The sequence below is a fragment of the Mustela nivalis genome (assembly GCF_964662115.1).
Source record: "Mustela nivalis genome assembly, chromosome: 2".
In the NCBI taxonomy this organism is placed as follows: domain Eukaryota; kingdom Metazoa; phylum Chordata; class Mammalia; order Carnivora; family Mustelidae; genus Mustela; species Mustela nivalis.
This window is the reverse complement of record NC_139021.1, coordinates 107835107-107907195: the sequence shown is the minus strand read 5'-3', so window position 1 is coordinate 107907195 and position 72089 is coordinate 107835107. Positions and strand designations below refer to the sequence as shown.

The 72089-nt window shown below is 41.4% G+C and overlaps 1 long non-coding RNA gene across 1 annotated transcript; it reads right to left on the bottom strand.

Annotated features, from left to right (window-relative positions):
- Positions 1 to 26597: 26597 nt before the first annotated feature.
- On the bottom strand, positions 26598 to 32825 carry LOC309860617. Its single transcript, XR_014309494.1, has 3 exons — positions 32703 to 32825; positions 31106 to 31225; positions 26598 to 26970 (listed from the first exon to the last, which is right to left on the bottom strand). It is a non-coding gene; the product is annotated as an uncharacterized lncRNA (long non-coding RNA).
- Positions 32826 to 72089: the final 39264 nt, after the last annotated feature.

Below are 72089 nucleotides of genomic sequence, written 5' to 3'. Positions count from 1 at the left end.
CCCTGCTTTTAAAGAGAATCCTTCTGCTTGATTTTGCATGTTTTTCTCTTCCTTTTCTAGTTTCTGGAAATAATTGATGAGAAATATTGATTACGATTATTGATTTAAGGCCAAAGGTTAATACTATACATTATACATACATATACTATATATACTATATATATATACACACATACTATACGTACTATTCCTCCAAGCACTGCTTTGGTGATGCCTCACAGGTTTCAATTAGCTGTATTTTCCTCTTCATGTAATTAACAATATGTTTTGATTTCTTTTGAGATTTGGTTATTCCCATGGATTATTTAGAAGTGTCTTGTTCTATTCTGAAGAGATGTTTCTATCATCTTTCTGTTACTGGTTTCTAGTCCAGTTCCTTTATGGTCTGAGAATATACTTAATGTGACTGCAGTTATGTTCAATGTGTTATGGCTTGTTTTGTGACCCAGAATATATGGTCTGTATCGGTGAACATCCAGGCACACTGTAAAAGATTGTGTGTCCTGCTGTTCTGTGGAGCATCCAATAAAATGTCAGGTAAGTCCAGCTGATTGATGGTGCAGGCTAACCTTTACGTCCTAGCAGACCTCTTTCTACCAGCTCTCTCCAGCTACAGGGGCGTCTGGGGGCCTCAGGTGGTAATTAAGCATGTGCCTTTGGCTCAGGTCACCATCCTGGGGTCCTGGGATCTAGCCCACATCAGTCTCCTTGGTGAGCAAAGCAGACTGTTCCTTCCCATATCTAGACTTTTTTCTGTCCTTTTCTATGTACTATTTCATCTTGGCAGTGATTGGTCAGGATTTTTTTGTTCCATGGAAATCTATTATTTTATATTGTATACAAGACAGCAGAGATAGTACATTTTCTCAAGTGAGTGTTGGCTTTAATTCTGGAAAGCAGGAAGACCATCCCCAGATCACTATGACCTTATGTAGACCTTGGGTTTGCTTTTTAATGGTACACTAACTTCAGATTTGCCTTTACTCCAAGTGTGTGAAGACCAGCCCTAGACTGGAGCCCTTCTGGGGTTTCAACTGAATGCCAGATGTCTTCCCCAAAGCCTCAGAACTCAGGATCGACCCTAACCTTGGCACTGCTGTAGCCTTTTCTGACAAATAATGCCAGCTCCAGCTTCCCTACAGCGAGTACCTAGCAGTCCCAGCATTTTTCTCCTGGCCTGTGCCACCCAGTGTTGGCCCTAGACTTGAGCAGAATCTCTGCACAGAGGTCAAAAGTTTCCTCTGCTTGCCCAGGCCCCCTGCACTGCACTCCCAAACCCAGCCTCCCTGGCCACCTCTTGTCCTGAGGACATTTTCATTCTGGCAATGAGATCGCTGTTCCTACTGGAGCTCCACATCCCCATGCCAGCCAAGAAAATGTCTTTGGGAACAAACCTGGATGGATGTAGGACTCATGTTACAGGCCTCTTCCTTCTAAGAATTATGATCTTGTATTTTTTTATTGCACATAGTGGGTTTGCATATTTTTCTGTATTCTATCTATCCAATACTTAATTTTTAGAGTCTTTTAAATCATTTCACAAATGGCCCATGGATTGAGACATTGTGAGAATCAGAGCCTTTTCATTACATTTTGGGAATGAAGTAGAAATCTTTTGAGGAGGGACTGATAAAAGATGAAATATCCCTCCACAATTCACGCTGGTTACATGGCACAATGGACCATGGTGACGGCTTGGCCGCTCAGTGCTGGGGCCTGGCACTGGGTTTTGTCATTTCTGTGTCGTGTCCTGTCCCTAAAGAACACATATTTTTAAGGAAACTTAATTGTTTTTCTTACAGTCATTCAGAAGATATCCTGACTTCCATACTATCACCCTACAACATGAACAACAGGAAAGGGTTAAAACCCTGCCCCCTGCCCCCTGCCCCAGCTTGTCAACAGGGCAAGCAGATTGGAGAAGACTTACTCCCACTTGTGTTTGGAGCATTTGACCTGCTCTTCTGTTGTTTTCAATGGACAAAAGGACAGTTTCATAAGAAAGAGAAATCCCAAGATCTCCGGTCATTTTCTTCCAATCTGTCCCTGACTCCAATAAGTCATCTCTGAACATATGAATTTTAGGCCTGGCGATTGAAATGTTGACTCGTGGAGTCAAGATTGAACCAGAAAATATATCTCAGAAGAGCTGGAAATAACTCCGTGACTATAAGTGTGATTAGTTATCTGCACATTCAGAACACTACCAAAGATTGTGTGAGGTTTTTGTGGACAAGACATTTCAGGTCCATCAGGATCTTTCAGTGAAATAGCCTAATGCAGGGTAAATTAAAAATGAATCATCTTCGAGCATAAAATCATATTTATTCTCTACCAACTATACCAAAATAGGGATGACATAAAAGAACATTTATTTAGGAAAATGCCCATGACATCATCTTCAAAGAAAAACAAAAATATAACACGGGACAATATTTCATTTGTTAAAATAATTTTGTGAAAATTGAGTTCTGTATTTTCCAACACAGGATTTTCATTAATTGTCACTTTTTTGGTCAAATTTAATTTTATCCCATACTTCCCAAATTATATAAAATGACATGTGTTTACTTTTGTTTTGATCCAAAGTGAGAACATTTACTTTTTCTTTTAAAGGCATTTTAAAAATAGAAGGTGGTTTAAACACTGTGCTAAGTGAAAGAAGCCAGTCACAAAAGGCAGGATACATATCCCATTTATATGAATGTCCAGAACAGAAAAATATGTACAGAAAGACAGTAAATGAGTGGATTCCAAGGTCTGGGGGTGATGTTCTTGGTGATTGAAGAGCGCTACGTATATGAACTATATGTCTCTTAAGAAAAAAAGTTCAAGTAAAATTTTTTAGAAAATGTATTTTAGTCATTATTTATTGCTACCCATTTCTAACCTGTTTCTTAAAAAAAAAAAAAAGCTTTATTATGATATAATCTAAAAATGGGGCAGCTGTGTGGCTCAGGTAGCCAAGCATCTGACTCTTGACGTCGGCTTGGGTCGTGAGATCAAGCCCCGAGTGAGGCTCCAGGCTCTGTAGGGACTGTACTGGGGATTCCTGCAGAAAAGGCAACCAGACACAGGAAGTGGATTGAATCAGTAGGTCATCTGGGGGAATATTGTTACCTTAACACTAGTGATCCTTTGAGAAATACGGAATTTCCTTACATTTATTTAGGCATTTGATTTCTCTCCGTCGTGTTTTGTGGTTTCAGTATACAAGTCCTGTGTTTCTCTTTATTCACGAAGTGTTTTACTGTTTTTGATGCTATTGTAAATGGAATTATTTTCTTAATCTCATTTTAGGAGCATTCATTGCTAATGTGTGGAAATGCAATTGATTTTGTTTTGTTGATCTTGTTTCCTGAAACCTTGGTGAATTCACTCATTAGTTCTAACAGATTCATGTTGGACTTCTGGGATTTTTATGCATAAAAGTTCATGTCTTCTGCAAAGAAAGACAGTTTTTTGTTTGTTCTCCCTTTCTAGTCATCAAGCTTTGTACCTTTTTTTCACTTGCCTAATTGCCCAGGATAGAATCACTAACACAGTATTGAATAGTGTGAGATCTCCTACTTTGCCCTGTTCCTCATCTCAGGAGAAAAGCACTTAGGCTTTCACCACCAACTATGGCATTTTCTTTGGAGTGTGTGTGTGTGTGTGTGTGTGTGTGTGTGTGTGTGTTTGTGTGTAGCTGTCCTCTATTAAGCTGAGGAAATTTTCTTCTTTTTCCAGTTGGTAGAGGGTTTTATAATGAAAGAGTGTCGTATCCTGTCAAATCCCATTTTTGTGTGTGTCTGTGGAGATACTCCTGTGGTATAGGACCTTCATTCTGGCAATGGGGTCTGCAGCAGTGACTGACTTCCCGATACTCAACCACTGCGGTGTTATTGGGGTAACTCCCACCGCGTTGGTCATCTGCAGCCCAGAGCTGTGGTAAGGGGGTGTTCGGACTTTCTTGGGCCCTGAATCCAGTAGGAATAGTTACCCTCCCCTGCCCCTGCCTGCAGAATGAGTGAGATGGGAACCACCACTAGACTGCTGAGCCTGCTGGTAGGTCCTTCTGGAAGTTTCTTCTGCCAGGCAGAAGGGTGGGTTGCATGCCACCACCTCTGCCAGCCTGAGCGTCAATAGACAGCAATAAACAAATGCTCCTTAATTTATTGCCTTCTGACAAAATCCAGAGACTCTGAATGCTTGTCTTTGCTAATTTTCATCAGTCTCGCAAGTGTCTCTCTGGAGAAGCAGCCTGCCCGAGCTCCTTACACTGTCACCTCAGATGCCCTGATCATCACTTATTCTGCCCAGGACTAAATCTTGAGCTCATAGATATTTTATTATCTCCTCACACCTCCTCCCAGCAATGAATATTTGGTTTCTTGTGGTCCGGAAAAAGACCATAGATTTCTGTAGTAACTAAATTCTAAGACACTGCTAAATGGGAGGCACAGAAAAGACTTAAAGTTAAAAAGATAATGAGATGATGTTGCATTAAAATGAGGACATTGATTGAAAGATTATCCCTACATTAAATTATAAGATACCTGTTATATCATCAAGAAAACATAGTATTTTTTTAAACAGGTCAGTGAGTAGTAATTTCCAATGTCAAATTTCTTTGAGTGCCTGCAAAGCAGAAGATAGATTGATAAAAGCTTCCTCACAACCAGCATGCCTGCCTTTGTGCATGGGTTTGTGAGCTCTGAGAGGGCAGCAGAGCATCCTTACTCCAAAGCATGTGTAATGAGAGGGACCATGCGGGGTGGCTGGGTGAGGTCGCCTCAGCTCACACAAATGAACAGACCAGGCTGCAGAAAGGTCATTCTGAAAACCCACTTGATGACCCCATTTGTCCTCCTCTTTATAAATATGCAACTGTAATTCCTTCTGTTCTAAGTCATTTAAGAAAAACATAAAAATTCAGGACATTTCTTTAAAAATAGAACAAGCATAAAAGGAAAGCAATGCTCAGAGAACTGGGTTGTTCCGAACGCAGATGAGACTCTTCAAGCTAGTTACAACGGCTTCTGGGAGAAGCACAGAAGACCGTGTATGCATGTGTGTGTGTATGTGTGTGTGTGTGTGTGTGCATGTGTATGTACACGCAGTATACTGCACTTTGAGACCACGCCCACACCTAACTGTGGCAGACCCTGACGTCATGTAGGACCTGCAGCCCGTTTGCAGGGACTACCCTCTCAACACACACACACACACACACACACACAACGTTCTCCATCATGGGTCAGTGTCCCGTCCGGCACAATAAGCTGGTCAGGCTGCATCAGGGTGGAAACAGAAAGGGTCTATGACAAGGCAAAGGGCTCTGTTTTGGAGACTCTGGTTTGTTCCTGTGCTGTGAACAAGGCTGACTATACCACAGTGCCCCTCCACTCTCTCAGCCTGACTGTTTCTCACTGTGTCCCCTCATTCTCCCCGTTCATCTGATTACTGTTCATCTGATTACTGACGGCTTCCCTCCCTGGTTTTTGACCCCTCTGCCAAGTCAGGACCAACCAGAGAATGCCAAGTACGCATCCTAGCCAAACACCTGGGATATACCCTTCAGGTCGGCCTGCCCACAGCTTCCCCATGCCAGCAACCTCCAATGAGAGCATGACTGACAGCTTCCCTTTTTGTCTGTGAATCTTTGCCTGCCTCTGGGTCTCTGCCAAGACATGAGTTAGGGGGCGCCTGGGTGGCTCAGTGGGTTAAGCCGCTGCCTTCGGCTCAGGTCATGATCTCAGGGTCCTGGGATCGAGTCCCGCATCGGGCTCTCTGCTCAGCAGGGAGCCTGCTTCCTCCTCTCTCTCTCTCTGCCTGCCTCTCTGCCTACTTGTGATCTCTCTCTGTCAAATAAATAAATAAAATCTTTAAAAAAAAAAAAAGACATGAGTTAGGACAGCAGATGCCCTTGCAGTAGCTTGTTCTAAATAAGTAGACTTCCTTGTTACCATTTGGTTGCAGTGCTTCCCCCCCCCCCCCACTCTGAAGCAGCTTGTAGATGACAAAAAAAAAAAAAAAGTAAAGTATGATCTTTGTCGTCCACTAACCCTGACTCCATTCAAACATCTTTGTGTCAGCATACACAATGCTGATGAAATAACAGTGCTTGTCCACATCTCCCTGGTGTGTTTAATAAATTAGCCAGCTATATCTAAAACCATGCTGTGAGTCTGGTGAGTACAATATCTGGAGCCCCTGACCATTGCTGCATATGGGTTCCATGGGAGGAAGCTAGAAGGTTCTCGATGAAGAGGGTGGTCTGCAGCCCTCTGATCTGCTGTGAGTGGAGCATAGGCCATCTGAAGCTGATTGGCTCCAGAGCTATGAGTTCAAAAGATTGCTCAGGTAATCTCAGAACCCCTTCACACACTTGCAAGAATTGGTGGCCAAGAGAGAGAACCCAGCTTGAGTATGAATCATTGGCATTGCCCTCAATCCATGACCACATTCCTAAACACTGTGAATGTGGAATCAGAGTTGTTCCATAAGGTAGTATCATAGCCACTCAATAGGAAAGCATGATATCGAGCATTATGTTTCCCTGTACGTGCCCCACTTTCTGCCTCCATCCACTACACACACACACACACACACACACACACACACACCCCAAATCCACATGTCCTGTGCTAAGGTAAGGTCAGTGAGGCATTTGTCTCAGATGCAAACTTTCAGGGGAGGAGGAAGTTCAGAAACTGAGCGATCAAATTAAGAATATTTGATACATTGGGGATGCCTGGGTGGCTCAGTTGGTTAAGCGGCTGCCTTCAGCTCAGGTCATGATCCCAGCATCCTGGGATCGAGTCCCACATCGGGCTCCTTGCTCGGCAGGGAGCCTGCTTCTCCCTCTGCCTCTGCCTGCCATTCTGTCTGCCTGTGCTCACTCGCTCTCCCTCTCTCTCTCTGACAAATAAATAAATAAAATATTTAAATAAAGGAATATTTGATACATGGTGGGGGGTATTATGGAGGGCACAGATTGCATGGAGCACTGGGTGTGGTGAAAAAATAATGAATACTGTTTTTCTGAAAATAAATAAATTAATTTATTTAAAAAAAGAATTTATAAGCTAAAGGAAATGCTGGATAGATCATTTCTCGGTTTCTTATTAAGAATTTTATTGGGGGGGTGGGAGGTTGGGGTACCAGGTGGTGGGTATTATAGAGGGCATGGATTGCATGGAGCACGGGGTGTGGTAAAAAATAATGAATACTGTTGTGCTGAAAATAAATAAATTTAATTAAATAAAAAAGTATATCAAGAAAAAAAAGAATATTTGATACAATCTCCTTAAAACCAAAATTAATGAAAACATCCACAATAAACAAAGGTCACAATTTCAAAGAAAGTCAGGATCCCATCCACCATGTAAACAACCACCCTGCCTCACCTGCTTCCTGCTGGAAAGTTTTATATACAAAAATAGATGGTTCATAGTTTACCAACATTATTCTTCAGAAATGTGTTTCCTTTGCAAATATCGGGAAATGTTACATCCGTGAAAATTGAGAAACACATGGTTTGCTCTGCAAATTAGTACCTAGACACACTCACAAAATAAGATCCTGGATTTGTCAATTCTAGTGTGATAGTATTTGCCAATATAAGAATCTCATACATGATAAGAAAACTACGAACATGACCAGTGAACTAGACACCAAGCAGAATTTGAGAATCTTTGAAGATTTGATCTATAATCTTTGAAATAGCACTTCAGGAGTCCACAAGTCAACCCGTTGATCTGGGAGGAAGAAACCCGTCAGGTGAATAAACCTTCACGCACCGCAAGGTCTTCTTAACATTCATTTATTGCACGAGTGCATCTGTCCATTACATTCCCATCCCTTCCTCCGATAAAGTGCTGAGGACTGTATTTCAGGTTGTCATATCTGAGGCTAACTTCTGTTCACTATTAGGCGGGACAGTCACTTTCCCACACAGACTCTCTCTCAGGAAGGGGAAATTGCCACGACTTACGCATTTGACTGCGCCGTGCCTATGCCTACTGCGATTCTATTTCCCTCCAGCGGTGGTTGCTTCTCTTCCAGTTACAGAAGGAGCCCCTTCCTCCTCAACAGGAGAACAGGGTTTTGTGTGGGTGTGGACTTGTGTGAGCCCAATTCCCAGCCTCCTAAATAAAATCAAATTTTTTATCTCTATATTTCTTTTTCTTTCATTTCCCCCCTAGTTTTTGTGGTTTCCTCTCCAATTCATATCTTTCAAAACATGCTACCATGACCAAAAGAAAAAAATAAATCGTTCTCTAACATTGTTAGAAAACAGAATATATCAGTTACTGTCAAGGTCTTTGAGATTTGCATTGTTGAGAAACAATTCTTCACACAGAAAGAAGTAGATGACCATGTTTATGACCGTGACCTTTACAGAGGAGTGTCCTCAAAAGCTTGTAAACCCTTCAGGGAACAGTCTAGGAAATTCTACTTAACTCACTTCTCCTCCAGTATGTTTGCTAACTTTTGCTTTTCTGAGTTTGACAAAAACTTGCAAAAAAAAAAAAATCTTTCAAAAATCCATAGTGATGAGCTGTCTCCATGATACGAGCTTCCTCTTGTGAATCAGGACGTTTGAATTTGGTAATAAGGAACTACAAAACCTAAAAAGTGGCAAATTGCATTAATGTCAAATAAAAGAGTCATGATAAGAATCTGGACCTAAAAAGACTCAAATAGCCGTGTGATCTGAATGCCTCGATATCTACCTCTCTGTCTCCACCTTCTTCTGCCTGTCCTACTTCTTAGCCAGGTGACTCTTTCCCTGACTTCTTTGTCACTTTTCTCCACTGCTCAAAACTCTCAAAGATACCCCATTGTGCTCAATGATTAAAATTAAGTGTCTTTGCCTAACAGATACAGCCATGCGTTCTCTGGTCCTAATCTCTTTCCTGATTTGTGGAGTGAAGCAACCAACATGTTGCTGAAAATATAGGAAACCAAGGTGGGTGAAGCCGTATGTCAAAGTATGAGCACAGTAGGAATTTGCAATATAACAGAACTTGTGCATTAATAAACTACTTCATATGTTTTCCATCTATGGGGTTTTCAGAAAAGGAGCTCCATTCTCATCATTCTTTTTCACTTCACCACACCTGTAAGTGTTCTGCACTCTGCCAGGCAGTGACTGTCAACCTAGGATTACAGAAAGATATTTTACATGGGGAACTAGTGCTAGATCTAGAAAGAATAAAAATCTTTCCTATGCTATATGACTCGGAAAATATTTTCTCCCACTCTGTGGGTTTTCTTTTAATCCTTTTAACATTATTTGTTGCAATTAGTAATTTAAAATTTTATGGATGTTAATTTATCACCATTTTCTTTTGTAGGCTGTTTTTTGTTATAGCTGAAAACTCATACAAAAGGTAAGGTGAGCAGATTTCCTCTTATATTTTCTTCTAAAGGTTTTGTACATTGTACATTGAGGCATATAATCCATTTATAGCTAATTTTTTATACAATGTGAGGTGTATATCGATGTTTATTTCATTGCATATGCACATCTTCTTATTCCAACAACATGTGTTTAAAGGAGTATCTTTCTCCTTTGAGTATCTTTGAAACTTCCTCAAAATGAGTTGACCACATATTGTAGGTTTGTTGTCAGACATTCTATTCTGTCCCTTGATCTACATGTGGATCTTTTTGCCATTAACATGATATTTTAATTGTCATAGCTTTAAAGTCAGTTTGGAAATCTAATAGTGTAAGTCCTCCACCTTCTTTTTTTTTAAGATTTTGTTTATTTGACAGAGAGAGACATCACAAGTTGGCAGAGAGAGACAGAGAGAGGGGGGAAGCAGGCTCCCCCCTGAGCAGAGAGCCTGATGTGGGGCTCGATCCCAGGACCCTGGGATCATGATCCAAGCCCGAGGCAGAGGCTTTAATCAGCTGAGCCACCCATCTGCCCCTCTTTTTCTTTCTTTTTTTTTTTTTTCATCAATTTTTTGGCTATACTATTCCCTGTTCTTTCTCATTATTTTAGAATCAGCTTTTGAATATATACAGTCCTCCAGGATTTTGTATAGAATTTTAGTGAAGTGGTATATTACAGTAGAGAAGATTAGTATCTTAACAGCATTTAGTCTTCTAAACCATGGCTCCAGAATATCTTGACAGATTTCAGGTCTTATTTGCTTTCTGATTTCTATACTTATTTTGTTAATTTCAAATGCGATGTGTTTCATTTTTAGTGTTCTATTTCAAATGGAATTCCTTTTAATTTAAAATTCCAATTGTAGGGGCACCTGGGTGGCTCAGTGGGTTAAAGCCTCTGCCTTCGGCTCAGGTCATGATCCCAGGGTCCTGGGATCGAGCCCCACATCGGGCACTCTGCTCAGCAGGGAGCCTGCTTCCTCCCCCCCCCTCTCTGCCTGCCTCTCTGCCTACTTGTGATCTCTCTCTCTCTGTCGAATAAATAAAAACTCATAAAAATTTTTTTTTTAAAAATAAATAAAATAAAATTCCAATTTTAAAGCATAAGTACATAGAGATATGTCTGGATTTTTAAAAATATTGATCTTGTATCCTGCTACCTTGCTAAAATTACTTTTAGTATTAAGAAATTTTTGGTAGATTATTTAGATTTTATATGCAGAAAATTATGTTTTATTTAATTCTTTGCAATTTTTATGCCTTTTATTTCTTTATTTTTCTTTATTGTATTGGCTAATAATTCTGGTATTATGTTTCATACAAGCAGTGAGAAAGAACAACATTGTTTATTCTTTATCATTGGGAGAAAGAACTGAATCATTCACCATTGCAGAGGATTTTTTTGTTAACATTTTATTTATTTATTTATTTGTCGGGGGGGGCACAAGCAGGGGGAGCAGCAGGCAGAGGCAGAGGGAGAAGTAGACTCCCCACTGAGCAAGGAGCCCAGTGTGGGATGTGATCCCAGGACCCCAGGATCATGAGCCTGAGCTGAAGACAGATGTTTAACCTACTGAACCACTCAGGCATTCTGCATCACAGAGGATTTTCACATTCTAAGTTTTTGTCAATGTCTTTTTATTAGCTTTATTAAGTTTTGTCTATACTTAATTTACTGATTTTGTATCATGAAGGGATATGAAATTTTGTCCAATAATTTTTTTGCATCCACTGATATGATCGTATGTTTTCTTGCTTAAGTCCATTAATATAATGAAGTGCATTTAATATATTTTTTTAAATGTTGAATGAGCCTTGCATTTTAGGAAAAAATTCTACTTGGTCCTGGGAAAGGAGTGAGAATTAAATTCAATAATTTATTGACATTTCAGACTAAATCTCAACATGTGAAGTTGACCAGAAACCATGGAATATGAGGAAATATTACATGATGAGAAAAGAAAATTCAACTAACATATGTGAAGATGGTGTGGGGAGATAAAAAGTATTTCATGGTCCATCCCACTAACTGAGTCAGGACCGCTGCATAAAACAGTACACTCATACAGAAACACAGGCAAACACTCACATGTGCACACTTGCATATCATAGAAACATGTGAAAATGGACTACTACGTAGCAGTTAAAAAGAAAAAAGTACATCCTTGTGTTGACATGGTTACAACACGATGATACATTATTCAGAAGAAGAAGTAAGTTGTAGAGTGAGGTAAATTGTACCCTACCACCTATGCACGTTTTAAATATGGGGAAAATGATACTACTGTGTGTGTGTGTGTGTGTGTGTGTGTGTGTGTATTGGGTTAGAAAATTCTTCAGGGTCCCAGAATGGTCACCGATGGATTTTTGGTATTCAAGGAATATTTTTAAATGAAAGGGAACTTTTACTATCTGAGGCCTTCCATGTAAACACCTCAGTAAGCCACAGTGAGCCACTGTCCCCTTCTCAAAGGGCCTGTGACCACTTCTCAACAGTATCCACAGATGACAAAAATGTCTTTGGCAGAAATGCTTTTCTAACTCACAGGCCTGAAATGCCCTGCAAGTAAGTGTAGGATAGCAATTACTCCCCTAAAATTGTTCTGGATGCAGTCCTTTCATCCTAAAATTGTTTAATTTGTTTGGTTTTTATCCAGAATTAAGTTAAGCCTTCTTATGTTTGATATCTGGCACTTGTACCAGCTTCCTACAAAGCAGGAAGGGATTCATAACTGACCCCGTGTCTTTAAAAAACCTAGTAAGAGCAGCGATGCAAGGGGTGGACCCTGTTCACTGTGGCGGGACACACGCACCCTGGCCTGCTGGGGGACTCGAGGTGACACTCTCGCAGAGAGGAAGGACAGCATCCGTCCATGACAGGAGGATGGATGCTCGTTCACTGGAGCAGCAAAAACACAGCCTGCATTTTTATTTATCTGTTATTAAGTGTCTCAGATGAACTACAGGTAACCAGAGTTCCTTTTATTCTTGGATGGTCAACTTTTGACCATTTCAAAAGCTATCAGAGTTTCTTGAATGACCAAAACTGGCTCAAAAGTGAGAAAATCTCATTAGCGAACGCAATTCCAACTGTAGTTGTAGGCACAATTGAACAGAGATGACTCGACTGCCAATTCTTCAGAAACGTGCTTCAGAACATCACAGGGGAAAATCCACGCGACCGGACACGTGTAGCTCAGAAACATGGAGCACAACGGACAGAGGCAAAGGCCATCCCGCACCACCGTCCAGCCGCCCGATGTGCCATTTTCAGAGTAAGCGGATTTACCAAAGATGTTCCAATTACAGAACTTGAACAAACCCAGGATTGGCCAACTTCCAATGTTTTCAAACTGGCCTTTGCCATAAACAAAGAAACAGACAAATAATTCCTCTTTCCTCCAACAATAAGTGAACAACAAAAAGAGATCACATTTATTTTTCTCCAGAATGAACAGATGAAACACTGGCTTCTCTTTGCTTCTGCTTCAGACTGTATAACAAATCTCATTTCTCCCTACCTGCCAATGAGGCTGCAACATTGTCTTTAAAGTATTTTTGTTTCCTTTTTCACATTTTATGACCCAAGGCAGGCTCCATACAACAGGCACATCCACAGCTGAGAAATAAAGGAAAATGTTTCAAATCCTAAATGCTCACCCCAGTCTCTCCTTGAGCTTGTCTCCTACCTTCAAAGGAAGAGTCCATCGTGGTGGCTTTTGTGCAAAGGGTTAGGAGAAGGGAGAGATGTAGATAAAAGCGTGCTCCGAGCAAGACTAGATCAGTCCATTGCATTGCTGTGAAAAGCACCCCAAGGTCATTTTGCAGATTAGCAGTCCGAGCTTGGGAAGGGCCCCATCCCAAACTTAGTGAGCATGGGACAGAGCGGCTGCTGGGCAGTGCTGAGAGCAGAATTATTCCTGTGAGAATCGGAGGTGGCTGAGTTGGGCTAGCAAGGGGATTGCTGTGAAATAGCCCAAATGGCCCCACAAAGATTTGATTTCAGGGCTGTATTTCTAGACATAACTCAGCCATTGTGCAATGCAGTTATATTCGTGTTACAGTCTGACGCAGAGTCTATTTTCCTTAAATACCATCAATGATGCTAGATGTGGGGCACAACTCCTGGTGCTCCGCCAAACCTCAACACCATCCTACTAACAATTCGCTGGAGTAAAATCATAGTCCAGTTACATGACATGAAACTTTTTTTCTGCACAAAGATGATTTTCAAGGAGCAGCTAGAGTTTGATGAAACAAAATGACATGATTAGGTGGAGATCCTGAAACCATCTGGACGTGACTGTTAAAACCACATCTAAAATGTCATCTCCCTTGCTTTTGCTCGCCACACACTTAGCTCAATGGAATGTGGTATGAACAGTCCTGTTGGTTTTTCACACGGCCACAGCTTGACTAGGTCACTCTTGCATCTGCTTTGTCCCACGTTCTCCAAGCCTGTCCTCTTTACAGTTGCAGGTTCAGAGTCTCAAAACCTCCTAAGGATTGCTGTTGAAATGTTTTGGCAACTGGGTCCTGACGGAGAGAGCCATCTGTAAATTAAATTGCTCTAAAGCAAGATAGCTACATGTCTGTGGACCTCTCTTTAAGTCTTAAGTCTATTTTCTTGATGCAAAGCAACATCAGACTTAGATCTTCATTCTCTATTGTGTTCAGAATAAGTAGCTGCAGAACTCTAACAAGTTTTATAAAAAATTTTCATAAGAAAATTAGACAAATAAGACACACTTTGACTATTGCATAAATTTTGTTTAGTAGTGGTCCACTTGAAGTTTATTTTCCCATTCAGATTGCCCTGGTTTCCTATAAGTACCATAAAAATTACCACAAATGTTGTGGCTTATATCAACATAATCTTCTTATCGTCCAGTTCCTTAAAGCAGAAATCCAGCATGGGTCTCTCTGGGCTATAATCAAGGTGTCAGCAGGGCTGGTTTTTTTTTTTTTTTTTTTTTTTTGAGATTCAAGGGTATGATGCTTTTCTTTATCTTTATCAGCATGTGGAAGCCCCCTTTTATATTCAAAGCCGGCTGCAGAAAGACAAGTCCTCAAATTCCACTCCCCCCCACCTTTCTGCCTCCTTCATGCACATGAAAGACCTTTGTGATTATACTGGGCCCACCCAGAAAGCCCAGGATCATCTCTCTATCTTAAGGCCAGCAGATTAGCAGCCTTCATTCCACCAGTTGCCTTAGTTCCCTGTCACAGATTTTGGGAATTATGAAGTGAGTATCTTCAGGGATCATTACTTGATTTACCACACACTGACCTTCAACTTTCCTTGTAAGACCCAAAACTTGCAGCACATTATTTCCTGTCTAGCCCTCATACCACTGTGAACAATTGCTTTCCAAGCCTTCATTAGCTTATTACATACTTTGTGTATTTCTGAATAACTGTGACTTATCATTGAGTAAGTTAAAGGTCCTAATTCTTTTGTGACTGTTATGGAACACATAGTTACAAACTGTAATTCATCCCATAATTTAATTATCTTGAGTAAGATTGTGACTTACATTCAGAAAAAAAATTAATTAAGCAACACTAAGGCATTTAATAGTCATTAACATTTTCATGAATATTATAACTGAAGTTAACTAGAGTTTAAAATCCTGGTTGAGGGGTGCCTGGGTGGCTCAGTGGGTTAAGGCCTCTGCCTTCAGCTCAGGCCATGATCCCAGGGTCCTGGGATTGAGCAGGGAGCCTGCTTCCTCCTCTCTCTCTCTGCCTGCCTCTCTGCCTACTTGTGATCTCTGCCTGTCAAATAAATAAATAAAATCTTTAAAATCCTGGTTGATAGAACTGTTTCCCACCATTTTATGACTTTGAAATAGTTCCCCTTGTGTTTTGGCACTGTTCCGTGAGATAAGACAGAAAACTTGCAAATATGTAAAAAATTAGACCCAAAAAACTAAGAGAAAGATCTGTGAGACAGGAACGCTGGTCAAGGGGTCAAGTGAGACACAAAAATTGTAGCATGAATGGGGAATTCATTCCCAGTATAATTTCCTGCACTTTCAGGGCATCTGGGTGGTTCAGAGAATTAAGCATCGACTCTAGGTTTCAGCTCAGGTCATGACCCCACAGCTGTGGGAGTGAGCCCCTCATTGGACTCTGTGCTTGGTGCAGAGTCTGCCTCAGATGCTGTCTCCCTCTCTCTCTCTCAAATAAATAAGTAAAATCTTAAAAAAAAATTTCCTGCAGTTTCACTGCCTAAAAAAGCTAGTTAGCTCTGAGTTAGAGAACATACAAATATGCATAAAAGACTTTAGCAGTACATATGTTTATCAGAAATTTTTAAGAATGAAATGTATTTTTCAAAAGAGAATACTTTGCTTAAAAAAAAAAAAAAGGAATTGTATGTACTATATGTTCCCTATTCTGAAAGTATATCCATTGAAAATATAATGTTGCAAAATCTGATTGAGTAAAATACATTTTTTATCATAGCATTGGTAAATTAGGCATCGTGTTTGTCTTATTCTAAAGCACTAAGTTTGTTATTATGTGATAGACTCCTGCTGCTTTTCTTACCAACCTAGAAAATCCATCACGCACAGCCCATTTTTTAAGCAAGTCTAAATCCTTTCTTTGACATCACCAGCCGTGTTACTGCAATTGCAGTTCCCCTAAGCAAAACCACCAGGTCAGAAACACAGAACACGGAGCAGAAATAAACAGCCTTGTAACAAATGTTATACCCGCACGCTGAAGATGTTTCCCCAAAGTTAAGCACAGGCGAAGTCTATGTAGGCAGTCTGTAAAATTCAAAAACACAGGGGTGCCTGGGTGGCTCAGTGGGTTAAAGTCTCTGCCTTCGGATCAGGTCATGATCCCAGAGTCCTGGGATCGAGTTCCACATAGGGCTCTCTGCTCAGCAGAGACCCTACTTCCTCCTCTGTCTCCCTCTGCCTGCCTCTCTGCCTGCTTGGTCTCTCTCTGTCAAATAAATAAATAAAATCTTTAAAAAAATTTTTTAAACACAGATGCTTTTTACGGACAATTCTTGAATGAAAGTTAAAGGAGGCAGTTTGGTACCAGGTTTCAAACCCTCCTGCATGCCTTGTGAGGTTTGACATTGTGCTTGTGATCTTTGCCAGCACAAAGCTGACTTGTATTCATAACTCACACTTGTGTCCTTTGACGTCTCTATTCTCTTGTATGTTAATTTTCATCCGTCTAAATTTTATATAACCTCTCTCAAAAGACAAATGATAGGTCATGAATTTATCTTCAGGGTAAATCAAGTCAGAACCCAAGGGTTTTTGTTCTTACTGTTGTCATCTCAGCCAAGCTGATAGAGGAGTAATTCCTGCGGGTCTCCCGTCAGCAAACCAGGAGTGTGTGGAGCATGTTTTTCCTCCTAAGTGTGAAGAAAACATCTTTAACATTAGTAGAACCTGTCATCCTCCCTAACCCCCCCGCCCCTGCTGGCCCCAGGGGCATTCCTTCTCCCAAGAGGAATGAATCCAAAGACCAGGGAAAGACAGCAAGAATTTGGGGGGAGGGGGTGAACATGAAAATGCTGATGCATGAGAAACAGGTGAGCATCTTTGGAAACACTTGTGATGGAAAGACTGAAGTTATGGCAACCACAGTGAGGCCGACTTCTTACATTCACAGCAGAGAGTTGGTGTGAATATGTTCAGGGGTCAGTGGGTTTTTCTTCTTATTGTTGTTCTTTGGCTTCAGAGACATAAGGCAGGATGCAAAGGTATAAAAAGGAAACAATACTCCTCTTCTTCGGGCCACTTATTCTATTTCTCCCCAAGAAGGTGGATGAAAATACACATGGCATGTCCGCACGTCTGGCTGAGAAAGAAGATGTGGAGTACTCATGCTCAGCCGCTGAAAACACGACCTCATAATCTACAACACCCGGAAATTTACCTGAAAACCATTCACATTTTTAACAACTTTTTAAAAGTGGGAAAGTAATAAATATTCACCATTTAGATTTATGCAGAAAAATATGCCAAAATTAGTCAACTAAAATAATCTCAGAATGGTAGGGTTTTTTCTCTCTTTTTCTGTTTTCTATATAACATATGTTTATTAACTTTATTGGCACATAATTCACATGAAATAAACTCAGCAGATTTTAATTATAAACAGATTGATGTTTTTGACAAATATATATGTATATATATTAAGAAGAGATTATCTTTATTTAAATAAAATAGAAAAGACAAATATGTTTTCTTCATATTGTCGTATTTTTGCTTTCAAATGACCCGATGCCTTTAAAATCAATTAGCCGTATATATGTGAGTCTGTCTGGACATCCCTTCTCTTCTATTTCTTTACCCTTATGTCACTGTTCCACTGTCCTGACTATTACAGTTCTATAATAATAGATCCTAAGGGTTTACTAGGATGCCCCAGCACACTGGATGGTCTGGAAGAAGTGGATCAATATGACTCACATGCACCCACCGAGGCTTACTCACAACGAGAGGGAAAAGTTGGACACGCTGATTATTTAAAAAAAAGAAGAAGAAGAAGATTGAATGAACTCATTTCACAAGGCAAGGCCTGCCTTCCCCCGATATCAGAACCACAGAAGGATGCCACAAGAAAATAAAATCACAGGTCACTACCTCTGATGAATGTAGTATGCACAAATCTTTAACATAACATCAGGACACTGAATTCAACAGTGCATTAAAAGGCCAGTTGATCTCAGGACAGAAGGGCAACAAGATGCATCCTTCCTGAGCACACGGAGCAAAGCAGGAGGGAAAAGTAGGGGAAATGGAGGAAGGAAAGAAATATCATTATGGATTTAAAAAAAAACTTATTTGAGCTCTATTAGTATAAATTTACCATTTGACAAATATTATCTTCTGTGCTGCTGTGGAACTCACATTATAGGAGGAAGAAAGAAAAACATAAATAATGATACCCTTAACTAATAGGAATTTCTGGTTTTGCAGTAATAAAATATTTGGGGTGAAAGAAAAGGCAAAAATAAACTTGCTATTTTAGGCTTCTACAGGTTATTTTCAAATAGGAAAAACTGTTGTAAAGTTTAGAAACCAATTATAAATTTAAAGCATAAAAACAGAAAAGAAAAAAAAATCTGTGCTGAAGAATATGTACCAGTGAGTGGAATCTGTAATAACCACAGAATAGAGCACAGTCTGGTTTTCATTAAGTTTAAATTAGTCTCACATGAAAATGAATTGGTTCTGAATCTACAAGATTAAAATGGTAACATAAATATCTAACAGAAATGCTGCTTTAAAATCTTCTCAATCAAACCCAAAGACCTAGATGAAATAAAAAACACATATCACAGATTATCAATTAATTTAAATTGCAGAGTTATTTATGGTTCATTTGATTTTGGGGACATATTTAATAGGCAATTTAAAATATTGAAGGCTATCAGTCAGGTGTATGTAATGAAAATTAATATTATCATCAAGAGAATTATTTGAAAGATGTGTTTTTTCCTGTCTTGGAAAGGTCAGTTCTGCTAAATCAATAGGAAAGTTTACATATTATTGTTAATTTAATACATTTAATAATTTATGTTAATAAAAAGTTATCATTAATTGTAATAAAATCAACAGTTTAATGTGTTCAACTTTACTCAGACATGGTTCTGGAAAAATCAAGTTTTGAACAAAGGATGTGATCCCTAATTAATGAACTGGTAGGTGAAGTAAACATGTATTCGTAGGAGGGTTGTGGACACTCTCTAAAGCTAGACCAGAGTGTTGCTTGTCCAGGACTGTTATCAAAATGGAGAAGAAGGAAGAGGTACAAGCCTTATTCAGAAGATGCATTCTGTCATGAATGGTCCCGAGCAATTCAACACCACCGTGATGAACCATCCCATGGAAATAGCTCAGTTCTTTCTTGGACAAAACCAATACCTCATTGCAAACATGTCCAGTCGTTCACTTGGAAGCATAACCAGGGTATTCCTGAGACTGGGCTGCCAAGAACTGTCCTATGGCATACAGGTTTTCCCAAATAATCTATCAACTGTAATTCCCATTTGGTACTTCAAAATAGTTATTGTTGGCTGTTTCTGATGACTGAATTCTGAGACTCATTGAGTGGATCAAAACGCTTTGAGTTTAGGAGTAAGCATAACCCATAGTGAACACTGGAAAAGACAGCAAGGAGGTGACAAAGGCCGGGTGTTCTTCCGGCCCAGTCCTTCCTGGTGAGACTGCTGAACACAGACAGAGCACACTGATCTGTGGACCTCTCCGAACACTGTCCCCCTCCCCCCACTTTTCCGCCCCATGTCCTGCTTGCATTTCCTCTCACATGGCCATTAGACTCCTGAAATGATGTTTGAACTCATTAACCACCAGGGAAATGCAAATAACGCTAGGGAGAGATTGTTACCCAACCACAGAAAGGGTTAAACTCCCCAAACAAATAATAACAAACAGGGGTACCTAGGTGGCTCAGTGGGTTAAAGCCTCTGCCTGACCTCAGGGTCCTGGGATCAAGTCCCATATCAGGCTCTCTGCTCAGCGGGGAGCCTGCTTCCTCCTCTCTCTCTGCCTGCCTCTCTGCCTGCTTGTGATTTCTGTCAAATAAATAAATAAAATCTTTAGAAAAAAATAATAATAACAAACAAACAAAGAACAAAGATAGGAAAACAATGCCCATTATTGGTAAGGCTGTGGAGTCATCATGAGAGTCACACTGCTGGAGGACATGTAACTTGTGACAGTGACTTTGAAAACCAATTGATGTTATGTCTAAACTTGCAAATAACTGTACCCCATGAGCCAAAAAGTTCTCTCCTGTGTATAGAGCCAACAAAAGTGGATCCAGATGTATATAAGGAGCATGTCCAAAAATACTCAGAATGGAGTTATTCATAATAACCAAACCCAAGAACAGTGCAAATGTACATCAGCAGAAGAGTGGATACATTGTTACATGTTCATATAATATTATGTAGCACTAAATTTGAAGGAATTAGTTTGCTGCAACAACAGGGAAGAATCTCTAGAACCTGGCAAAAGAGCCAGGTTCCCAAGTACATTCTGTATGATTTTATTTGTAAAGAGTACCAAAGGTGACAAAATTCCTCCTCTGTGCTGGGATTCAGAATATTGGTTATCTTGGTGAGAACAGGAGCATGGTTTTTGGTAGGGAGCTTGAGGAGAGCTTCTGAGATGCAGGTCACGGTCCCTCTCCTGATCTGAGACTTGAGTCCCCAGAAACTTCCACTCCATGAGGAGACATTAGGCTATTTTACAGCTTCTCTCTGTGTGCTTCAAAAGGCATTTTTTCATAAAACAATTTTATTTTTTTTTAAGAAATGCAGCAAAGAAGTATATATGTTGTAGTGATTGGTATATATGTATCTATAGGACCAATTAGAAAGAATGATTTAATGTTAGCTGAACCCATATGTCTCCTCTAAGATGAAATTTTCACTGACAATATCATAAATCTTTAACAAGTGCTATTTTCCAAGCCCTTAGAAGGGAGCACTAATGATGAAGAACTTCATTAGCCTGCTCAGAAATGTTCTCAAAAGCAGTACAAGACACAGTTTAGGAGGTACTTGCCAACAGGATGAGTGCAATTGTTTTCTGGAATACCCAAGTGGAAAGAAGCACGATTTGTACTATTAAGGAAAAAATAGGAAACTGTGACTCATATTCCCTGCACACCCAGAGGAAAAACTTGAAGGTCAATACTGACCTTTGGAAATGAATAGAACTTGTTTCAAGCTACTTTTCTAACAAGACAAAAAAATATTTCTTTTAAAATCAAGACATACCCTTAAATTTCACCTAAGCAAATCCTCCAAAGCCCCAGCTAACTTAATTTATAAAAAATCACTGCTAAGTTGTACACGTGCACACACGCACACACACACACACACCCCAAACATGTCAATCAGCTGTATGTAGAAAGCTACTTATTGAATTTCAGTAAATAAACTAATCTCTCAGTTACGTCCCCTTTTTTCATTTAGAGAACATAATTTTTAAGTTTAAGCCAAAATGTTGTTTTTCCTACATATTCACTCAATGGAGATAAAACTATAGACACTTGATCTCATCCTGTTCTGGGCTCTGTTAATAGAGCACTCTATGATTGCTAATTTTGTGTGTCTAATTTTAGACGGAGCCACGGACGCCCAGATGCTCGGTTGAACATTGTTCTCCGTATGCCTGTGAGGGTGCTTCTGGGTGAGATGAACATTTGCACCTGTAAAGTGAATAAAGCAGAAGGCCCACTCCTATCCCAGCCTCTGCGTGAATGGGCTCACCTGATCCCTTGAAGGCCTGAGTAGAGCCAAAGACTGAGTACGAAAGATTTCCCTCTCTTTGCCTCCCTGGCTCTGAGCAGGACATTGCTCTTCCCTTCACTCTGCTGGGCTCCAGACTCCTGACCGCAGATGGTTAGCTCTCAGCCTCCATAACAATGTAAGCCAATTCTGTATAATATCCTCTGGGCTCTTTTTCTCTAGAGACACCCCCCTACACACACACACACACACACACACACACACACACACACACACACAGTTTTCTCACATTATCTTGTTTCTTTCTGACTATAGCTTCAAGTCCTCCTAATTCCACTCTTACTGAGATCTACCTGCTCTCTGCTCTAGAGCTGGAGCTGGAAATCCAGGCTACCTTTTCATTACACATTCAAATATTGTGGGATCTTGGGCCCAGCCAGTGAGATCTGGGGCCCAAACTGCCATCCAGTCATGCTCCAGGGCTGTGGCGTGAGCAAAGGGCAGGAAGTGAGCTAGGTGTGATGTCCCAGGGAGGGGAGCATTCTGGGAGACCCTTTAATTTCTTCTACTCACAACTCTCTAATTCCATTTTTGCTGTCATGGTGTCCAAGTCTGGCCCCAAAACACCAGAAGAGCTTTAAAACATACAATATCACTAAAATAGTTCTCCTGGAGCTCCAATAAGAAGACAGATTAGGATACAAAGCACCTCAACCGACTTTATGCCAAACATCTAATTAAACAGAGAAATTGCCACACCAGTTTCTCACCCACCTCTTGTTAACACAATGGGGACACTTCTCCAGCCTTATTTCTTTTTCCTTTTAGCCAATCAGCTGTCACAGGAACACCCCCAAAATCCCTGCAGGATCCCAGCTCGGTGCTGATGGCTGAAGCAAGACCACCGCTGTGGTCTGATGCATTCCCTCTCTCTTGTTATCACCTCCGAAGTGTGTATCTCTTCAAATCTGAGGAAAAGAAGACACTGGTCTGAGAACAGGGATTCTGGAGAAGAAAACAGGAGTCTTCTCACAGATGCTGTAAGTGCAGCTGTTTTCAAGGTCAGTCTTAGGATCAACCTGTGAATTACTGTAACTCATAAACCACGAGAGCATTTCATGAGCAAAAGAGCTTAGGTTAGACTTTTCTCTCCATAGCAAGAGGGGGTATGACATAAGACCACAGATGTTGCCACTGATAGCCTTCTGGGCTATAAACAGCAAGATGGACAGAATTTCCTTGGATCCAAACAAAAAGCTTACAGAACAACTCCCAGTGAGCTCTTTTGTTCTGTTGAGCGCTAAAAACAGCGGGTGAGGTTATCTTCCCTGCCAGAAAACGATGGGCTAACCACAGATGGTCTTCCTATCAAGGTCATCACCAAGATCACTAACAAAGCATTCCTAATTACTCATTTTCCACCCCAGGGAAAATCATTCTCTTGTGACTTTGAGATGGATTACACTTAATTCCCTTGACATCTGAGAGGGCTCAAATATTACCATTTCTCCCAACAGGGTGTAGTTTCAGCAGCACCCTTTCCCTTCCCCGCCTCTGCCACGGAGAGAGAACATGAAAAATGCTGGTAATGACCCAAAGTCCAATTCACTTTCAGATCTTCTCCAATGTATTTTTTTTTAAGTTTTCAGACTATTATCCTATAGGCATGATGTCAGTGTCATAAACTGTGATTCTCTGTTCCTTTATGTATCCCCAAGGCCTCTCAAATCAAAGCAGAATATCTAATCCCAAGCTTCAGGGCACTTAAGTGATTATAGGAGAATTGGAGAGAGGAAGAAGAGATTCAGAGCATCCCCAAAGAGCACGTTTCACAGAGAGAACCAGTGGCTGTAGCCTCCCTCAGTGCTTGAGTGCTCCTGCAGATATTTCCTAGGGAACGTGGAAGTATTATTTCAAGGGGCTGATGCTTTGGTAAGAAGGAAGTTCTAAAGTTCATGTTCCTCAGGATGCTTCTGGGTAGGAAATGCTATGATGTTGTATGGCAAATAGATGGTTAAAACTCAGGGTGTGATGTGCTACTATCATGCTCTGATTCTCCCTCCCATTAGAAGATAGGTCTTCTGTTCCATTCATCTAAGCTTCAAGCCCAACTGTCAGTGAACTCCCAGTACCAGCTGTCCTCATAAGGGTCAGGGCACAGCTGCCCTCGGTGCTCCTTCAGCCGCATGTTCCAGAACAATGGCAAACTCCTGTTTTTCTTCAGTAAAACAATGTTCCAGAACAATGGCAAACTCCTGTTTTTCTTCAGTAAAACAATGTTTCCGAATGATTCCTTATGGGAAGCCTATCCAAACTGAATAGACTTCTATTACTGCATCATGTCTTATGACTCTTGTGAGTAACAGACTTGGTTATCAATTCTGTATTTACTACATATATCCACATAATCCCCTTCCTTCCTCCCCTTCTCTTATTTTTTCACTTTATTCTTTAAATTTTTGTTTGTATACAATATTATATGAGTTTCAGGTGTACAATGTACTGACTGGATATTTACATACTCTAGGAAGTGGCCCCATAGCTGTCCTAGTTACTACCTGTCACCTGTCACACAAACTTGTCACTGTATTATTGACTCTAAATCCTATGTCAAACTTTTCATCCCTGTGATGAATTGTGTCTCCAAATCCCCTTCACCTCTGCTCTGTCTTTTCAGAACAATGTTTTACGCTGATATCCTATGTATTGTAAAACTCCCCAGACATCTTATAGAGAACTCTGTATATTATGCAAATGATAAATATTGCTTATCAACATTATAATACCTCAGCGTTGCAGCATCACATTTCTATAATTTGATAAATATTTAAGTTTTTTAAACATGCCCCTTTTTATGTCAATCAAAATAAATATCCATATTATCCGCCAAACGATTTCCAAAACAAGCTGGAGTTTTAGGTGGAGGAAGGCACAATTCCAGAAACATTCCCATCAGTCACTGGAAGAATTCAGTGGGAAAGTAATTCAGATTCATCTCATTCTGCAGCTGCTGCTAGCTACATTTCTACATGAATATATTTTGTGATCCTTGCTCTTTCCTGAAAGAACAGCATGAACGGCCCTTAACACTTTCCTTCATGTGAGGACCAGGAGCGAACTATGAGCTGGTCAGTCAAAGAAGATTTGGGGCTGTGGCCTTAGGACTCATTTCAAAGGCATAAGCTGAGATTGTAGGTACACGATTCACCCCATTCCTGCATTGGGCTCCATTCTCCACTGTGTGGCTCAGTGGTCTTAAGGGGTCTTGAGCGGACACTAGCCTTCCCTGGAGCAGCTCATGCACTAGGTAGCAGCTCACAGAGTCACAGGTGTCAGCTCCCAATTTCCTGATCGGACATACCCATCACCCATCACCCTGGGTGATGAGCAGTCTCCCCTGCCTCCTGGCTCCATCCCCAGGTAAGTCCTTGGTAAAATGTCCGCCCTTGCAGAGCTTACCAAAACCCTGATCTTTTTCACTGGAGTTGACTAATGTGGCCTTAGCTCTGGAATTCCAAAAGCACTTGCCCTCAGACGCCGATTGTGGTACATGCCCATGGCTGCTGGGCTCTCTGCCTGCACCCTGTCTGACCTCCCTTGGTGGCCCTTCCAAGGAGCCACAGGTCTCCTCCAGGGCCTGTGACCCATCAGGTCTCAACTATTCTCTCCCTTGTGGTTTTGCTGAACTGTGGCTTTCCATCCAACACCCCACTCAGACCTCTACTTAATAAATGTTAACTTAACAAACTCACAACGCTGAAAAATATTACTTGAATGGCTTTGACAAAACTTGGGCTAAATAATTTCCTAAAACATAAATTGTCTTTATTAATGTTGTGTTTTAAACAAAGAGTCAAGATAGGCAATGAAGACTTTCACAAGGGGGAAAAAAAGTGCTGCTTTGCCATTGAGTGATCCTGAACTGTGGGCACAAGGAGCTCTTGAGAGAGTCTGACATAAATAGAGTGTGTCCATGGGTGTGCGCTCTGGAGAAGGTGATTTGGAAGGGCGACCCAAATCCACATGCCTTACGATACAGGCACTTCATTGCCAGGATTGCCCTGCAAAACGATGTTGACAAAAATGCACGAGAGTGCCCAGTGTAGTGGATTTTAAGAGTATAACTCTAGAAAAGAATGCTAGGCAGAAAATGGCAGGTTTGAACAAAATATTGCTTATCGCTCTGCACCATACAGCTTTGTACAACTGGCATACATTGTTTTAACCTAAAAAATGATGACAATGTTATGAGTTGTTCTGTTCTCCTACATTATACTTTAATGTGATCTGTGTACATTACTAAAATGTAAATATAAATTATTGGGTGGCCGTATGGTAAGAAAAACATAGACATAGTATGGAGAAACACTGAAACCATTCTCCTCCCTAACTTCTGCCCTAAATTCCACAGACTTGGGAATCATGGCCAACCTAGAGCAATGTTTGTTAAAACTTGTTTAGTTTACTGTAAAGTGTTGTTTACAAAAAAAAAAACACAAGTGGTTGTTCTATTTTACTGAGAATTCACTCGTTATCATATAGTTTTTGCAACAGAGTCAAACATTCTGCCCTTGAGCTTGGGGTTAATCCCAGGTGTTCTGTTTTCCAAGGCTTAAACACAATGAAGACACAGGTGAATTCTTGCAGTGACTTGAGAGTTTAAATCCTGGTCCAACGGACTTTCAGGGAATCATGACAACTTTTTATGGGGAGACAAAGTTTTCTTAGTTCCTAAAACATTAGAAATTTCTGGTAAGGAACAATAAAAAATAACCGTTTTGGTTTTGGGGTTTTGTTTTTCCCATCACCAGGAAATGGCGCAGGGAGCGGCGGTGGCATCTCCAATACCACAGGACCACAGGACCCTCCCAAGGGGGAGGGACGGCCCCGCCAGCTCCAGGGACTGGGCACACAGGAGTTTTACCAGAAAAGGATCCCCCCAAGCTGGATGGTGGGTGCACATGCGCGTGATGCTGGTGCCAGAAGCTTCCTCTGACCATATTCAAAATTCACCTTTTCAGCCCAAGCAGCCCTGGCGATGGCAGGCCTTCTCCTCTGTCTCATCACAGAAAACCCTTCTCCTTCCAGAAGTGGCTGCAGCCTTCACAGCAGCTCAGAGATGGGCTGGTCCCATGGGGACTTTGAAACAGTCTTGACAACGAGGAATAATCCATTCACACCCCACAGTGCTTTTTCTTCCTTTAAACAAAACAAGGATCGTGTCATAACTGCACTCATGAAAATGAAGGTTTTCAAGAAAATTTCCACAGAAGAGATTTGTCAACATGCCGTGAGTGGTGCCATTGCAACTTGCTCTGCTGATACAGAAATGGTTTTATATTTTGCCTCTTTAAAAACATACCGATTGAATTGGTATATAATAAGTGACATAAATTATGGGTTTTAATTTCCAGATAGGGCTAGAAATAGGTCAAATGTGAGTAAAATAAATAACAAAGAGACATTACATTTCAGGTTAAAATTATTGATACAAAACAGACCCCAGTTCTTCGTGAACTGCTCTTGTGTTCTCTCTGATCCTTGTGTACTTGCCTTCCCACTCGGAAAACAGTAGGGGCATGGCCTTCCTGTTCTCAGAACGTACATCTGCCAAGGAGAAGTCCCATAAGTGAAGAACACGGATACAGGGACACACAATGAAAGTGGGGCTTGCTAGTCACAAACGTCTTACATGTTTTGTAATCCCACCAGTGAGAAGACAGGTTGCACCTGTGGACATAGGCTTGCCGACACTCCAGATATGGTCGAAACGTCCTGAACATTTAAGTTCAGTCACTGGGCACACAAGTATTGCAATTTTTTAAAAAATCAAGCTAATATTGATAAAATGAAAACCACAACACCACGAAGATACAAAAGCTCTTCATAGATGGGAAAACCTTGGAAGACATTGCACAATGCCTTTTGTGACCAATATGCATGGGATTCCCCATAGAGGTGCCCTAGGAAAGTAACAGATGTAAGTTATTTTGAGATAAGCAGTTTTCAGGGTCAATAATAGTATCTGCAAAGGCAGACCTCTATTTTGATAACCAAAACCAGGATGCAAAAGGGAAGCCTCTCGTAAGGTGAGGTGAGGCCGGCCCACAGCAGGATGGCCTGGAGGGGAGTTGCTCTTCAGGGCACAGCCTTTTGGAAACTGAAGCCTGTTTCTTAAAAACTGGCCAGTGCTTAGGGCAGTCAGTCCTTATGGAGAGTCCCAGGACAGCACCTGCTGGAGTCCATCCTACTGGAACCCAGTAGGAGCTCGCACTTGCTGGGCTTTGCTGGGCTAAAGACTGCCCCACTGTCAAGGACACTGTTCCCTTCTCCGGTCTTACCAGGGATGCTGCTAGCTGCTGTGTGCTGCACCTGGGTGGAGCTGCTGTACTGGAGCCTATTAGGGGTCATTTCACTGGTAATCCCTGCTCCAAGTCAGGCTGGGGGATCCAGGCAGCCAGCCTTGTCCACTGATTTAGTCTCAGCAAATAAACATATTGTTAGGCTTCAAAATAAACCTGATATGTTTAGGAATTTGCATCAAAGTATTTTCCTCAAAATGGACCAAAGACCTAAATGTGGGATGCCTGGGTGGCTCAGTAGGTTAAGAGTGTGCTTTCAGCTCAGGTCATGATCCTGGGGTCCTGGGATCAGAGTGCTACATTGGGCTCTCTGCTCAGTGGGGAGGCTGGTTCTCTTTCTTCCTCTACCTGCTGCTCCCCCTGCTTGTGTTCTCTATCTGTCAAATAAATAAATAAACAAATAAATAAAATCTTTTTAAAAAAAGACCTCAGTGTAAGACTTGAAACCATAAACCTCCCAGAAAAAAAAAAAAAAAAAACATAGACGATAATCTCTTTAGCATCAACTTTAGTTAACAGTTTTCTAGACACGTGTCTTCAGGCAAAGGGAATGAAAGCAGACATAAACGACTGGGATTACATCAAAATAAAGGACTTCTGTACAGTGAAGGAAGCCATCAACAAAGAGAAAAGGCAACCAACTAAATGGGAAAAGGTACCCATAAATGACATATTTAATAAGGGGATAATACCCAAAATATATAAAGAATGTACACAACACCAAAGAAACAGATAATCTGATTAAAATGGGCAAAGGAGCTGAACAGACATTTTTTTTTTTTTTTAAGAAGACATGTGGATGCTCAAGAGACACATGAAAGATGTTCAACATCACTTCCCATTTGGGAAATACAAATCAAAACCCCAATGAGACCATCACCTCATCACCACCATCATCTCACACCCGTCAGAATGACTAAACTCAAAAACACAAGAAATGACAAGTGTTGTCAATGATGTGGAGAAATGCGAACTGTTGGTGGGAATGCAAGTTGGCGCAGCTACTCAGGAAAACAGTGTGGAGGTTCCTTAAAAAGTTAAATAGAAATACTATAGGATCCAATAATTCTCTTAATGGGTATTTATCCAAAGACAATGAAAACACTAATCCAAAAAGATATGCATACCCTCATGTTCATTGCAGCATTATTTACAATAGCCAAGATATGGAAGCAGCCCCAGTGCCCAACAATAGATGAATGGGTAAGGAGGGTATAATATATTAAATATGTATATAATGGAATACTACTCAGCCATAAAAAAGGGTGAGATCTTGCCATTTGTAACAACATGGGTGGACATAGAGGGTATTATGCTAAGGGAGGTAAGTCAGACAAACAAGGACAAATGCCATATGAGTTCACTTACAGATGGAATTAAAAAATAAATAAATAAACAGATAAAAACTAGAAGTGGACCCATAAGTGCAGAGAACAAACTGATGGTTGCCAGAGGGGAGAGGGGTGGGGGAATGGGCAATATGGACGAGGGGGAGTGGGAGTTACAGGCTTCCACTTATGGGATGACTAAGTCACAGGGATGAAAGGAACAGCATAGGGAATATAGTCAATGGCATTATACCAGGGTTGTATGGTGACAGACAGTAGCTATATTTGTAAACACAACATAAGGCATACACTTATAGAATAACCATGACATATGCCTGAAACTAATGGTACCCTGGGTGTCAACTCTTCTTCAGTGAAAAATACATAAAGGGGGCACCTGTGGCCCAGTAGGTTAAGCCCTTGCCTCCCACTCAGGTCATGATCCCAGAGTCCTGGGATTGAGCCCCACATTGGGCTCTCTGCTCAGCAGGGAGCCTGCTTTCCTCTGTCTCTGCCTCCCGCTCTGCCTACTTGTGATCTCTTTCTGTCAAATAAATAAAATCTTAAAAAAAAAACCATAAAGAACAATGTTAAAAAATATTTCCCTGCTATAATAACTCTTTACATTTATTGATGTTCTTTGTTTTTCTTTCCTTTATAACTAAATCCAGGGGCGACTGGCTTAGGTTCACTTTCAGAACAAAGCCCAGGATTTGTTGTGTGTAACATAACTAGTTTACTCTCTTAATTAGTTGAAGTGTGTGAAACTTCTCTTTATCACCAGTGTAAACATGTTCAATGTGCACATCCCACATATATTTCATACAACAATAATGAACTATGACGTCTCACACTCTAGGACAATCTGTGAGATTATTGGAACTGATAATTCAGTGATGTTGACACTGAGAAACTCCTTGCCTGGAAATCCACACAAGACACTGGCAACAGCTGATTTATGGTGGTCAGAAACTCACCATGACCCAGGCGGTGTGGAATACAGGTAAACAATACTTGGAAATGCAATTCAATGAAGGCTATTAGTTGTCCTGCAAGGTCCAAGCTCTAATAAGGCGATGGAACTCCATTCTTAGGACCTTGATTAATGAACGTCTATGATCAAACAGCTCGTGGCAAGATGTATTGCCCACGACCTGCTGGCCAAGGGCAGCAGAACCAGTTGGTTTCAGTTCATTGTGGAAAACCCTGCCTCCAATTTACATTGGAGCAAAGAGTGTTTCATAAAAGAAAGATATTCTTTATTCATGATCCCTAACAACCTTCCATTGCAATAAAAATTACACTCTTTCTATATTAGCAGTGCTTTTAAAATTAGGAACCATCTTCTTTCTTTTTTTCCCCCCCCTAATTTGCTGCCTACATCCGATTTTCTAGCAACCAAAGGTTTTGGAAGATGGGGAGTGTAATGCCTGCAGAGATCTGCCCCACACTTCCCAGCCCCACACTGCCCAGGCATGGTTTCCTACCCTTAGCACTACTGTCAGCTTGGACTGACAAGTTCTTTAGGTTGGGGGCTGTCCCGTGAAGGGGAGGATATTGGCAGCATCCTTGGTCTTTGCCCATTAGAAGCCAGTAGCTTTCTCACCCCCATTGTGAGAACCAAAAATGTTTGTAGCCTTTCCCAATGCCCCTGGTCTGGGGCTGGTCCTCCTCCAACTGAGGAAAACTCTGAGGGCCCCCTTCTGCCCCCAGCCCCAGAGCTCCCTGGATGACAGGGGAGATCTTTGCTGTGAAGAGCTCACCATTCAGGGTCTCGCTCCTGCCAGTCAGATCTGCCTCCTTCAGTCCGGTACAGGTGTCGATGGCGAGAGCTCACGCTGACTGCTGATACCCATCTCAGTGTCCGCTTCCCACCGAACGAGCTGTGTAACAGATACAGGATTTCCTCAGTTCACAGAGACACATTTTTACCACACTTTATCATCAGTGAAATCAGAAATCAGATTGTCCTCAAATTGATGGCAAGCTATATGTTAATTGGCAGCGTGTTTTCTTTATTATGGTAAATAAAATAAGCCTTAAAATGAATCCTGTTTTAGTTGATTAAATATAATAGATAAAATTACAATTTGGCCTGAGAAAACAATGCACTAGCCTCAGATTATCCAATGCTTTAATCAAAATGCTGGCTGGGGAGCGAGGGTAAAATTAGATATCTGTGCTAGCTAACTTTTTACTAGTAATATTTTGGTATAGCAATGATCTATTATTTTATATGGTATATTTAAAATTATTAATCATGAGAGATGATTATGCATGTGGCCATTCACCCAGACACTATGCATGTGTCCAGGTGTATATATCTAATATATGTTTGAATAGATTATAAAGTGATAGATACAAACAAAGCCGCCATATTTTTTTAACTCTATTTTCTCATTAAGTTAGTTCTTAAAAATATACATGTGAGAGCCAATGTCCTCTGTTCCACATTCTATTTTTAGCCTCTAAGTCATGACCTGTCTGCACCCCTAACCTACTTCATGGTTTCTCTTGTCCCGAGTCAGACCGTACAGAACTGCAGTTCAAGGCGCATGTCCTGAATACTACCTCTCTCCTCCTTTAGAAACCTTGGCTTCCTTGAAAGCAGTTCAATGTAATTGCCGTCTGCTGGTACGTAATTATCTGTGATCTGGCATTGGGCTACAGATTCTTTTTTCCTCTTCCAAATCAGTAAATATAATGTGGCTTTTTTCAGCTTTCAAAATTGTGTCTAATTAAAATGGATCTGAATTATTTATGCATTAATGCTCCATTTACTTTTTCAAGATGTTTAAAATATTTTGAGCTATAGTGAAATTTTCAACATTAAATTCTTCAAAGACTTTCAGTGGAGCCATATCTGTAGATTTAGAAAAGTAGCCATCATTCTCAGGAAAGACAAATTTTTAAAAAGAGTGTTACATAAAACATGGGCTACTTGATAGAGCATCAGTATTAAATAGTCATGGAAATAGATTTCCAATGTGAGGCTGACACCACAGTTGATTGAGAACAAGCTATAAAGTCAAATACTCAAAGTCAAACCATAATTTCAATAATTATATCTTGATAATCACGTGATGGCCTCACCGTGCCCTTGTGCATAAAGTAACAGCCCTTTTATAATGTCATTCATGGCTTAACTTGGACATTGTAAGGCAAGTGATGGGGCAGCCTTAAATTCTCAGGCAGCCCAGGTCTGTCTGGGTCAGGTCCGAAGCTTCACCTTCCAAAACCCACGACACCTAGAGACCTGAGATCTGTGAGATTTTCGCTCACAAGGCAAATGGTGGACTCTGGACCTAGTATCTCAGTTTCTAGCTCAAATAATGACCCAATCAAATGCAATTTAATTACCTTTAGGTCACCATCAATCTGTACACATCTCATGATCTGATCAGTTGATTATAAAAAGACAGAATGTTTCATCACCTCTTTTTTCGGTAAGCAATTAAGACACCGTAATTCTTGCCAGGAACGTATTGAGGGCAGCTCTGATGCCCCACCGACCTTCATAAAATGCCATCCCATGTGCTCTCAGGTCACATCTCACTGCTAGCAACAGCAGCACCAGCTATTTTCGAAACTGTTGTGACTGGTGCTGCCGGTGGCCCGAGTTAGCTCTGTGATAACGCTAGTTTAATTAAACTGGAGAATGAAATTAGCCCAACTTCCTAAAAAGTTGTTCCAGATATGATGACAAAGGGAAATCGAAAGTGAGCAAGAAAATGGCATTTAAAGAGCAAGCAGACTTTCCTAAAATAAAATAGGTTGACTTAATGAGACCATCTTGAAAAAGTGAGTAAAGCAGTCTTGGCTTTTATTACATTTCAATACATGTCTGTTTCCCTGAAAAACCAAAACAAAAGCAAAAACTAATCACTATGCTTTTTTTTTTTAATTGTCAAATTCTGTGTTTTCACGAGTTCCACTTACTTTGTAAAGGAAAAAAAAAGTCTAAGATTTTTTTTCTGGTGGTTAAGAATTCAAGTTGAACAAGTGCATACATTTTTCTTTTATTGCCTTTTTACAAAAGAGCAAAGGGCATCAGAAACACACGGGGGGCCGTGAAGTCCTTCACGGAAGGGTTTCTGTTACAAAATGCACATGCGCTCACCGAGAAGAAAACAGCAGTGTTTCTTGATGTAACTGACACAGAGGATACGTGTTTATATTAGGGGTCAGAGATAAATTATCTGATATTTGTTAGTTTAGTTGTTTTGCTTGTGGGGTCTTTCTTAACCAGGTACTATAATAACAAGAGGCTTGAAGGAGGGCTAACCTGCACATAATATGGCAATGCAGAATCTGGCTCCCACTGTGAATCCACTTCAAGCAGCCACTCTGTCAACCTCTGTAGCTGTAAACCTGGGATGTGTAGGCAGGACCGAGCAGACTGATACAAAAATTATTGTTATATTGGTCTCAGCGTTTCTCTTTTCCTTCACTTTCCCAATTACTGTTATTGTTCTTCTACGCGACTTATGCCAAGAAACCGTGCACCTGTATTTAGAGCCTTCCACATTACAGTGGGCCTTAGATCATGATTTATAAGCTTTGTCAGAAATAGGATCTTGAATTTCAAGGGCACTCTCCTTGCAAACTACTTCAGGCTTTTGAAGCCTTCCAAAGAGATTCTTAATCCAAATACACTTAGATTAGATGATACAATAAAAGATGAATATTTTGGAAGTGTTAAGAGTGCTGAGGTTTTATTTTTGTTTTGTTTTGTCTTGTTTTTTAATTCGCTATAAGCAAACAAACAGGATAGCACTTTCTTTGAACACATTAGAAGAAAAGACTTGATTGTCCCAAGTCATAATGCAACAGAAAGGTTTTCTGGAAAAGCAAGAAATGTCTGATTAAAATTTGTGAGTGTGGGGTTTTTCACAGCAAGTGCACAAGAACAGAGGCCTCCCTTGCATCTGGAGACCAGGCTGTCTCTCCAGGGCTCCTTCTGCTGAGGTGCTTTCACGTAAAGGCCACCGCCTACCCAGCGGGGGTTCTCTTCCCCAGTGGGAAGTGATGTCGGCTGCCATCTACGAAAGGGAAAAGTGAGGTGATGTTATGTCTTTCTCCTGACCAACACTTTTCTATGGCTGTTGTCGAGGCTGAATCCACATAAGTTTTGGCACCAGATGTATTCACGTGTTTGCATTAGATCAATCCGTCCCTTTAATAAATGCCGGTGGGAAAACCAGACAGGCACCTGCCAAACAAGGAGAAGACGGATTAGATGGATGGTGAGGTGAGGCACGTGCTGGTTACCCTGGCAGTGAAGATACTCCCACCGCGCACTTGCGTCCCTCATCACCACACTGTACCCTCAGTACACTACGGTTTTACTTGTCACTGGTTCTCAGTAAAGCCGGAAGACGAAATCGAATCCCCAGCACTGCCAGATGCAGGCTGGCTGAGGAAAATGAAGTAAATATCCCTCATACTTGGGCGGTATGAAGTAAATGCCAAAGTGACTCAGACATTTGGAGAAGCCCTTTTGCTCTCTATTTAAAGGGAATACATTCAACCACCATATTTTAAATGGATTTAACATTTTATGAGAAAGGATGATTTTTAAATATCACTTAAAAGATTTGTTTCGGACTCAAAGTCATAAGGAAATGCTCTACTTTAGAATGATTGGTAGAGAAACTGGTGTCTCAGAGATTCCGCTTAGAAAGATTCCGGAAGTCAGGGTCATGGGGAACGTGCAATGAATCAGTCACTCATTGAATTGCCTCTGAGTGTTAGATGCTGATTCCAGAATTGAGGTACTGTTATTCCCGTTTTATAAACGAGGTTGGGGGAGTGTGTTCTCAAGGTCACAGTTAACTTTCCTCCTTCCTTGGCAGAACAATGTATGCCTAGTGACTGAAATTACAGAAAGGAGCACAGGCACGCTGTCCTGCAGGGCCTTCAGCTAGATGGATAGATGTGCCAAAGTAAATGGAAAAATCCATCTCGAATTTATATATAATCAGAAAGGATTACTAAAGCTGGTGCTGCTGATGGAGATAAGTGTAGGGAGAACTTTGCCCCACTCTCACTCAATATTTCAGATGGCACAGTCAGCCCTTTTCTCCTGAACACCCTTCTAAGCCACAGAGACAATCATCATGTTTGCCTTCGGTACTGTCTACCAGGATTATGCCTGCCTTCGTGGATCCTGCTGAGGAGATGAGGAAACTGAAGAGAGTAAAATCAGTCTGATCTGAAGTGTGTATTCCAGAACACGTGAGTGCTTTTTTGGGATTTCGAGGGATTCCCAGAACTGTAGGGCAGCAACACAACAGGAAGCCTCTCCTGCCTCATCTACAAACGGATTCTAAATCCCTCTCTGATTCCACCATTTGGGACTACTTTGTTTGGCTTAATGAAAATTGTAAAGCAGATAAAGGAAAAATACCAGCCCACAGTGGCCAGGCACCTCCCACCTAAGGTGGGAGGGCTCATCCCTGGAATCAGGCCAAGTCAGACCCAGCTGTGGGTGTGGAGCCCCGTGAGGCAGGCAGCCTTCTTGGTCCACTAAACAGACAGCCGAGCCTAGCAGATGCCCCGTCGCCTTCACAAGGCAATCTAGCCGTACCCACCTAGTCGAGTCCCCTCAGCGGGGACTGTGCAGTACGTGTACTCCTGTGTCACCAGACCATTATGGCTCCCTAAAAACTATATTTTATTTCCAAGAAATATCCATTTTTCTTTCTTTTCTGTCTCTATTCTTATTTATAAAAATATTTTTCTCTCATCTTGTTTTAGTCACTAACCACATCAGTCTTATTTACTCCCTAGATATTTTCAGAAATCCATATTTTGGTGCCAAGTAGTCTATTTTTGTTCTATTTTCAGCTCTTCTGTGTTTTTATATCCTCCTCTTGTCTGCTTTTATTCCACTTATTTATTTTATTTTCTGATTTCTTCAGTGGAATTTCTGCTTTGGCATTTTAATAAGTTTTGTTATGGAGGTATATGATGAATTTTTTATAAATTCTCTATGGACACACAGAGGATGCATGTCCTCTGTTGAAGGTACTACCTAGTGTATCTTCATGAAATGGGACTTTTTGATTAAATGATTTGTGTCCTCAACATGAATGTTTATTTTCCTCCAATTTAATTAGTGAATTTCTGAAAAGTGTGTGTTATATTTATATGTCACATAAGTGTTGTATGTTATTATTACCATTATTGCTATGATTATGTTCTACAGGCTGGGGTCAGGGTACCAGCATTTTGAAACTCTTTTTAGGTCATTCTAATTTTGTATTTAATCATTTTCTTTGGAAATAATTATCGACTCATACACTGCTTGGGAAAACTACAGAGTTCTCCTCTGTGTATCTACCCAGGTGCCCCCAGTGGAAACATCTTAAATCACTATTTCTTAATTCCTTATTTTAGCTATCTTTTTAAAAAATGTAGCTGCATAGAAAGTTACAAGGACAGTACAGAGAAGCCTCATGTATCCTTGACCCACTTTGCCCTAATAGTTATGTTTCACAGAGTTGGGTGATTCTAATTTGCAGCAGGTTGAGAGCTCTCAAGCTACCGCACAGAAAAGCATTTATTCAAAGGGTCATATCGATAAGTATGAATGTCAGATCCATGAGGGGCAAATATACATGTGAAAACAAAAACAGAAGATCTTCCATTATAAACTGAATAGGCTGTCACTGATTCAGAACTTCTACTAGCAAAATATTCATGAGGATTAGAACTTGTGCTGTAAAAGTTGTTTCTCATGCTACTTGAATAGGATGTGGAGCCCAACAGACTCAAGCTTGTGTGGGTGCAAATGGTCACTAGGGAATTCGGGACATGGGCTCCGGGGAGCCAGTAAGTGCTGTATTCTTTGGTCTGGCTGATTCTGTCTTCAAGAACACAGACTCCACTTTAGGTAAGAGAAGGTAACATTTTCCCAAATGTCTATTTTGGCTTATCTATCCTGTTTTTGAATGCATCATTTTGTGTAGATCTTTTCGTTGTTACTTTGGGTATTACCTTTTACTCATACACCTTATTACATTGGTGTCTGCATTTTGCCATGAGAAGTGGAGGAAAATTATTCTTTCTACTTTATAATTGGTCTTAAATATTTTATCTACATGCACTGAAAACCACATTAGACAAGGCAGCAATTTCTGGCTTCAGTTGTCAAACATAGCTTGGAAAACTCAAGACAAGATGGTTATTTATATTGTACTTAATTGCATTTTTATTCTTTTGGTTTTTTTCTCTTCTTTCCTGATTCTACAACTTTAATTCTATTGCCATCTTATTTCTAATTTTATAACTTCTTTTAGTCGCTCTTAACTAGATTTCTGTCTCAGAACCTCAGACAGTCCCAGTGTGTCTCTGGGCTGACCATGGAAGGTCCTGGAACTAGGCAGAGGGATCTGTACTTGACCCAAAAGACACCCCAAGGCAATAGAGCTTCTGAATCAGGACAGGGTCATGGAAGCTATTTCATGGTGATTACCTTCATCTATAAGGATTGACAACTTGGATGATTATTAAATCTGTGAGATCAACTGAAATAATTCATAATAAGGGGCGCCTGGGTGGCTCAATCAGTTAAGGGTCTGCCTTCAGCTCAGGTCATGATCACAGGGTCCTGGGATGGAGCCCAGCATTGGGTCTCATCAGGGAATCTGCTGCCCCTCTTCCTCTGCTTGCTGCTTCTCCCCCCCTGCATGAAGCCTCTCCTCTCTCTATCAAATACATATGCAAAATCTTTTTTAAAAAAAGAAAAAAGAAATAAAGATTTCATAGTTATTCCAATAAATATTTAAGGTCCAAGCCAAAGGGGAACTAAGCAGGGTTGGAGAATAAACAACATATTGAGGTCATCCAAAGGGAGGAAACAAAATGTTTCTCTTGTTGATTTTGAAAAGAGTTAGAAGGTGCTCCTGGCTCCCACTCTCTTCTCTGGGAGAAACTGTGTCAGACCCACCCACACTAACTACCTGCTCTTTCCTGGTTGTGAGCAGTGCCTGAGAAGAATCACACATGCTGTCATTTTCTGAAAATAAGAGAATAATGTTATTAACAAAATCTCCTTTGATTAAAAGGTAAATGTCACTTGTATGCAGTGTGGGATGTACACTGAGCATTTATGAGTGATCAGGAAAGAAACCTTTATTGCTTTGCTCTCCAGTCAAGTCTGGAAAGAGACAGAGAGGGTGGTCCTAGGTTTGAACTAAACTTTGTGTAAATGACCTTGGCCTTTTCTCCCTGGGAATGCATCTCTTGACCTTGAATCAAAGGTTGCCTGACAGAAGGAATCAATCACCAGGGCTCTGAGTGGGGAGGTGTGGGACCCTTAGCTCACGTATCCACAAGGTGGACCCTCTGGCAGGGCAGAGACCACCACCACACACAGCTCTGAGAGATCCGCACAGACCGTTCCAGGCCAGCCACATTTGCAAAGGAACCGAGTCTGCATGCCTCTGGAAAAAGGCTCTGTCACCACAAGACATCTGCCCCGCCTTGCCATGGTCCAAATAGCATCTTGTGAACAGAAATGCAGAAGGACAAGAGACACCAGCAGGCTGTGTAGGTCCGCACAAATATACAAGGCAGAAGTGTCTTTCATTGGTTTGTGTTTATCTAGTCTGTTTGAGGTGTGCAATGAACATCATATTCTTGAACTATTTGAACCATTTGGACAGTGATTTCTTCCAGCTGAGATTTGCTTTACCACATATTGGCAGTGATGTTCTGTTTTATAGTTGGGCTGCAGTGTGTTGAGATGGAACACAGTCTGTGAGGAAAGATATAGAGGAACGTGTTACTAATTACTAGGAAGTGAAGTCTAGCTCATCTGCTACCAGTCCTCCACCACTCTGCAGCCCCGCAGACAGCAGGCACATGTTCCTAGAGCAGTTGGCACACAGCTGGCAGAGTGGGGTTGGCAAAAAGGGCCTGGTCCTCCAAATAGGGAGGATCAGAGTCTCATCACCAACTGTTGCTTCTTTTTTTTTAAATTTATTTAAAAAAAAAAATAAATTTATTTTTTATTTTCAGCATAACAGTATTCATTATTTTTGCACCACACCCAGTGCTCCATGCAATCTGTGCCCTCTCTAATACCCACCACCTGGTACCCCGACCTCCCACCCCCGCCCCTTCAAAACCCTCAGATTGTTTTTCAGAGTCCATAGTCTCATGGTTCACCTCCCCTTCCAATTTCCCCCAACTCCCTTCTCCTCTCTAACTCTCCATGTCCTCCATGCTTTTTGTTATGCTCCACAAATAAGTGAAACCATATGATAATTGACTCTCTCTGCTTGACTTATTTCACTCAGCATAATCTCTTCGAGTCCCATCCATGTTGCTACAAAAGTTGGGTATTCTTTCTTTCTAATAGAGTCATAATATTCCATAGTGTATATGGACCACATCTTCCTTTTCCATTCATCTATTGAAGGGCATCTTGGTTCTTTCCACAATTTGGCAACCTTGGCCATTGCTGCTATAAATATTGGGGTACAGATGGCCCTTCTTTTCACTACATTTGTATCTTTGGGGTAAATACCCAGGAGTGCAATTGCAGGGTCATAGGGAAGTTCTATTTTTAATTTCTTGAGGAATCTCCACACTGTTCTCCAAAGAGGCTGCACCAACTTGCATTCCCACCAGCAGTATAAGAGCTTATCACAGGGTGAGACCAAGAGGCAGATGGCCAGTGTTGTCACAGCCCTCCCTTCCCCCCGCATCACTATAAGCTCTTCCCCTGTGGTGGGACTGACTTCCACAGGACTTAAAGAGATGGTGCCTTTCCCACCCCTTCTTTGTCCTCCTCTTTTTCCCCCTTTCAAAGACACAGACATTGATGATTAAGAAATTCAAAAACAACTGCATATTCAGGGAAAATTAAGAAAGTTACTGGATGTGCCCAAGGGAAGGTGTCGGCTGAGAAAAGACTTGAGGAGGCCTTGAGTTTACACCGCAGGCTGGTCTTCAGCAGAGAGACATAGGACAGTGCTCTCAAAACAGACCACGGCACAAAGCCAGCAGGGCCTGTGAATGGTGGGGAAGATGGATTCTATAAAGCTTCTCTAGGTTTTTAGAGTCATCACCCTATTTTATTCAAATTGTTCAGTTTTCAACAACAAAACATCATAAGGCATGCAAAAAAGATTGAAAAGTATAACCCATTCAAAGGGAAAACATACAGTGACAGTAAATGTCCCTGCAAAAGACTGATGGTCTTGAAGTAACTGTCTTCATGGTGCTCAGAGAACTGAAAGACATAAAGTCAGGAAAATGGTGGGGGAATGAAGCAGCAATGGAACAAAAAGTTAGAAACCCTAACAAGGAGCTAAAAAGGAATTTGGGGACTGAAAAGTACAATTTCAAAGGTACTGAAATGAGAAATTTACTGGAGCAGGAAGACGAAAGACTCAGTGAACTGAGAGGACCATGGAAGTCGCCTACTCTGAGGAACAGAAAGGAAGGAAGGTTAGAGAAGAACGAATAGAGCCCATGGGACCTATGAGACAATATTAAGAGGACCAACGTACGTCCAGTGGAAATCCCAGAAGGAGAAGGAAAAGGAAAAAGAGAAGGAAGGACAGATGGACAGGAAGGGAGGTAGGGAGGGAAGGAGGGACAGGACAAAGAGTCACAGAGACAGAAATTTTTTATTTCTCTTACAGTCTACCACAGTTATAAAAGACACATGCTGAGAAGATGTGCCCATAGACTCATGATGTAATACAACAGGAATGAACTCTTTTTAACTACAATGAGGGAATTCTGTGGTAGGTTCTATACTAGTGGTCAGGCCTTGAAGAACCCAAGAATCCGCATGTCTTGCCTACCTAGTGGAGCCGTTCGGTGGAACCCCTGTGGACGTCTGGACATCTGCTAACAGGGTTTCTGAGGTATTTCTGTCTCAGCAGTTACCTGTATTTGTTTGGGAAAAGCTTGAAAAACTGGCAATCTGATAACTGAGGAAAGGGTATCTTGGCTTTTTTAGCGTTCTCATTAGTGAACCCAGAACCATGGGGGCAGGGGTGTGGGTGTAATCCCATTACTCAGGAGCACAGAAAGACTCCAGAATCAGAGCACCAGGGGCACCTGGGGGGCTCGGTGGGTTAAGCATCTGCCTTTGGCTCAGGCCATAACCCCAGGTTCCTGGGATGGAATCTTAGCTCTGGCCCCCTCCCCAGTGGGGAGCCTGCTTCTCCTTCTGCCTGCCACTTCCCTGCTTGTTTTCCCTCTCTGATAAATACATAAATGAATAAATAAACTTAAAAGAAAAAAGAATCAGAGGCTAGAAAGTAGACCGAGAGTTGGTCAGATTCTCCATATGCACTGTCAGGTCAGCTAAACCCTCAAATAATACATTTGGTAAATGTCCAGTTTATGTAGGCACATATTTACATATTTACCACATATTGGCAGCTGGAGATTTACACGTGGCATCATTTTCTGAAAATAAGAGAATAATGTTATTAACAAAATCTCCTTTGATGAAAAAAGTATGTGTCACTTGTTTGCAGTGTGGGATATACACTGAGCATTTATGAGTGATCAGAAGATCAAGCTAGAGATTTAACTGCTATGGAGATTGGACAGATAATCCACTGGACCTTAAACAAGTAAACCCGTATACTGCAAACCCCTCTCATTCCTTCACATCCTGGGGATTTTTTTCATGGCTTAGCTGCCAAATGTTCCTAAGGCAAACCTGACAGCTTTGGGACTTTCACACACTCCCAACTTAACAAAATAAAACAAACAGAAACAAGTAACAACATCAAAAGCAGCACCCCCCATCAATGCTTTCATTTGCTTTGTTAAGATAGGGGTATGTGAAAGCTTTGAAATAATTCTGACTCGTACTATCAATGAATATTATAATAAAATCAAAGTAATTAGTACAACTTAAAATTCAGGAAGAGCAAATTTGTCTTGCTGGGGCATCTCACTGACCACACTCACAGGAAGAGTCCCTAAGTTTTCCATAAGTACTTTGAATTTCCACCGACGTTCCTTCCACCTTCAGGCATTTTATGCTTTAGAGTTTTGTGGGAAATTTCTAACAATGGACCTGTCATTGGGAGTCTCCCCCAAGTAAAGAGAAGGCTAAGCCTGAGTGACACCGTATCTATCAAACTCCTTTTCTATCAAAATCACTGCTTTCTATCCTATTACTTGAAAGAGTGAAGCAAAGATGGAACCACATTGCATTTCCCTAAAAACACAGCAGGTTAGTCTCGTTGTGCAAGGATACAGACAAGCTGGTTGGAGCATTAATATGACCCTCCCACTTCATTATTTCTAGGTAAAAAGACAGGTCCTCAAGAACTTTAAGGTACCCGCCCAATGATAAAGATTTTTTTTTTTGATGTTCACTGATGTTTAAATCAAGGAGATCATGTGGGGAGATTAATTACAACGATGGCTTTAGTGTGGGAAAGGCTGCTAGGGTACAGTTGAGTTAGCCCACCTCAGAACTGGTTTATTCTGACTCACTGGAACCTGTTTTATTAGCCCATAAGGAGCGTAATTATTAACTGACCTTTGTCTACCCTTGAAAGTTCGGTCCAAAAAATACACAGTTTAGTAAATTAAGCTAATTTAAGTTTATGATTGGGTTAACAGGATGCAAGTAGTAAAATTTACTCATACCATTCTAAAAATTCCTCCAGGGTTTTTTGTGGATATGTGTGAAATTACACTCCTTCCTCAATTTTGCAACATTCCCTTGTATTTTAAAAAAAGGTATTTCTTGAGTCAACAGTAAGTCTTTCAGAAAACCCTTCCCTAATATGAGAGGGGGGGGGATATGTTTTAATAGAAAAGAAAACAGACCTTGATTTTTCATATAAGTTAAAAAAAAAAAAAGAATTAGTGACACATCTGCTGTGCTGGTTCTCATGTGACCAAGAGGAAAAACAAAAGTAAAGACCATGTCAAGAAAACTGTTGCCACTATAGGGTCTGTCATTTATGATTTGTAAATGTATCTCCAGCAAAGTGAGGGCAAAATCCCCTTTCTCTCAGCAAGTATAAATAATGTGCATTTTGTCAAAAGACTCGCCTTTAAGAAATGTAGAAAATTGATTCTGATGGGAAAAGGAAATATAACTCAGGAGGGAATGGAGGAGAAAATACACAAGGATGATTTATTCTGTCAGACTTTATGTCTTGATACCTAGAGCATTGAGGAGATGCATCCCAGTCGTGAACAAAGACAGGTCGGCAAAAACATGGACGTCTACTCTTGGATGCGTGGAGTTGGGACACTGAGAACTTAGCCCCCATCAGACTGTCTTCCGCTGAAACAGACAGGCACAGGGACTAGAGCCTGTGTCCTACCTCGACTAACCCTCTTGCCTACAGATGAGTAAACTGAGTCCCAGGAAAAGGAACTGACTTGAATTTGCAGGATGAGCTGACTCTCACGTAGATGGGTGAAGATGCCCAAAGACATTAACAATCTCACTGTATGATTGAGCCCTATCAGCTAAGTTACGCAAGGTGTTCAATTCCACTCCCATATTCCAAATGAAAAATGCCAGAGGGAATGTGGCAAGAAGGCACACACAAGGACTGGGGTAAATGTCACTTGAGCATTTCCCTGGGCCTTTATTTTATGACAATATTTTCAACATCTTAGCAATGCTGAGTCTCTGCCCAAGGGCTCCAAGGCACTGGGCTCTGCTTGTCTTTCTTTCTTTCTTTCTTTCTTTCTTTCTTTCTTTCTTTCTTTCTTTTTTTGTATTTATTTATTTGACAGAGAGAGAGAGAGACCACAAGTAGGCAGAGAGGCAGCAGAGAGAGAGGGGAAGCAGGCTCCCCATTGAGCAGAAAGCCTGATGCAGGGCTCAATCCCAGGACCCTGGGATCTTGACCTGAGCCAAAGGCAGAGGCTTTAACCCACTGAGCCACCCAGGTGCCCCCTGCCTGTGCTTCTACACGGGTAAATTATCTTCATGGTGTCTCACCTGTTCAATGTCTGCTGAACTACATAGTCTCAACACACGAATGCCTACTCTCCTCCCCTCCCTGGTGAAGATGGTTGCCCAGCCCTCCACATTCCCTACCCCACTTCCTTTATTTGGCTTCAAAACCTCTGACTTCCAACATTCCAACATTTGATTGGGTTAACAGGATGCAAGTACTAAAATTTACTCATAATATTCTAAAAATTCCTCCAGGGTTTTTTGTGTATATGTGTGAAATTATACCCCCTTTTCAATTTTGCAGCATTTCCTTATATTTGAAGGAATTTGCACTTCCTCATGTAGAAATCTAATACTTTGGTAGATTTTACTTATTTGTGGTTTTACTTATTGGTTACCTTGGTGGGATTACACACAAAACAACTTCGTGAGAAAAGGATTTTCTTTTCCATGTCTTTATTGATTGCTCTGTGCCCAGAGCCTAGACATGTGCCTGCCAGACGGTAAATGTTACATATATTTTTGTTGAATGATGTGGAATGCCATGGGAGGTTCTGCTGTGACTTGTATGTGGACATTTCTTCTTGTCTGTGCAGGGAAGTTTCCCGCAGCACCCTTGGCCACTCACATGTAAGGCCGCCGTCTACATGTATAGGAGAACATCATGACGACAATACCGCTCCTTTCCCCATCTCAATCCACAACTCCTCATGTGCTCTGGGATGAGGAACACTCAGTCCTCTGATATCAGGCATTTCCCCTATTTTATTAAAGCTCAGAACACGAGCATCTACTCTTCTTTCTCTTTGCATTTCTGCTAAAACAACCCCCACTTTGAAGGAGTAGATGCCAAGGGGTAGCCTGAACAGTAGAGAATTTGGGAGGCACCCAGAGACCAGGGGATGAGGAATGCATTGGTTAACCTACCACAGTATTAGATTTCTACATGAGAAGTGCCAACAAAAGTGTCTTTGAAGCAGCCGTACATTCCCAGGGTTCTCTGTCAAATAAGCAGGACCCGAAGGCTATGGAAAATTCTAGATAGAATGCTCACATGTCCTGCTTAACCAAATACTTAAAACAAAATCAGGGCCATTCTTGCAAATAATCAGCTTTCGTCTATTTTCTTTTTGAAGGAGCTGTTTTTCTAGACCTGACCCTGCTATTATCATACAAAAAAACAAATCAGAAGTTAATACAGAGAATTTGTATTCAAAAGGATCATTGCATGAAGATGAAAGAAGCTATTGCAATGATGGGAGGGGACCATCCAAACAGGAGAACCTCCGGCCAGAAGATCTGAAAACATCTTCTTCAGGGGAACGGGGGGGTAGGACCAAAAAAAAAGAGAGAGAGAGAGAGAGAGAGGAGTTTTCTTGCATGGGGAGGAGAGAACAGGCCAGAAAGGGGAGTGGGGAGCCGGGGAGAAGGGTGGAGTCATCAGGTATCCGATGCTGAGGCCAGCATGCACTCTGGAGAGGTTGTTCAGAGGCTGGGGGAAGGACAAGGACATCACCAAGTTCCATTAGTCAGTGCTTTGTTCTGACTGATCAGTGGGGATGAGAGGTTTAGCCAATTAGTTATGAAACAGAGAATGGGAATGTGGAGGGTCTGTGTCTGGCCTGTCACAGGGAAATGAGGGAGCACCTGCGACTGAGTCCTATCTACGCCTTCAGTGGAAGGAGGTGTAGATAGGACTGCGTTTTATCACTGGTTTACAAATAGGAGTTTTCAGGACACCCATTCCGGAGCACCAAAGGGCAAGGGTTTTTTTAATGCCTGTGGTTTTCCTAGATCTCGGCGCTCTGTAAAGTCCCATGTGTCAGCATCAACGCCTGATCACAAATCTTCTGTGAGAGAGCTGAAGGCTCCAGACCCTTCCTCAAGAAAGAATCTGTGCTCGTTTCCTATTTTCTGTTGACTGTGGATTTTTTTAATGACATGACATCCTGTACCTTACAGTGTAGTCTAGACTCAGATGAATCCCTCAAACATAAGATGAGCCCAAGCTGAAACTCTGAAAAACTACAGAATGCCCTAAATACAGGGACAGTTAGAAACCCAAGTCAGAAGAAGAAAAACGTCCCACGGAGATGCTAGGGTGGTTTCCAAAGTCATTGCTCAGTCTGTTGTCTCCCACCCAGCTGGGGAGTGAGTGGAAGGGGAGCCCCCATGAAGCTGTGATTAGCACCAGAATCATGAAGACCGATAAACAGCTGTTTCTTTAAGCCTATTTCTAATTTTCAACATTCAATAGAAGGTTGAAGATTTTCTATAGAAAACCTATGGTCTCCATCCTCAGTCTTCTAAGCTTCAATCTGAAAGGAAGTCTATGTCCTCCCACTGTAGAGCTTTTCTTGGTATTAATGACAAAATGCTTGCTAAGATCCCAGCCAGGAGTACTCACTGAGAGGGGCCATGACCTGAGGTCTTGGGCATGGCCTGTCACGTCTCCCAGATCCCCTCTGATAGACCCTCGTGACTCCCTCAGACGCTCAGCTATAGACTGCAGAAGGAGACTGTGGATGATCTCCCCAACAATTTCTAACGTATTCATTCACTTCAATCCTGAATTTCTCCATGGAAGTTTCTTCTGGGGCGGAGGGCAGATGGGGGGATCTTGTTCCTATTTGGGTCCCCAAAGTAGAGCTGGCAGGATGCCTGCCTATGACAGCCAGTGTCTGCTGTCAAGGATTTCTCCTCAGCTTGTCCTCAGAAGCTAGCAAAATGAAACATTTTTTCAGTTAATACGTTATCTGACCACTACCACTGCTAAAGAGAACTGCTATTTTCTGAAGATTTTTATTTATTTATTTGTGACCGAGAGAGAGAAAGAGAGAGAGAGAGAGTGAGAGAGCACACAAGCATGGAGAATGGAAGGCAGAGGGAAAAGCAGGCCCCCAGCTGAGCAGGGAGCCCGATGTGGGGCTCAATCCCAGGACCCTGAGATCATGACCTGAGCCAAAGGCAAACGCTTAACTGACTGAGTCACTCAGGTGTCCTGAAAACTGCTATTTCTAAACCAGTGATAAAACATAGAAACAGTTCCATTAAAGAAGTTTTAGGAGATAATCATTATTCTAAGACTTGCATAGTTATGGATCTGATCTGATCTGATCAAGGAAGTACAGTGAACGTTTTTGTTTCAGATTAGTAAGAGGAGGATTGTATTAGATGCGTGGCAACGCTAACATATACATAGTAAATAAACCTAATTTTGGATTATTACCCTTGAACTATGTTTTGTAGGTAATGTGTAACACTTCTGCTTAAGAATTATACAAGTATCTGCTTTTTGGATGTTGAGTTTAAGAAGTTCTTTATAGATCTTGCATACCAGCCCTTTTCTGTAGTGTCATTTGCGAATATCTTCTCCCATTCCATGGGTTGCCTCTTTGTTTCATTGACTGTTTCTTTGCTGTGCAGAAGCTTTTTATCTTGATGAAGTCCTAAAAGTTCATTTTCGCTTTTGTTTCCCTCACCTTTGGAGATGTGTCTTGAAAGAAGTTGCTGTGGCCGATGTCGAAGAGGTTACTGACCATGTTCTCCTTTACCATTCTGATGGATTCCTGTCTCATGTTGAGGTCTTTCATCCATTTTGAGTTTATCTTTATGTGTGGTGTAAGAGAATGGTTGAGTTTCATTGTTCTGTATATAGCTGCCCAATTTTCCCAATACAATTTATTGAAGAGACTGTCTTTTTTCCATTGGATATTTTTTCCCACTATGTCCAAGATTATTTGACCATAGAGTTGAGGGTCCATATGTGGGCTCCCTACTCTGTTCCATTGATCTATGTGTCTGTATTTGTGCCAGTACCATGCTGTCTTGGTGATAACAGCTTTGTAATATAGCTTGAAATCAGTCAGCGTGATACCCCCAGCTTTGTTATTCTTTTTCTACATTTCCTTGGTGATTTGAGTGTCTTTTCTGGTTCCATACAAATTTAGGATTGTTTGTTCCCCAATGTTCATTGCAGCAATGTCCCAATAGCCAGACTATAGAAAGGGCTGAGATTCCCTTCAACAGACAAATGGATAAAGCAGATGTGGTCCCTACAGACAATGGACTATTGCTCAGCCATTAGAAAGGATGAATACCCATCTTTTACAACTACATGGATGGGACTGGAGGAGATAATGCTGAGTGAAGTAAGTCAAGCAGAGAGAGTCAATTATCATATGGTTTCATTTATTTGTGGAATAGCATGGGTATAGCATATCCATATGGAATAGCATATAAGGAATAGCATGGAAAACATTAGAAGGAAGGCAAAATTGAAGCAGGGGAAATCAGAGGGGGAAACAAACCATGAGAGACTATGGACTCTGGAAAACTGAGGGTTTGTGTGGGGTGGGAGAATGGGTTAGCCCAGTGATGGAAATTAGGGAGGGCACATATTGCATGGAGCCCTGAGTGTTCTACACAAACAATCAATCATGGAATATGACATCAGAAACTAATGATGTATGGTGACTAACATAACATATTGAAAAAGATTTTTTTAGTAAATAAAACCCTACAAAAAAGAAGAATTATACAATTATCACAAAACACATCTAACAAGGGTGCCAGTAGGTAACTCTTCTGGATGACTTACTAGGATGTTGTGCATAAAAAGGAGATACACAAACGTGAATGCTTGTCATAGTTCATGGAATGTTGCAATACCCAGGAAAGGACCCCAGGGGGCCACTACCACCTGCTTGGCTAAGGAAGCCCAGGGGGTTCCTGCTGTGCTGTGAGCTTCTCAATTGCTCCCAGAGAGCTGCTGAAGAACCCAGCTCACCATAAATGGAGTGGAATAGAATGAATGCTTTAATATTTTCATTAACTAGGACCTCGAAAGAATCTCAGTTGAATTACTAATCTGTGATATATACATCAAAGGTATTTTTTTGTTAATATGTATGAAATTAGATTTGATCTGAATAAAAGGGGGGAAAGAGCATTTGTGTGTGTTTTGTTTTGTTTTGCTATTAAGGAAAATTTATTTTATAACCAGAGTGGTATGATATTGCCCATTCAAAATGAAAATTTGGCACATGTTTACATCATGTGGAAAAAGGAAACAATGTTCAGTGTTTAAAGACAAATGAAAGCATACTGTAACCACTTTTTTAAAAATTTTTTATTTTTTATAAACATATATTTTTATCCCCAGGGTTACAGGTCTGTGAATCAACAGGTTTACATACTTCACAGCATTCACCAAAGCACATACCCTCCCCAATGTCCATAATCCCACCCCCTTCTCCCAAACCCCCTCCCCCCAGCAACCCTCAGTTTGTTTTGTGAGATTAAGAGTCACTTATGGTTTGTCTCCCTCCCAGTTCCATCTTGTTTCATTGATTCTTCTTCTACCCACTTAAGCCCCCATGTTGCATCACCACTTCCTCATATCAGGGAGATCATATGATAGTTGTCTTTCTCCGCTTGACTTATTTCGCTAAGCATGATACGCTCTAGTTCCATCCACGTCATCGCAAATGGCAAGATTTCATTTCTTTTGATGGCTGCATAGTATTCCATTGTGTATATATACCACATCTTCTTGATCCATTCATCTGTTGATGGACATCTAGGTTCTTTCCATAGTTTGGCTATTGTGGACATTGCTGCTATAAACATTCGGGTGCACGTGCCCCTCTGGATCACTACGTTTGTATCTTTAGGGTAAATACCAAGTAGTGCAATTGCTGGGTCATAGGGCAGTTCTATTTTCAACATTTTGAGGAACCTCCATATACTGTAACCACTTTTGCTAGTGTCTGTCATTTGCAAAATCCTTGTATTGTCTCCAGGTAACTATTCATTCTTTCTTCCAAATGAGGGCATAAGGATTCTAAAAGGTAGAGTAAATCTCAAGAGTTCTCACCTGCAATAGAATTGTAAGATGCTTTTCCAAGTTATGGTGTCTGCAATTCACGACTACACCTTGTAATTAAGTAAGAAATTCTGATTTTAGCATTGTATCTTGGTAAGAGAATATCTGAAGTACATTAATTCAATCTCCCTAAATGGTCTGTTACCATCTAAATACTTATGCTATAATTGATTTTTAAATTATGCAATAATTATCTCCTAGCTTGCTTAAAACCATGTTACAAATAATTATTTTAAGTCAATGAACATTATTTTGCAAACCAGCAGCTCTTCCTCATTAAAAAATTTAAAGTTGCTTTAAAAGCTATTTTCCATAAATGTTCTACAAATGAGAATTCAATTCAATGTAATTGCAATTCAAAAAAAGGGGGACACATATTTATAGATAAGAGCCCAAATGACCAGACCTATGGGGTTCACGCTCACCTAGCGTCCACACCAACAGGGCTAAAGTAAAGTGGCTGGAGGGTGGGCCAAGAGAAGGGATGAGCTCATTCAGAATCAAAGGTCACATCTCAGGAGGGAGAAGGGAGAGATGTATGTATAATATTAGCTAAAGCTGATTTTGACCCTGACTTAAGTTATTTTACTTTGTAAAACACTCATTATTTTTTTTCGAATATTTAAAACAGATCCAGGGATGAGTACAGAAATAGTGGGTTTTTTTCCTCCTTTCACTGAATGGATAATTTAAAGGAATATTTCTTCACACAAAGAAATTGTGAAAGGGAAGAGCTAAGTGGTAAATACAGCCGATGTCAAGAGAGTTGTTTCATGGTAAATTGCCCACATCAAGCACGTTGCTTTCATGCTATGTAGGATCCTGAGGACAGCATGGATTGGTTCTTTAAAGATTTTCAAGGTCACTCATGTATATGATTGTACAAAACATATCATGCTCATAAAAATCATTGAAATGTCTTCATATTGATCCCAGGGGATGGGGCCTGGCATCGCCATGAGAAGGGGGCTTGCCTTTCACAAATTGTTGGCATTTCTGCGTGGGGCAGCAGACACACACGTCATTTGCATAAATGTCCAAAACCAGGGCCTGTGTCTCTGGACCTGTCAGCCTCGCTTTCTCCTGATTGGTTCCTGCTGTTTCACAAAATTTCTCATCTCTTTACTTTCCCTGTTTTGGATCAAACTGTGAATCATAGTTGAAAGAGTCTTTCAATCTTGTAAATTTCTTCAGAGTTGTCATTTCAATAACAGCTCACGGTTGGGCTGTACTAGCAGCTAATGATCAGCAAGAATGACTCAGCAGTGAGGACGTCTGACACGAAGGCATGTCAGTCTGGGCACGGGAGGAAGAGCGGTGGATCCTGCACCTGCTCTGAGCCCGGACAAGTCATCTGCCTCTGGCTTCCAAGGCTGCCAGGCCCCTGGAAGAGTCGTAGCAAAGACAACCTGTTCTGCGCAGTCTCCAGAGGAGCGGTGTGCCTGTCCCTCTCCCTCTGTGCCTCCCCCCATTCATGCTCTCTCTCTGTCTCTCAAATAAATAAAAATTTTTTTAAAAGTTTGCTGAGTGGATAGATCTTATGTCAAGTCTTCCTGGGACAAACAGGAATGAGGTGGGAGAAAACTTTTGGTGGGTCGATACACTCATGGCAAAGACTGTGGTGATGGTTTAGGTTTATTTTCAGACTTTTCTGCTTTTGGAAGATGTGAAATTCCAAATTCCCCTTTTGGAAGATGTAACTCAAGGATTTTGTGAGAATTCACTGAAAGAGTGACACCCTGAGCCTCCTACCTCCTCCTCTTCCTTCCTGGAGTGATTCCGTACAGTGTGTGTCAGACCTCCAAGTAGTAGCTGGCGTAAAGGGTAAAGGAGAAACAATGTTTCACTTCAAGAGTAAGAAAATAAAGGTTAGGAAAGGATTTCAGACGTTAAATGGATCCAAGTGCAACAGAACCACTTTTTCAAGTCTATCTGCCATGCATGCAAAGGGCCCACAGATATTTTTCATTAGCTGAATCTTTTGGTCAAAAAATAAATAAACAACTTACTACTTAGGTCTATCCTTAAACTGGTAAATATCTCTGAAAATCTATTTAAGGTTTGGTACTTGAGTGACATATACATTTCTGGGGTTTTCTTGTCCTCTTTTTTTTTTTTTTTTCCCTCCTTAACTTTATTAAGAGCTACAGGAACAAGGTAGGCAACAAGGATTCTTCACATTAAAAAAATACAGCTGGATGCTGTCACCTCATGGCAAAAACATGGCAAATGAATCATATTTGGGGAGTGAACTGACAAGAAATGAAGTCCAAATGAAGGTAACGTACAAGCGTAAAATCACCGCGGCATTGGCCCAGAGCTGGCAGCTCTCCTCACTCCTGCTCCCCTAGTCCAAGGTCACCTGAGTGTGGGTGGCCCTGCCCTGCGACCTGCCTTTCCAGCGAGCAGACTGCTTGCAGCAAGTCTATCCAGACCTTCCCCATCTCCAAGGATGACTGATTTCCAGGCTTGGGGTGACAATTAGAAGTGAACACAACGAGGTTCTATGCCCAGATGTGAAGGTCGAGGGCTATTCGGTGAATCTTCACTTCACACGTCCCTCATCTGTCCCTTGATATCTTTTAATACACATCAGCAGAATATGCTCATGTGAGAAAATTGTTTATGTGAAAGAAATAAATGTCTTTCTTGGAGGAAGTTGTGTTTTTAAAACATATGTATCTCTGAATAGGTTTGAAAGTTTTAACTCATTTCCCCGAATGTGATAATTTTCCAATAAATCTGAAAAAGAGTGTTTACACAAAGGTGTAACACCTCGGGGGTCTGTGTGGAAAACAAAACACTCATCCCATGTGGTTTTAAATGTATTTTAGTGGTTGCAGGTCCATGTACTCTGTCTAAGCAAACTGTGCCTTTGTCCCTCTGAGACCGAGAAGTGAGTGGAATTGGTTTGGGGAAGGAGCATCTCACCCCCGTGGCATGTAGGACGTGCAGATGAAATGGCCCCATCCTTTCCACTAGAATGATGTTTCCCTTTAAAAACGGTGGTAGGATCTACGATTCAGTTCGCTCAGCTCTGCTCCGAGTGTTTCTAGAGCAGACATGAGTGTATCACAACACACAAAGACTCACACGGTCTTGTTCTAGTGACTCTGGAGATGGGGCTCACAGGGAGAGAAGGAAGCACCCCCCCCCATAAATACAGGATCGATGGCAGACCCCGGCAGCTGGCATGTGACCTCACCATGCAGGTATATTTTCTGCTTTTTTGTTTGTTTTTATTAGTGCATGATTATTACTCAGCTTTTTGAAGACTCATTCTGCCTCCTTTACAAAAGTGGTATGTATGATATTGTTCATTTGTTCCTGAATGGAAAAGAAAAGGAAAAAAAAAAAACAAGTATGGGCCAGTGTCTCACTAATTAGAAAAAATCTGTTGCTACGTAAAAATGTACAAAGCACTAAGTGAGTGCCTTGGCATGCTGGGGAGAACTTGTAAATATCACCATATGCTTCCCCCCAACCCCTTGTTTTACTGTTTTTAAACGTGCAGTGTGATTGCCTTTTCCTTCTGCGTTGGATGAGCTCATCTCAACACTGGTTTCTGCCAGTGTTTCCCCACTGTGCCGTATGCTCCTCCTTCACCGTAATCTATCAGTTCTGTGGTGGCTTCAGTTCTGCCATCCAGTCTTTACTGAGAAATCTGCAACTGTCTGTCTTCATCTTCCTGATTTTACCAGCTCTCCTTTATGCCTGTTACTCATTAAATCTACATTTCCTCTAAATTTACTATGGCCTAAAACATTGGTAAGGAATTCTCTTCTTCACTTGCATATACTTCTAGAATGTTCTCGCCATGGCCACTTATCCCTTCTCCCTGCACGGTGTTTGCCCGGAGCCCTGTTTTTCCACCCACTACTGGCTCAGGAACTTCCTTTGTTCTGGGGTGTTATGAGTTCTCCTTGCTCCCCCCTCAACCTTTCCTGAGGTGAGCCTGTGACCTGTGGCCTGAGCAGTGGGGCAGGGGGACAGCTGTGCACAGCCTTGTCTCATGCCCGCCACTGGCTCCATCTGCCTGTTCTGCACCTGTCCACTTCCTTGCGCCTTAGCACAGGGCTCCCCATGGGGGCCAGGCCAGCAGTGAGCACTGCCTTCTCCTGGAAGCCTTGTTCTTCCCCAGGCTGGGAAAGGATTTTCCGGGTCAGGGAGCCAACTTCACCCAGGGCCCTGAGTTCCTTTTCCAAGGACTCTGGATATGTTGAGAAGACCTCTTATGACACTGCCTTATATTTGGCTGGACCATTCTTATTGCCCAGAGAAACATGGGACCCGTCTCTGTGTGTCTTCTTTCCTTTTTTTCCCCTTTCAGCATAGTTGCCAAAATATCCTAATTCAGTGGCCTTTTTCTGTCACTGGCTGCCCCCACATGAGCTTCTGCTCTCTAGGAAATGTATAAATAAATGTCTCCCTACTGCTCCAGGTTTTCTCCTTTTACCAGTCCCTATTTTGGTGGATACCAGTGAGATTTTTCTGGATTGGTGTTTTCCCTCGCACCCCGTCTTCCCCAGAATTTGGGGACACGGATCTCAGGGGGTGCAAGGACCCCAATATCAGCTGCGTGGGAAGTACAGACTTCAGACCCCACACGGCCTTGGTGGAGTCATGGACGCTGGACAGCTGCCCTTCTCCCCCAGCACTGCTAACGTGGCTTCCAGCAGAGCCAGCCGTGGCATCTTCCCCACCTACGTCTGACCTTGAGAGTGTGGGGAGAGCAGGAAAATAAGGCACTGAAGGGTGCATCTGGGAAGCCAGGATGGGGGCAGCACACTGACGGCAGGTTGCAGACAGGTGGCAAAGCTACAGAGTCAGGCTGAGAGCTGCAATGTGCACAGCCCCTTGTCTGTCCCCCACCGTCGGGAGCAGCCTTGGCTGAGTCCTCACTTCTGCACGTGGGGGCTGGGATGGTAGGGCCTGTCCTTCTGCATTTGTGAGAATTGCATGAGATTAGTGGGTGGCCGGGCAGGACCCAGTGGGCAAGTCTTCCATTGATGCCTGTCGCTCCGTTCCTTGCTTTCCCATGTCTCCTTTTCGTCAGGCTGGATGCAGTGCACTTCCAGAAAGCAAGACTGGAATGTGTGTGGCAAGTATGTTCTCAACCCTCATTAGCAGAGACCTTTTCCCCTAAGATTTCCTGTAAAGCAGTGGGATCAAAGCTGACGGTGGCTCTGAACCTTGTCCTGGAGAGAGGCCGTGGCGGGCTAGGACCCCCACGGCTGTGTGTGCTCCCCGGAGCAAGGACTCCTTTCATCTGAACACAGATAACCGAGAGCCAGCCTCGCGCCACAGCTATGCTTCCACCAGCAACTCTGTAATCTCTAAAACATCCATCGTGTTGCAGCATTTGCCCGAAATAAAGCTATTAGTTCATGGTCTGAAGATTTGCACCCAGGGGTCTCACCCTTAAACCCACCCCCAGCCTTGGCACTTCTAAAGATAAATGATCTCATTTGGTCTGTCTTCAGGGAGAGAATTACAACACCCCGTGATCGGGGTTGATTCCCAGGAAGTATGACTGTTTAAAGATAAAGGGTTTCACAATAGGATATAAGTACTACACAATATAAAGCATCATTGCCAATGACTTATGTAAGGGAAGGCATGGGTTTTGTCTAGGAAGGAGTTTTCTGGTCTATGTCTGGATGGGTTCTTCAAAGAATTAAATCTTCTGCATTTATTTATTGGGAGATGATGTGTTCACAATTATTAATAATCAACATGATGTGTTCACAATTATTAATAATCAACAGAACACCAAAAAAAGAAAAAAAAAAGATCTTCTAAATAAATGTGTGCCTGGGAAGCATGGGGAAAGTGCTGTCCCACAGAACTCCCTGTGTGACTGAGAAGAGCTCTATCCCAACCTCCAACACAGCAGCACCAGCTGGGTGTGGCCAGGGGGTGCCTGGAATGTGTCTCCTGTGACTGAACTTGAATTTGTCCATTGGCTATGGTATTGGATGCTTTGCTGGGTAAAAACTATTCTTTTTCTTTTTGTTTTCCTTTTTATTTTTTTTTCATGTATACAGTTGATTATAAAAGAAGCTGTATGTATTGTCGCCACCATTTTGTGACTTGGAATACCTAGTCACATACAATTTAGATCCTATGATCTGTCCTTAACCAAAATGGGAAATGGAAGGGTGAGTAAAAATAGCTACAAACAACAAAATTTGGAGACAGAGAAGAACCAATTTTCCCAGTTAGGAAAAAAAAAAAGAAAAGAAAAGAAAAGAAAAGAAAAGACCAGTTGTACTGTTGATTTTTTTTTTCACAACTGAAGTTTTCCAGTTTGATTTAATGAATACAATCTTAAAGGAATGTCTCTTTGATCTATAATTAAGAAACCATTAGGTCATATGTTTTATAAAATTTGAATTATTTAAATCCAAAGGTAATATCAGCTGTTTTTCAACTACCAGACACCTGCTAAATATTGGAAAACCAAGGCTGTTTCTTTTCTTTCATGCTTCCTCACCTTCACTGCAAGCATGGCTTTTCTGGAGGCTCATTTTGGCTTCAATGTACTTTCTTCTAAGCTGTGAATTCAGTAGAACTCTCACAAGACTCTTAAGTGGATGCCCAACTTACTATTCTTTTCCGAATATTCTACTTGCAATGGACATGGTTTTCACCAAAACCACTCTTCCATCGGTCAGTCCATAGTGAGGCTCAGAACCTGGGGTTGTCTATGCCTTGAATCACCATATAAGACAAAGCACTGATTTTTTAAAAATCTGTACCCATACCCATAGGCTGCCAAGATCGGAGGCACTGCCTCGAGCTCGTTGGTGAACAGGGCGTGCTCTGGTGCTCTGAGAGGCACGAGCAGGGAGCCGGTTCCTCATGAGATTTACAGGTTCTTGGCAATTCTCCCACAGAGCTGCTTCAACTGCCTCCTTGTAGCCACCCAGTTCACAAGCCCCCAGGTGTCAACCCACATCAGTGTGGCCTGTGAGACTCTGCCTGGTCCCACTGCTCCCATAACCTTCTCTCTTGGTCACTTACCACTCCCTGGGGTGACCTTTCTTTCCCTGCCTTAATGGCACCATGCTTGTTCCTGCCTCTGGGCGTTTAGACTTACCCTTCCTTCTGGCTTATAAAGCTCTCCCCAGAGAGCTTTCCCAGGCTGCCTCCTTTCACTGTTGGGGTTTCTATCAAATGGCAGCTGCTCTGTGTGGCCTTCCCGGATCCCTTAGCTAACCCTCTGTCCCCATCCCCACAGTCACGCCGCACCGTTACTCCTCACTGCTATGCTCTGTCTCGTGTGACCCTACACTGCATCTGTCTTCATGTTTACTGACCACCCCCACCCCCAGCATTGTCTGCTCTCCACTGAATACCAAACCTAGTAGGACAGCTGCTCTGTCGTGGGCATGCAGGAAATACTTAATTAAATAAAGATGTGTTAAACTTTAACTGATGATTAAGGCTTATTAAACATGACTGATATTTTCCAAATTAATTTCTCAAAGACGTTCTACTTCTCATGTGAAACAAACCTCTGACTGGAATTCTGGGTGGTGTGTATGTGTGTAGGGCATGGGGGGATCACGGCACAGAGTTCCCGCTCAGAGGAAAGAAAGAGGTCATGGTCTCCTCCGGCCTGCCCACTGGGGATGACTGAGCACCACATCTAAGTACTTAGGCTCTGGGGGTTCGAACACGTTTTCAGGCTCATAGAATTTCGTATTGAAAAATGCAGGTGCCTTTTCATGGTGATTTTTCTCAAGCACTGTGTTCAGCTCTGGAAAGTAGATTTGAAGAAGATAAGACATGGTGTCTGTTCTTGGGGAGCCTACATTATAGCCTCATTCGCTTCTTATTGGGAACAACACATACAGACAGGGTTTTTTAAAAACACAGGGAAGAGGGAGAAGGGAAAAAGGAAGAGAGAAATTGCACAAGACTAATTTTGCCCACTTTACTATTTTTTCTCAAATTGGTCGTATAGAACATAAAATATGTGTAAAGACTGTGGCAAAGTAAATGGCTCATATAGTGAGTGTTTCTAAAAGAGTGTTAGGGCTCACTCTATCAATTTTATTGTATAACTGTCGGCTTCCGGTACCTTTCAGAGACAAATCTGGAGCAAGCAATGTGATCAGAAGGGCATTTTGATCTATAAGATCTTATCATCCTACAGATCTATAAGATCTACATTGACACTCCTGAGGTTTCACCCATTTCAAACTGTTTGTGCTGAGCCTGTGAGGCGTCAGCTTGATTCAAGGGGGTGTATAATCTCTCTTCTTAGTGTTTCTGCATAAGACTGTTTTTCTAAAAAATTGTACAGCTGTGTAATCAGGAACTCTAAATGAAAACACTGAAAATAGCTTTTGCTGTTTTCAACATTAAATACTCTAAGCAGAGCTGAAGTACTGAAAGATAATTCCTCTGTTGTTCCCTTGCCACCTAAAGAGCTTTTTCTCTTGGAAATTTTGAGTTCTGAATTTATCTGAAAAGTCTTAATTATGTTTAAGAAAATGTTTCTTATTCACAACCTGAATTGATCTTCAATCAGTCAAAGCCCTGTTTGGATGCTCCTGGAAAGTTATAAGCCACTGACAAGCTTTCGTCTGTGATTCCTGGATTCTGGGTTAGATCTATTCCAGGAGTCCTGGGAGCCTGCTCCTGGGGAATCTTAATGACCCTTGCACAATCACAGACAAAGCCAGAGGCAAAAAGAACCCTCAGACTCTTACCTCCTGTAGCATTCACTATCTGGTGCTTCCTCCCACGGCCGTACCCTGGGCTCTTCCTACAAAGCCTAGAATGGCTGGGCCAAGAGAACTCTCAGATGGTGAGTTTTTAGGACCTTCTGCCAAATTTTCATTTACTCATATGCTTAGGAAACAGCGCTGGATTCTGTGGAACAGGGATATTAATAGTTTTTAAGTTGAAACTTCTTCTTTTTTTTTTAAGATTTTATTTATTTATTTGACAGACAGAGATCACAAGTAGGCAGAGAGGGAGGTAGAAATAGAGAGAGGAGGAAGCAGGCTATCCGTGGAGCGGACAGCCCAATGCGGGGCTCAATCCCAGGACCCTGGGATTATGACCTGAGCCAAAGGCAGAGGCTTTAACCCACTGAGCCACCCAGGCGCTCCTAAGTCGAAACTTCTATATCAGAATTACTGCCCTGTCACTTGCAAATCAAGAGTGAATTAACTTCATCTTTTTGAACTATCTCATTGACAATAGAGATAGTGAAGATTGCTCCAAGTCCTTTACCTAAGTAAACACCTGTGAGTATTCTGTAATACAGCACTCTCAAAGACAAGAAATGATTTCTTCTTCAAATCAATTCAGAATGAGGCAAGGTAGAAAGAAAGATGAAAAAGAAGGAAGGAAAAAATCTTGCATTATTATTTTTAGCAGTTGAATAGAGGACCCAGGAGTTTGAAAGGTGAAAGGTGCTGGATGTGTTATGAACAAACCTCCTGTAGGTCCATGGACACCCTCAGCAAAATGGCACCTGCATAAACGGTCTGTCACCATTCCCTAACACCAAAAGCAGAACACAGTCTTCTCTCCCTGTGACTTTCCATGCACTTAGGCTCTGGGGGTTCGAACACGTTTTCAGGCTCATAAAAGATGATGTATTTCAAACTTATGTTGAGCACCATCAAAATGAAAGTGTTTATCTCTCACTCTGAGTAAGGAAAACAAGAATGAGAATGAGGTGATATTGGCAGACAATGGATTTCTTTTTCGTGCCAAATGTAAGGAGTTTAGGAAAGCACAATATTTCCTTAATCTCTCTCTCTCTCTCTGGGTTTCTCTGGATTGTGGAAAGTCACCAGAGAATGTGTTTCCTGGTTATTTGTTCCTTATAGTTCACAATTTCTCTCAATGTTCATCTTTAATTTTATCCCCTATATAAGCCCAAACAGGGTCTTTGATTCACAGGTGTGTTATTTTCCATCAGCTATAGCTTATTGCCACTCAAATTATATTGTGTAAAATGTAATAAAATGAAGACCTTGAAAAAAATGCAAATAAGCAAAAGAAAAATATATATTTACAATATACAAAATATGCATGTGTGTGTATCCACACACTATGCAACTATATGTGTGTGTACATATGTGTATATATTTATAGTTGTAGCGCATAACTTACTTGGAAGATACAGTGCAGGGACAGCGACATTTCTATAGTCCCAGATGCACAGAATTATGGGAGAAAAGATTCATTTCTAGGCAGTGTGGCGCACTTTTTATGGACTCGATTAATCTTGGGAAAATAGAAAACATTAAGTAAAACCGTACATAATAGTAAAGCTATGTATCTGCTATATTCTTTAAGATGCTGTCGTCCGGGCCATGGTGACACCGAAGAACGCGCACAGAGAGGAGTGCAGGGGCCGGAGCCAGGCTCTCAGGGCTGCGCAGGCTGGGGCTGCGGGCCAGGAACCAGCACCACCGGATCGGAAGCCCCAGAGCCCGGGGTCCGCGGGGAAATGCAACAGGTGCGTTCATCGAAGTCAGGGAGTGCTTCCCTGAGGAGGAGGCGGTGGATGCGGGGGTTTTCACGGCATGGAGTTTAGAGGGAGGCCACCAGAGCAGGGAGGAGTGGGGCAGGGCACACCTGCAGGGATGATGCCGAGCTGGAAGGAGGGCGGGGAGGGGGGCTGGCAGGCTGCCCCCGGGACACGGGAGGACGTTTAGGACACGGGTTGGCCAGGGGACGAGCAGGAAAGCCGGGTCAGGACGCCGCACTGTGAGGGACCCTGAGTGTCCGAGCCAGGAAGGGTGATGCAGTGCCCAGGCAAGGGGCACCCAGGGAGGCTTCAGGGTGCAGACCGGCACCTGCTCCAGTGGAATGACAGAGTGGGGGAGGGGAGTGGGGCTGCTGCGAACCTGGGCTGGGAATCTGTCTCTATAGACTGTATCTGAAATGGAGCTAATTAGTGATCAGGACTGAGTCAAACGGAGTGAGACCAGTTCTTGGAAGGTTGCAAGGTGGTTTGTCTCCTGGTACCTAGCCTGGCTTTCGTTGTTGTCGGGTTTCCCTCCTCTTCCAACCACCAGCCGTGAAGTCAGGTTTTAAAATTGAATTCATTTAATGATTTTAGGCCCTAACCCCTTACCCAGAGGGGAAAAATGCTGTCAATGATATCTTGTATATCCACCCAGTAATATCCATTTCAGGGATGTATTGTTATTATTATTTATTGTTATTATCTTGCTTTTAAAAAAACCTGTCTCACAAATGCATTCTATGTGATCCATGTTATTCCATAGAATGAAGGTAGCATGCTTTATCTCTGTGCTCACCAGCGGCAGAGAACCGGACCGAGACTCTGAGGACGTGACACTGTCCTCACAGGCGTATTCTGTGTTGCTCACGTGTCCCTGTGGGATTCGTTCCCAGGAGTGGAGTTTCTACTCTGTGTAGACGGTGCACTGAGGGGATTTAAGGTGATCCTCCTTCTGGACTGTCATCTTCAGAGCTATGCAGCAGGTGTTTGGGACATTTTTATTTAATGTTATGCAAATCGCCTTCCAGGGGCTCCTGCCTAAATCCCCTGGACCATGGCAGCCAGTTTATGTGGGTCAGGCAGCCAGTCCCCCTGGGTTCCAGTTTTATGACCTCACAACTAGCCGTGTCATGTGAGGACAGTGAACTGAGATGCCTCCTGCCTCAGTTTTCCTACTTGTGAATGTGAGGATGTGTTGAATTATCACATGTAAAGCACGTGAGGCAGTTAGAGTCCTGGACGTCCTGAGCACCCAGCATGGGTTAACTCTTCTGGTGGCTTTAATGATCATCTTTAAATGTATTCTGTTTTTAAACTGCATCTTATGCTGAATGATACACAGGGATATCATAGATCTGATGTGCTAGCTACAGGTCACACTAAGACATGGGAAATAGAATATTATAAAATAAAAAAAAAAAAGCGTTCAAACTCCGCCACAATTTGGAAAGTTCTAGCCTGAGCAAGATCATTCCTCGGAATGCCTTGAGCTCCTTAAATCAGAGAGGGTCCATGGTGCCACATGGGTGTTACGAGACTCATCTCTCCAAGTGGGAGTGAAGTTGGGCATTTCTCGTATGTTCACGAGTCATTTTATTTTCTTTTTGTAAACTGACCATTATCTTTTTTGCCTGATTTTATATGAAGTTTTGGTCTTTATCCATTGGTTTGTAAAAGGGTTTTATAAATGGAAGAGATTAGTTCTTTGTCAGGTGTACTAACAATTTTGTTCCTATTCATGTCTGAAGTATTTCTGAGGGCTCCCCCCACCCCCATTCCGTTCCTTTCAGTTGAGCTAAGTTATCAGTCTTTTCTTCCCTGGCACCTGGGTTTGGGCCTTGCTGACACCCTTGATCTTACCCACAAGGCTGAGAAGCGATTGGGTCCTGCTTAGAAAGCCACAGCTGGCCACCTGTGCTTTGTATCCACAAACATTCTCCCCTGGTTTTGTCCTGTCCTTTCTCTGGGTCTCTTTTAGTGTAAATCTTCATTCCATTCCACAACTACTTCAATGTACGGCGTAAAGGATGGACCTTGTGTGATGTATGGACCTCTAGATGGCTATTTGGGCCAGCATCACTTACTGAGTAACTCCGTTTTCCTCACTGAATTGAATTGCCACGTTCACTGGCCGCATGTGCTACATTCCAGGGTAAGTCTGTGTGTTTACTGCCGGGCCCTCTGATCGCTCGTCATGAACACCTGTCCTGACACACTAATCTCTGAGAGCCCGAGTCAGGCTCTGTCATGTACTTCTCTACACCTGTAGAGCTAACACTTGTTACTCTTTTCACTAAGTACTCTTTTCACTAAGTGTACTCTTTTCACTCAATGACTCTTGAATGTAACATTTCAAATTGAAACATGGCATTATCAAAAAAATAAATAAAAGGAATGATCTTATTTTACTTAGCATTTTACTTTAGGAAGGACTAATGTCTTTATAATATCAAGTCCTGGTACCCAACCCAGGGATTGTTTCTGTCTCCTGTCATGTCCTTCGGTGCTGTTCTGAATATTTATTCATAGAAATCTTGAAACATTTCTTGTTAATTTTTTATTTCAGATTCCATTAAAATTGGAGACAATTTTTCCTTATTTTACATATGTGGGGAGAACCATTGGCTTTTGAAATTAATTTCAGAGGGAGAAACTTTACTGAATTTTCTTACTACTTACTGTTTTTTGGGATCTTGTCTTATTTTCAAGAAACAGACACTGATAATTTTGATTTATTTCTAATGTTTATGCTTCTTGCTTTATACCTCTTCTTGCTGAATGTGCTAAGAAAGGTAAGAATAGAAACCTGGGAGGGAGGAGTGAAATATTAAATACAGGTTTAAAAAGGAAGCTATTGCTACCAAAATAAATGTCCTCTCTGGGAGCAAGTTATGAGAGAAGTCAGAAATAGAAGTCTGGGACCTTAAAGAGACATGAAGGAATGAAGAAAAAGCTTACAAAACATTATATTGCTGTTATTATATGACAGAAGTTTTAAATCATTTTATCATCCCTGAATGATGAACCAAATCCAGTCTCTCTCTCTTTTTTTAATTTAAAATCAATTAATTGGGATGCCTGAGTGGCTCAATTGTTAAGCGTCTGCCTTTGGCTCAGGTCATTATCCAGGGTCCTGGGATCCAGCCCTGCACCCAGGCTCCCTGCTCAGTGGGAAGCCTGCTTCTCCCTCTCCCACTCCCCATGCTTCGGTTCCCTCTCTCCCTCTGCTTCAGTTCCCTCTCTCAAATAAATAAATAAAATCTTTAAAAAATTTTTAATATAAAAAAATCAAGTAGTTAACACATAGTGTATTCTTATGTATTTATGTATTATGTATGTATTATGTATATTATGCATTATCCTGTAGTTTCAGGATAGAATTTGGTGACTCATCTGTTGAGTACAACACCCAGTACTCATCACATCCGTGCCCCCCCTTAATGCCCGTCACCCGGTGACCCCATCTCCCTGCCCACCTCCCTTCAGCAGCCCTCAGTTTGTTTCTTGGAGTTAAGAGTCTCTTATGGTTTGTCTCCCTCTCTATTTTTATCTTACCTTATTTTTTCTTCTTTTCCCCTAAGCTCATCTGTTTTGTTTCTTAAATTCCACATATTAAGGAGATCATATGATAATAGTTCTTCTCTCGTTGACTTATTTCACTCAGTATTACGCCCTCCAGTTCCATCCACGTCGTTGCAAATCACATCAGGTCTTTCGATGTGCATATATATTCATTCGAGGATATCAAACACAGCTTCACATTTACTTCTACTTTTTTCTCTGTAAACTCCTAACTAATTTGCTTTTTCAAGACTCATAGATTTGGAGAAAATAAGGCAAGATCAACCACTTTTATTACATTAGCTTTGGGGCACAATATATATATTTGTTATGGAATCGTATATATATATACACGATTATGAACAATGAAGGAAACATAATAATAATTATCATAATTAGTGATATTAATAATGTAATTAAAAGAGGAATAGCCACAACACCACTGAAAACTTCCTGTGTGCCAAAAACTGAGTGAAGTGATGTAAATGGATTTTCTTGTTTAATCCCCACAAAAACTAAGTTTGCAAAAGCTTAATTGCCCAAATCCATTGTTTATGACTTATTTTCAAAGTCAGTTCTGTACAACTCTAAAATCCCAGCCCAGGCACTAACTTAGCCCCAAAACTATTCATTTATTTTTTGGTAATACTTAAGAAATCACAAATTTTGGTCCCAAATCAATTTTTTTAAAAAGTTCATCAATAAATGCAAGCTGCTGAAAGATTAACTTAAACACTTGGTAGAGATTTTAAAATAACATAATCTAATCCGGGGAAATGTGCTGAGAGCTCACAGGGGCGTTTTCTGGAGATGCGCACGTAGCATCTCTGTCCGAGAAAGAAAACCATCCTCAGGGAGCCTGCGCTCCAGAACTCGGGTATCGCCGACCTTTTATGTAGGACGTTCACGAAGAAACGTCTTAAATGATAGCTAACATGGGACTCGGAGAGTCTTTGCCCGAAGGCAGACACACACACGTGGCCAGCTTCTGCGGTCAGCTTCTTCCTAAGGCCATGTCCTCCTCGAGAAGCCTGGCTGCGGGCGGAGCCTCGTGAGGGATGCGGGAGATCGGGATCGTCCGGGGCCAGGGAACGGGATCGTCCGGGGCAGGGGAACGGGATCGTCCAGGGCAGAACAGGATTGTCTGGGGCAGGAGAACTCTGCCTCTGCAGGGCCTCGGAAGCACCAGGTAGGGGCGTCTCAAGAAACAAACCAAGCGGCCCCCATTCCCAGAGGACAACTGTGCACAGCTAAGAAGATGGTTTTCCACTGGGAAAAAAGGGGGTATTTTTTTCAGCTGGTGACAGGGAATGAGGTGGGGGACAGGCTGTCAGGGGACTGCTAGAGTCCCCAAAGGCTGAGTCCCTGGGACTCAAAGGGACACTTCCTTAGGAAGCCACTTGCGAGTCCCCAGGGTTCCTGAGGCTGCTCAGAATGGGAACAGTCTGTCGCTCCCTTTCATTTAACCAGTATCCTCTTTTTTTTTTTTTAAATTGAAGTATGGTTGACATAAAATGTTATATAAGTGTCAAGTGTATGACATAGTGATTTGACGTTTACACACGTTATAAAATACACGCCAGGTAAGTGTCCCCACCATCTGTGGCCACACAGTGTTATCACATTACTGACTGTATTCCCTGTGCGGCACTTTTCATTGCCGTGACCGGTTTATTTTATAACTGGAAGTGACTCAACCCCCTTTACCCATTTAGCTCATCCTCCAACCCCCTTCCCTCTGGCAACCACCGATTTGTTCCTTGCATTTAAGAGTCTGTTCTTTTTATTTTGTTGTTTAGATTCCGCATGTAAGTAAAATCGTATCGTATTTGTCTTTCTCTGTCTGACTTTTTTCAGCTACCACGACACCCTGTACGTCCAGCCAGTGTGTCTAACAAACAGAGGCCCCAGAATTTTCACAGTATAGTCTTTTGCTTCCTTGGTTAAGTTTATTCCTAGGTATTTTATTATTTTTAACCAATTATAAGTGGGATTCTTTTCTTCCTTTCTTTCTGCTACTTCGTTATTGCTGTATATAAATACAATAGATTTATGTATATTAATTTTGTATCCTACAACTTACCTGAATTCATTTGTCAGTTCTAATTTTTATTTTAGTGGAGTTGATAGGGTTTTCTATTTATAGTATCATGCCAGTTTCTTTGCTGGCTGTCAGTTTTCCTTTTTTTTTTTTTTTTTTTTGCCATTTGCAAACAGGGAGAAGTTTGCTTGTTATGAATTTGGACATCTTTTATTTCTTTTTCTTGTTTATGTGCTGTGGCTAGGACTTCCAGTACTATGTTTAGTAAAAGCAGTGAGAGTGACCCTCATTTTGTGTCTGATCTTAAGGAGAAAGCTCTCAGTTTCTCATCATTAAATGTAATGTTAGCTGTGGGCTGTTTGTTTGTTTTATAGAGAGCCTTTATTGTTTTGAGGTGAGTCCCTTCCACACCTACTTTGCTGAGAGTTTTTTATTATGAATTGATGTTGTACTGTATCAGATGTTTTCTCTGCCATCTCTTGAGATGATTGTGTGTCTTTTCATTCTTTCTCTTGTTAATGTGATATAGCATATTCACTGATTTATAGGGGAATATTGAACCACACTTAAATTCCTGGAATAAATTCTACTCGATCATGGTGGATGATTTTTTTTTTTAATGTATTCTTCAATTTGTTTCATTCAAGTTCTTTTGAGAGTTTTTGCAACCATGTCCCTCAGAGATGCTGGTCTGCAGTTCTTTTTTTTTTTTTTTTTTTTTTTTTTTTTTTTTTTTTTTTGTGGTGTCTTTGGTTTTGGTATCAGGGTTATGTTGGCCTTACAGAGAGAATTTGGAAGTTTTCCACTCTCTTCCACTTTCTGGAATAATATGAGAAGAATACGTTTCAGCTCTTCTTTAAGTGTTTGGTAGAATTCACCTGTGAATTCACTTGGTCCTGGACTTTGTTTGCTGAAAGTTTTTTGATTACCAATTAAATTTCATTACTAGTAATCAGTCTGTTCACATTTTTTATTTCTTCCTGATCCAGTTTTGGAAGATTCTGTTTACAGGAATTTATCTATTTCTTCTAGGTTGCTTCACTTGTCAGCCTACAATTTCTCATATTATTCTCACACAGTCCTTTGTATATTCTCCCCTTTCATTTCGATTTCTATTTATTTGAGTCCTCTCTCTCTTTTTCTTGATGAGTCTTGCTAAAGGTTTATCAATTTTGTTTATCTTTTCAAAAAAACAGCTTCTAGTTTCATCAATGTTTTCTATTTTTTGTAGCATTTATTTCATTTATTTCTGCTCCAAACTTTATTATTTCTTCTTTTCTACTAGTTTTGGGCTTTTTTTCATAGCTGCTTTAGATGTAAGGTTGGGTTATTTATTTGAGATTTTTCTTGTTATATGAGGTAAGCCTGTATTGCTACAGTGTTCCCCTTTAGAGCTATTTTTGCTGCATCCTAAAGGTTTCAAACTGCTATGTTTTCATTTTCATTTGTTTCCATGTGTTTTTTTATTTCCTCTTTGACATCTTGGTTGACGCCCATTATTTGGAAGCCTGTGGTTTAGCCTCCATGTGTTTCTTCTTGTAATTGATTCTTCTAGTTCCATACCACTGTGGTCAGAGAAGATGCTTGGTCTGAGTTCAGTCTTCTTAAATTTACTGAGACTTGTTTTGTGACCTAACGTGTGACTTCTCCTGGAGAAGGTTCCCTGTGCACTTGCAAAGAATGTGGGTTCTGCTGTTTTGAGTGAACTATTCTGTTGGGTCTGTATATATGTTGGGTCTGTATGGTCTAATGTGTCATTGAAGCCACTGTTGCCTTGTGGATCTTGTGCTTGGATGATCTGTCCTTATGTAAGGGGGATGATAAAGTCCCTGCTGCTGTACTGCTGTCAGTCTCTCCCTCTACATCTGTGAACTTCTGCTCTGTGTGCTCAGGCACTCCTGCGGTGGGTGCACGTACATTTATGATCATTACATCTTCTTGTGGAATTGTTCCCTTTGTCATATTAATGCCTTTCTTTGTGTCTTGCTACAGTCTTTGTTTTAAGTCTGTTTTATCTGACATGGGAATTGCTACCCTGACTTTTTTCTTTCTCTGCTTCCATTTGCATGATCCATGCTCTCCAATCTCCTCACTTTCAGGCCACCTTTAGGTTTGAAATGAATCTCTTATAGGCAACATACAGACAAATCTTTTTTGTTTGTTTGTTTTGTTTATTTTATTTTATTTTATTTTATTTTATTTTATTTTATCCCTTCTGTCATCCTGTCTGTTGATTGGGGCATTTAGTCCATTTACATTTAAAGTAGTTGCTGAGGGTGCCTGGGTGGCTCAGTTGGTTAAGCAACTGCCTTCAGCTCAGGTCATGATCCCAGAGTCCCAGGATCAAGTCCTGCTTCGGGCTCCCAGCTCCACAAAGAGTCTGCGTCTCAATCTGAAATTTCCCTCACTCTCTCAAATAAATAAATAAATAAATAAATAGAATCATTAAAAAAAATAAGCAGTTGTTGATAGGTACATACTTATTGCTATTTTGTTAATTGTTTTTTTGGTTGTTTTTGTAGTTCTTCTCTGTTCCTTTCTTCTCTTCTTGCTTTTTTCCCTTATGGTTTAATGACTTTCTTTAATGTCATGTTTACACTCCCTTCTCTTTTTTGTGTGCATACCTACATAGAATTTTTATTTGTTATACCATTGCCATCAGGTTACCATCAGTTACCATCAGGTTGACATATAACGTCTTATATATGCAGCATTCCATAGTAAGTTGGTGGCCACTTAAGTTTGAACACATCCTAAAAACACTAAATTTTTACTTCCCCTTTCATGATTTATGTATATGATGTCATATTTTATATCTTTTTTTATATCTCTTGGCTGATTTTTGTAAAATAATTAATTTTACTGTTTTTGTGTTTTTCCCTCCATACTGGTTTTATAGTCTACTAATTAGTAGCCAGAAGACTGGTTTTATTAGTCTTTACCTGTATTATATATTTGCTTTTACTCGTTAATTTATTGCCCCTTCATAAGTTCTTACTTCCAGTCTGGACTTTTTATTTTTTTTTTCCATTCAAAGCATTCCCTTTAACATTTCTTGTGAGGTTGGTTTACTGGTAATGAACTCCTTTAAATTAAAGAAAATTTTTAAATGAAATACTTTTAAAACTTAAATGCATTTAAAGTAATTTCTTTATTTTCAAGTATATTTTCCCAGCCTGTTCTTTGGGAAGGAATCTTTTTTCTTGCATATAGAGACTACATGATAAGAAAATCCACTTAAGTTTTAAGTTGTCAATGTATTCAGAATAATAAGTCTCATCTTGAATTCATAAGAGCTATAGCAACCTTGTAAATTAGAGTTCTAATGAGTTTTTAATGAAAACGACAAAACTCTGATTATTGCAGAGAGTGCAGATTAAGGATTAAATGATGGCTGTCTAGACTCACCAACATCTGGCCATTATTTATTGATTCCTCCCAGCCCCACGTTCCAGGCCAATGGCTGCCAGGAGGACCCTGCCTCCGGCTGCCACCCCCATATGAGCACTGCCGCAGGAAGGTTCTTTCGGTCAACGCAGTGAGAGTCATCTGCTTGGGCTGACAGATGGACTGAAGGAAACTACTTCCTAAAGCAGGCAGAATCATTCTTATGATTCCTAAATGTTTTGGGGAGGCTGCATGTGTTCTGTTGTAGAAGAAAGAAAAGAGGGAGGAAAAGAAAGATCACGTGTTTGAAGAAGGAAAACACAAGTCAAGACAAGAAGGGAAAGGGCAGAAAAAGAGAAGGAGAAAAGAGCATGTGACATGCTGGTGTTGCCTCCTGGCCTCCAGCCTTTGCTGCTAGAACCGCTGCCCTTGCCCCCCTGTAAAGGGTTCCATGTCTCTCGATGGCCTTCCAACAGCCACATGTGCTTAAACCAAGGTGGGGTCAGACCTGAGCTGGCCCCCTTCCTCTGAGCTGCACTCACCACTAAGGCTGGGTATGTCTGAGTGCTCTTCCAACACATTTTTTTTTTTAATTTGACAGAGAGATAGAGAGACAGAGAGAGCAAAAGTAGGTAGAGCGGCAATGAGAGGGAGAGGCAGAAGCAGGCACTCCACTGAGCAGGAAGCCTGATGCGGGACTCAATCCCAGGACCCTGGGATAATGACCTGAGCTGAAGGCAGACGTTTAACAGACTGAGCTACATAGGTGCCCCTCCAAGACTATTTCTAATCAGAGTAGAGGGAGAAAAAGTGTCTTTGTGGCCATGAAAATTAGAAGATATAAAACTCAGGGCTCACTGAGATGCCTGGGAGGCTACATTGGTTGAGCATCTTACTTTTGATTTTAACTTAGGTCATGGTCTCAGGGTGCTGGGATCCAACCTGACAACATAGGCTTTGGGATCCACACACAACGGTGAGGGGGCTCTGCTTAGGGATTCTCTCCCTCTGCCACTCCTCCCACTCTCTTTCAATAAATAAATCTTAAAACAAACAAACAAACAAACAAAAAGACCTCAGAACTCACAAAAGCCAAGGTTTCTACCAAGTTCAACAACTGACCTGTAGGAGGGAATGGACTAGCAGGTGACATGAGGCACCGTTTGCCTCCTCATCACAGCTGGGTCTTCTCATTCCACTACACAGCAGAATCCGCCATTTGTCTGTACTAATTTGAGCTTTTTAATCTCATGAATCATAAATGCTGTAGCAAGAAAGTAAAAATAAAGAAGAGGAATAAAACAGACAAGAGAAAATAAAAATAAATCATAAATGCTGTAACATGGAAGTAAAAATAAAGAAGAGGAATAAAACAGACAAGAGACGTTAGGACAATGTACATAAATAAGGAAAAGAATGAAAAAAGAAAGACACACATATAGGCATTCTCTTTCGTTGGCTGTCATGAAGCATGTGAGCATTTTGGGGAGACCCACATGATAAGGGGATGAGGGTGGTCACCATGCAGCTGCCAGCAAGAAACTGGAGCTCTCAGACCCTCACACAAGAATAAATGAATTCTAACCAGTAACCTGGTAGAGTCTGGTAGCAACATCCTGAAAGTGATCTTGCTGGAACAACGACCTGAAAATGTGAGCGTGACTGTGGATGGCAGTGAGTGGAAGACAGAAAAATTCTGAGGAGTGTGAGAGAAAGTCTCAATGTCCTATTAGTAGAAATTTAAGTATTGAAGATGCTGTTGATGAAGCTCAAAAGGAAGTAAGAAGCAAGTTACTGGAAACCAGAGGAAGCAAGATCCCTGTTATGTGGTATCAAGGCTTTGCAGAAATCATCTCCTGCAGTCGTTTGAGAAGCAACAGGACTTGCAAGCCATGAACTCGGCTTTATAGCTAAGATTTCCAAGGAAAGATGGAGGTGCCTTCTGGCTTGTAGTACTGATAGCTGAGCACTGCATGTAATAACCCTCCTACTTAGTGTAAAATGCAAGAGGAGAGAGGTACATTAGAGGAAGCACTGTTTGAAAAAAAGGATCCATGTTTTGATTATTTTGAAATTTTTCAAGTCTTTCCAGGCAGCAGAGAGAAAAAGCCAAGAGTGTGACCATGTACATTTTGCAAAACCTTGGAAAGATCAAATCATCAGAGTGTTCCAAAGGGCTTTCAGATTATCAACGATTTTCTCCTTGCAGACCCTCTTGGCCATACCAGAGAGCTTCTAAGAAGGTAAATTGTGTTGTCCCTCAGCCCACACAGCAGGAATCCCAGGTAAAAAGGGTTTATCCAGAAAAGACCTTGGGGGCTTTTGTCTAGAAATGTGAGCCCCATCCCATCCAGGAAATTCATGGGAGAGACACAAGTTCTTGATAAAATTGTATCAGTAAAATTCTAGCCAGCTTGGTCTAAAAGAGAGTATAAAAGGGAAAGAGGATA